This window comes from Coregonus clupeaformis, chromosome 24 (assembly GCF_020615455.1).
Source record: "Coregonus clupeaformis isolate EN_2021a chromosome 24, ASM2061545v1, whole genome shotgun sequence".
NCBI classification, from domain to species: Eukaryota; Metazoa; Chordata; class Actinopteri; order Salmoniformes; family Salmonidae; genus Coregonus; species Coregonus clupeaformis.
The window spans coordinates 51,409,852-51,481,940 of record NC_059215.1 but is presented as its reverse complement, the minus strand read 5'-3'; the positions used below and the strand labels follow the sequence as shown (position 1 = coordinate 51,481,940).

General features: G+C 44.1%; 1 protein-coding gene across 1 annotated transcript; it reads right to left on the bottom strand.

Moving 5' to 3' along the window:
• Window positions 1–23,440: 23,440 nt before the first annotated feature.
• On the bottom strand, window positions 23,441–59,339 carry LOC121560230 (tumor necrosis factor receptor superfamily member 14-like). The gene is made up of 10 exons (XM_041873248.2): window positions 58,815–59,339; window positions 26,403–26,521; window positions 26,023–26,122; window positions 25,768–25,893; window positions 25,525–25,680; window positions 25,271–25,358; window positions 24,955–25,142; window positions 24,433–24,467; window positions 24,257–24,305; window positions 23,441–24,140 (listed from the first exon to the last, which is right to left on the bottom strand). Exons 2-10 carry the CDS (start codon window positions 26,430–26,432, stop codon window positions 24,076–24,078), a joined length of 837 nt encoding a protein of 278 aa, XP_041729182.1. The 5' UTR covers window positions 26,433–26,521; window positions 58,815–59,339; the 3' UTR covers window positions 23,441–24,075.
• Window positions 59,340–72,089: the final 12,750 nt, after the last annotated feature.

Sequence of the window (72,089 nt, the reverse complement as noted above, 5' to 3'; positions counted from 1 at the left end):
AATTAAAGCGCTCTGGCCCAGCTACGCAAGGCGTTTCCACCAACTCCATAGGCCTTTTCCTGTCACGTTGTATAATGATTAGAAGACAGGCGCAGGAATACGTATTAGGGGTTTTATTTACTCCACCCAACACAAGGTACGTCATGGAAAACGACGGGGACGAAGCCCAAAACAAACACGTATTAATATAACACAGGGATGCAACCCAAACAAAAGAGCGAGGTGTAAACCTCTAAACAATACACGGGATGAGACCCGTAATAACAAGAGCACAATACACGGTACTCACGAGACCAACGGACATGGGACCATAATCGACAAGGACAATGGGGAACAGAGGGCACATATATAAACATACTAACCAGGGGAAATGGGAACCAGGTGTGCGTAATGAGACAAGACAGTCCGGGGTTGGTGGTAATGAACCAGGTCAGTGACGCCTAGAAAGCCGGTGACGTAGACCTCCGGAACTGGTGAACGGAATGAGCAGCAGTACCGGGGTGATCCGTGACATTTCCACAGCCACCCCGGAATTTTGTTAAATTCCACACTCCTCAAAAGGCTCATTCCTCCACGTCCTCTGTCATCTCGGGGAGAGGATTTATTCGGGCAACTGGCCGGATATACAGTGCATTCGGAAAGTATTCACCCTTGAGACGTTTCTACAACTTGATTGGAGTCCACCTGTGGTAAATTCAATTGATTGGACATGATTTGGAAAGGCACTCACCTGTCTATATAAGGTCCCAAAGTTGAAAGTGCATTTCAGAGCAAAAATCAAGCCATGACGTTGAAGGAATTGTCCATAGAGCTTCGAGACAGGATTATGTCGAGGCACAGATCTGGGGAAGGGTACCAAAAAATGTCTCCAGCATTGAAGGTTCCCAAGAACACAGTGGCCTCCATCATTCTTAAATGTAAAAAGTTTGCCCGGCCAAACTGAGCAATCGGGGGAGAAGGGCCTTGGTTAGGGAGGTGACCAAGAACCCGATGGTCACTCTGACAGAGCTACAGGGTTCCTCTGTGGAGATGGGAGAACCTTTCAGAAGGACAACCATCTCTGCAGCACTCCACCAATCAGGCATTTATGGTTGAGTGTCCAGACGGAAGCCACTCTTCAGTAAAAGGCGGAAGCCACTCTTCCCCAAATACAGGTGTGGCAAGCTTGTAGCGTCATACTGAAGAAGACTTGAGGCTGTAATCGCTGCCAAAGGTGCTTCAACAAAGTACTGAGTTAAGGGTCTGAATACTTATGTGAATGTGATAGTTTTTTTGTATACATGTGCAAAAATGTCTAACAACCAGATTTTGCTTTGTCATTATGGGATATTGTGTGTAGATTGATGAATACGGCTGTAATGTAATAAAATGTTAAAAAAGTCAAGGGGTCTGAATACTTTCCGAATGCACTTTAGTTTACTTATTTCGCTTACGTCTGAATACTGTAATTAAAAATGTATTTAATAATAATATTAAATTCATACACATAATCCATATTTTCATAACCATTGCAGAATAAATAGCATATCTAATAGGTCCAATTAAACGAGCGATGCGCATGGTAATTTGTTGTAGGCTATGGCTACTTCTGGAATATGAACACATCACGGCCAGAAAAGGTGAAGAATGTATTCTGCAAATGATCATGGAAATGAAATAAATAATAGCAAATGATCGCATCTTGTTATTAACCTGTTTATTGTTATGAATAAGCCTGTCCATCATATCCCCCATTTGCACAAAATACTAGTCTACTTGCCTGTTTTCAAACTATACTTCAACCACTAGAAACTGTGCCTACGGATGGTCTAAAGTTTGCGAGAAGGTGAGTACATTTTCACTTCAAGTTCTGTTTTTTTAAATGGCAACTTTTGCGTGAAAACTGGCGCAAGCATGTTTTGGAGTCTAGTATGTACATATGCACGGTTTATAAATGAGGCCCCAGGTTTGTTTGCTCTGTTTCACAAGCGTTCTCGGAAATCTTGCAATGTTCCGCGTCTGGATTTAGAAACTCTGTGGTTCTACCCCCACAGCACCGCAAAGAACAAAAAGTACAGCTAGGCAAAGTCTGGCCTGCTGACTGGTGATCATGTGATGTTGTGTTCCTTATATTATTTTGCAGTGGAGGAAAAAGTACTCAATTGTCATACTTGAGTCAAAGTAAAGATACCTTAATAGAAAATGACTCAAGTAAAAGTGAAAGTCACCCAGTGAAATACTACTTGAGTAAAAGTCGAAAAGTATGTGGTTTTAAATATACTTAAGTATTAAAAGTAAATGGAATTGCTAAAATATACTTAAGTATCAAAAGTAAAAGTATAAATCATTTAGAATTCCTTATATTAAGGAAACCAGACGGCACCATTTTCTTGTTTTCTTTTATTGCGGATAGCCAGGGGCACACTCCAACACTCAGACATAATTTACAAACGAATGTATGGAGTAAAAAGTACATTATTTTCTTTAGGAATGTAGTGAAGTAAAAGTTGTGAACCATAAAAATAGTAAAGTAAAGATACCCCCAAAAACGACATATGTAGTACTTTAAAGTATTGTAATGACCTGACTAGATCATAAAAGAACAACTGTCCAGACAGAGGCTTGAGTTTACGAATGGACGATTTATTAAACCAACTTTACACAGGCTGTTTGGCCGTAGCCCACGCCAAATAAATGAAAGATAACCCACAAGCCAATCGTGACCTTCTCTTGTGAAGCCCAGACGTAAAGAGAGAGAACAAAGGCTAAACCTGGTCTTAACTTCCAATGCTCCATCCCCCTGCCCAACCCCCCTCCACGCCACTCCGCCAACCGCCAGGATGCCCGGCATCAGAACATTCCAGGCATTCCCGTGATTGGCAGATAGCAGGTTGATTGACATGTCGGACCCCGCGAACACTGGGTACTGGTAGGTACAACACAACCATCTACTAGCCTAACACATAACACACAGCTGTCTGTGCGGGTCGCTACACAGCCCCCCCACCACAAAGTCCCTCGTCCCCGAGGGAACAAACAAAGTCTCTGAAGCGACCCGGAGGTCTCCTTTGCCTGCGTGGCTGTGATGGCCGCAGAGTGCCCCTCTGGGAACCAGGGGATGAAGGCAAGGACATGGGGGACAAGGAAGCGGGAATGGGTAATACAGTCCGTGGCTCTGGGGAACCACGCGGTGACACAGGGGGAGTGGGCTGTCTGGAGCCTTGTCTGCGGCACCTGGGGGTGGGTGCCTGGAGAATGTCATTGCCAGAGAGGGGAATTGTGGGGGTTCCTGGGGTTTGGGGAGAAGAGGCCCCTCTATATGGGGCTAACCTGTCCCGGTGCAGTGTCACCTTTCTCCCCCTGGGAGGAAGCTGCACCCGGTAAACAACCTCCCCTACCCTCTCCAGGACACTGCAGGGTCCCACCCAGTGACTGTCCAACTTGGGGCATCTGCCTTTTTTCCTTAGCGGGCTGTAGACCCAGACCAGCTCCCCAGCCACAAAGTGCCTTCCCCGGGTGTGCACGTCATAGTTCCTCTTCTGCCTCACACCTGCATTCAGCAGCTGCTCTCTGGCGAAGGTGTGGGCTGTCTCCAGGCGGTCCTGGAGTCTCCGGGCATACTCCGGCCCCGGGGAAACATGAGGGCTATCCAGGGGGCCGACCAAACGCCATCTCCGCAGGGGTACGGATCTCTCTCCCCAGCATGAGGAGGGCAGGCGTGCAGGAGGTGGAGTCTTGGACAGCGGAGCGGCATGCCATGAAGACCATAGGCAGGTGCTTGTCCCAGTCACGCTGGTGTTTGGAAGAGACGATGGCCAGCTGCTGTCCAAGCGTTTTGTTGAAGCGCTCCACAAGGCCATCACTTTGAGGATGGAGAGGAGTAGTGCGGGTCTTGTGCATACCCAGCCTCTCACACATGGTGGCGAACACACGGGACTCAAAGTTTCTGCCTTGGTCGCTGTGGATGGACTCTGCAGCTCCAAACCTGCTGAACATCCCCGCTGTCAGGGCGTCGACGATGGTCTCTGCCTCCTGGTCAGGCAGAGCATAGGCCTCGGGCCATTTTGTGAAATAGTCCATGGCTGTCAGCTTCCTGCCTCCTGTTTGTCTCCGGGCCTCTAGAGGTCATCTGTGTTCCCCTCTGCCTTAGTTCTTCCTCGTGTGTCCTTATTAGCTTGATCCAGGTCACCTGTGCCTTGTTTCCCCTAGAGTATTTTAGCTGTGTTTTTTCCCCTGTTCCTCACTTGGTTTTTGAGTCCTGGCTATGTGTCTCCTGCTTTGTCCCACCGTGTCTTTCCAAGTAAGCTTTTCTAAGTTATCTTTAGGTTGTTTTTCTCCCCTCGTGGAGTTATTTTGTTTTGCCTCCTGTTTTGTTACTCTACCTATGTTAATATACCTCTTTCTGAGAAGAACTTTTGTTGGACTATTTTTGAAGTGCAAAGAACCTTTTTGTTACATTAAATCTACTTACCTGGAGTATTGCCTTGGGTGTTTCATTTGGGTCCAACTATACCTCCTCTGTGGCTAAGGGGTAGAACCCCCAGCTCCCCACATCTGAGACCGGAGTTCTAGCCCAGCTTGTGACAGAAAAACCAAGTCCAAACAGGAGAAACAGAGCTGCTCAGAGGAACCTGGGACTGAGACACCTGGCGGCGAGCCGTTCTCCGCTCTCTTAGACGATTGTCCAGGCGGATGGCCAAGGCTATGAGGGACTCGAGATCTCCAGCTGGTTCTCGGGTGGCTAACTCATCTTGAAGGGGCTCAGATAACCCTCCCTGAAAACACACCCTCAGCGCTTCATCATTCCATCCGCTCCTTGCTGCTATGGTCCGGAATTCAATGGCAAAATCTGCCGTGCTTCGGGGACCCTGACGGAGAGACAGTAGGCGCTTGGAAGCCCCCCGCCCACTGACAGGATGATCGAACACCCGCTTGAACTCTTCTACAAATGCAGCGTAGGAGTCACAACAGGCCTCCTGGGACTGCCACACCGCAGAGGCCCAGGCGAGCGCCTTGTCTGAAAGAAGGGTAATGATGTAGGCAATCTTGGAACGGTCTGTGGGAAAACTTGAGGGTTGGAGCTCGAAGGTGAGGGAGCATTGGGTGAGGAAACCCTGGCAAGAGCTTGGATCCCCAGAAAAGGGCTTGGGAGGTGGTAGTCGGGGCTCCGCCACTGGAGAAGGCCTGTCCCCGCCCAGCTACAGGAGGGTTGTGATGGGGAAAATTAGAGCTCCTCCTACTAACGCTGTCCTAGCTATTCCAGCCACTCTGTCCTGGGAGGGCCACCAGCATCGGGTCCAGGCTATGATCGATTCCGGTGCCGCAGGTGATTTTATGGATGTAACCTTGGCTAAGGAACTTAAGATCCCTACCCAACTACTTCCTCAACCCCAGGCAGTTACAGCCTTAGATGGCAGACCTCTGGAACCAGGAAAGGTTACTGAGGCGACTCAGTCCCTGCGACTTACCATCTCTCAACACCAGCAGGAGGAGACCTATCTCATTGACTCTCCCGAGTATCCTATTATCCTGGGTCACCCTTGGCTATGCAGACATAATCCCCAGATCGACTGGCCTACTGGCACCATTCTAAGCTGGGGTTCCACTTGCCAACTCACCTGCATGCTTCAGAGTCCCTCAGCCCCTAGTACCCAGTTTCAAGAGTCTGTTGACGTCTCCCGAGTCCCCAGTGTTTACCATCGGTTCAAGGCAGTGTTCAGCAAGGCCCTGGCTACTTCCTTACCGCCTCATCGCACGTATGACTGTGCCATTGATCTACTCCCTGGTTGCTGCCCTCCTAGAGGTCGGATCTTTTCCTTATCCTCCCCCGAGCAAGCAGCTATGGACACCTACATTAAGGAGTCCTTGGCAGCCGGCCTCATCTGTGCCTCTACTTCCCCGGCTGGGGCGGGCTTCTTTTTGTTGAAAAGAAAGACGGGGTCTTAGGCCTTGTGTTGATTACCGGGGACTCAACAAGATCACGGTTCGGAATCGATACCCCCTTCCTCTCATGGCCACTGCTTTTGAGCTGCTTCAAGGGGCTTCCATTTTTACTAAACTGGATCTCCGCAATGCTTACCATCTTGTGCGGATCCGGCAAGGGGACGAGTGGAAGACGGCGTTCAACACGCCCACGGGGCACTATGAATATCGGGTGATGCCGTTCGGGCTCACCAATGCCCCCCATGTATTCCAAGCCCTGATTAATGATGTTCTCCGGGATATGCTTAATCTGTTCGTCTTCGTGTACCTGGACGATATCCTCATCTTCTCGAGGTCACTGAAGGAGCATGAGGGGCATGTTAGCAGGGTTCTCCAGAGGCTCCTTGACAATCACCTCTACGTTAAACCTGAGAAGTGTGAGTTTCATGTTTCTCAGACTCAGTTTCTCGGGTTTATTGTCACTCCCGGCCACCTAGAGATGGATCCCAAGAAGGTCAAAGCGGTCCACAGCTGGCCCACACCTGCCACGGTCAAGGAGGTTCAACGGTTCATTGGCTTTTCTAACTTCTATCGGAAGTTCATTAAGAATTTCAGCTCTGTGGTAGCCCCTTTGGCGACGCTTACCAAGGGAGGAGGGACCAAGATTCACTGGGGTCCGGAAGCAGCAGGGGCCTTCGAGGATCTCAAGCGCCGCTTCACTTCTGCTCCGATTCTGGTGATCCCTGACCCAGAAAGACCTTTCGTGGTGGAGGTGGACGCCTCAGAGGTGGGGGGTGGGAGCCGTCCTGTCACAGAGGGGTGAGGATGGGAGATTACACCCTTGTGCCTTCATGTCTCGCCGCCTGTCTGAGGCCGAGCGCAACTACCACGTGGGGGATCGAGAGTTGCTTGCGGTTAAGCTGGCCTTGGAAGAGTGGCGCCATTGGCTTGAGGGGGCTCAGCATCCTTTCCAGGTTCTCACAGACCACAAGAACCTGGAATATCTCCAACAGGCTAAGCGGATGAACCCTCGGCAAGCACGATGGTCCCTTTTCTTTAATCGATTCCAGTTCCTCCTGTCTTACCGACCTGGCACCAAGAACGTCAAGCCGGATGCCCTGTCTCGAGCCTATTCTCCCGAGGTACAAGAGAAGCCCTTGGCATCGATTATTCCGAGGTCTAGGATCGTCGCACCTCTTCAGTGGGAACTAGAAAGAGGGGTACGAGAGGCCCTTGTCCATGAGCCCGATCCAGGCGGTGGTCCTGCCGGTCGCCTGTACGTTCCTCTCTCTGTTCGGGCCGCGTCTTGCAGTGGGGTCATGAGTCGCCCTTGACATGCCATCCAGGCAGTGCTCGCACACTGGAATTCCTCCGACGGCGGTTTTGGTGGCCGTCCATCAAGAAGGACGTGCAGGTCTATGTTGAGGCCTGCCCTGTGTGCAACCAGGGAAAGTCGACACGCCAGCGACCCCAGGGACTGCTCCATCCCTTACCTGTTCCTCGAAGGCCATGGTCACACCTTTCTCTGGACTTTGTTACGGGACTTCCTCCATCCCAGGGCAACACCGTCATCCTAGTGGTGGTAGACCGGTTCTCTAAGGCTGCCCGGTTTATTCCCCTGCCCAAGCTGCCCTCGGCTAAGGAGACTGCTGAGCTCCTCATGAACCATGTCTTCCGGATATTTGGAATTCCCCTGGACGTGGTCTCCGACCGAGGTCCCCAATTCCGTCCCGGTTTTGGGGGGCCTTCTGCAGGCTTATTGGGGCCACAGCCAGCCTATCGTCGGGGTTCCATCCAGAGTCTAATGGCCAAACGGAACGGATTAATCAGGATCTGGAGACCATCCTGCGGTGTATGGCGGCCAGTAATCCCAAGTCTTGGGCCACCTATATCATTTGGGCTGAATATGCCCACAACACCCTCCAGTCCTCAGCCACCGGATTGTCCCCCTTCGAATGCCAGTTCGGTTACACCCCTCCATTATTTCCAGAGGAAGAGGCGCAAGTTGGTGTTCCCTCGGCCCAGCGCTTTGTCCAACGCTGTAGGCGGACCTGGAAGAAGGCCAGGCGTACCCTCCTTCGGACCTCCCAGAGATACCAAAGTCAGGCTAATCGCCGCCGCCGGACGGCCCCTAGTTTCCGAGCTGGTCAGAGAGTTTGGTTGGCCACTAAGAACCTGCCCCTCCGGGTCGAATCCAAGAAGCTTTCCCAGAAATACATCGGCCCTTTCCGCATAGCAAGAAAGGTTAACCCTGTTTCGTATCGTTTGGTTCTCCCTCGCTCCCTTAGAATTAACCCCACTTTCCATGTTTCACTACTTAAACCTGTCTTGTCTTCTCCCTTTGCCCCCCCCACGCAGACCCCCGCCACCTCCCAGGATCATTGACGGCCAGCCAGCCTACACAGTCCGCCGGATACTGGACTCCCCGGAGGGTCCAGAACTCTCTGCAGTATCTGGTGGACTGGGAGGGCTACGGGCCAGAGGAGCGCTCCTGGGTTCCAGCCAAGGACATCCTGGACCCAGGTTTGATCCGAGAGTTTCGCACCCTGAGGCCAGGGTGTTCTGGAAGGAACGTCAGGAGTCGTTCCTAGAGGAGGGGGTCCTGTCAGCTTCCTGCCTCCTGTTTGTCTCCGGGCCTCTAGAGGTCATCTGTGTTCCCCTCTGCCTTAGTTCTTCCTCGTGTGTCCTTATTAGCTTGATCCAGGTCACCTGTGCCTTGTTTCCCCTAGAGTATTTTAGCTGTGTTTTTTCCCCTGTTCCTCACTTGGTTTTGAGTCCTGGCTATGTGTCTCCTGCTTTGTCCCACCGTGTCTTTCCAAGTAAGCTTTTCTAAGTTATCTTTAGGTTGTTTTTCTCCCCTCGTGGAGTTATTTTGTTTTGCCTCCTGTTTTGTTACTCTACCTATGTTAATATACCTCTTTCTGAGAAGAACTTTTGTTGGACTATTTTTGAAGTGCAAAGAACCTTTTTGTTACATTAAATCTACTTACCTGGAGTATTGCCTTGGGTGTTTCATTTGGGTCCAACTATACCTCCTCTGTGGCTAAGGGGTAGAACCCCCAGCTCCCCACATCTGAGACCGGAGTTCTAGTCCAGCTTGTGACAATGGCCGTGAGCACCCAGCGGTTTCCACTGTCTGTGGTGGGGAACGGCCCAACTACATCCACTCCCACCCTCTCCATGGGAGCCCCCACTGGGAACTGTTGGAGCTGAGCATGAGAGCGGCCTGGGGGGCCCTTTCTCGCTGTGCAGTTGTCACAGCGGCGGCAAAAGTCTTCCACATCCCTCTTGTGCTGCCCCCAGTAAAAGCCCTGACGGAGGCGGCGCAGTGTTTTTGTGACCCCAAAGTGTCCAGTCCCCACCCCCCCACGCAATGCTTTTGGGACCACCACCTGCCACCTCTCCTCCCCCGTAGCTGACTCCTTCCATGCCCGCTGTAACACGCCATCAGCCAGCCGCAGTCGCTCAAACTGTGACCACAACCCTTTGGTCGCGAGTGAGAGCGCTGTCACCTCTTCCCATGGTGGCCTCACCTGCGCCTCTACCCACTGTAGCACTGGCTGTAGGTCTGTGTCCCGTCCCTGCTGCTGCCCCCATTCAGCCACGTCGACAGTCTGCAGCTCACAGCAGACAGGCCCGCTCGCCCGACACACTGTGGCACAGACCCCCTCCTCTGCACACAGCTCTCTCTCCCGTCCCTCTCTCCGTTCACAGTGGCGGCAGCCGTCTGCAGTACAGGGCCGACGGGACATGGCGTCGGCGTTGGAGTGGCGTGCCCCTGCCCTGTGCACCACCGTGAAGTCATACGGCTGAAGCTCCTCCAACCAGCGTGCCACCTGCCCCTCTGGCTCTCTGAAAGACATGAGCCACTGGAGAGCAGAGTGGTCCTTACAGTAAAGGGCAGACCACCCAGGTAGTACTTGAAGTGTTTGACGGAAGCCACAACAGCCAAGAGCTCCCGCCGGGTGACACAGTAGCGGCGCTCATGTTTGTCAAATGTTTTGCTGAAGTACGCCACCGCTCTCTCCCCCTCTGGCCCCACCTGGGCCAGCACCCCACCCATGCCCACATTGCTCGCGTCTGTGTCCAGGATAAAGGGCAATGTGAGGTCGGGGGGGCGAGCACGGGGGCCTCGATCAGTGCACGTTTGAGGGTGTTGAACGCCTCCTCACACTCCACTGTCCAAGTGAAAGCCTTGTCCTTCGGCAGCAGGCGGTTCAGTGGAGCAACAACGCTTGAGAAGCCCTGTACAAACCTCCTGTAGTACGAGGCCAGGCCCAGGAAGCTCTTCAGCTGACGCTGGTCGGTGGGGGTGGGCCAGTCTCTGACAGCCGCTACCTTGTCCTCCATGGTGCTGATCCCCTCCTTCCCCACTCGGTGGCCCAAGAAGGACACCTCTCTCCTCATGAAGTGGCACTTCTCGGGGTGGAGCTTCAGACCTGCGGCAGCCACCCTCTCCAGCACACACCGTAGCGCCCCCAGGGCTGACTGGAAGGAGCTGCCATGGGCCAGGATGTCATCGAGGTATACCAGACACTGCTGTCGGGGGATGCCATCCAGCACCCTGTCCATCAAACGCTCAAAAGTAGCTGGAGCGTTGCACAGGCCAAAGCACAGGACCTTGAACTGCCAGTGTCCTCTGTTAGTGGAGAACGCAGTTTTGGCTCTGGCCTCTGGGGAGAGGGGCACCTGCCAGTAGCCACTGCGGAGGTCTAGTGAGGAGAACCAGGAGGACCCCCTAACCAGGTCCAGCGACTCATCGATATGTGGTATGGGGTATGAGTCCTTCCTGGTTACCTCATTCAGCCGCCTGTAGTCCGCACAGAACCTCAGCTTGCCCCCCTTCTTCGGAACCATGACGACTGGCGCCGCCCAGGGGCTGTCTGAGGGCTCAATGAAGTCTGCCCGCTGCATCTCCAACACAGCCTTGTCTGCCGCCTCCTGGCGTGCCAGCGGGATACGGCGGGGACGCATCTTGATAGGTCGAGCATCACCTGTGTCGATCTCATGCTGCACCAGATGAGTCTGACCCACCTCTTCCTCACTCAGCGCAAAGCTGTCTCTGAATTCAAACAGCAACTGCCTCAACCGTTCCTGCTGCTCGGGGTCAAGACCAACACAGTTCCTCCCCATATCTCCCTCACTGCAGACAGTGTCCTCTCCCCCTCCCATCTGGGGTAGCTGGGCTGGGGGCGCGGCCCGGGCTCACAGAGGGCTGTGTCGTGGAGGTAGCTGGGGGAATGTAACACAACGCCGTAGGTGACAAGGGGGGCTGGGGAAAAGTCACACCCAGATGTGGGGGAGGGGGGCAGCCATGAGTCTCTGCTGCTTTAACTGTTGGAGTAAAGGGTTTGTTGGGTTGAGTGAATGTGACATTAGGGGCCATGGTGACCTCCGGCCCTCCCTGGAAGCTCAGTGTGCCCCTATTTAGGTCTAACTGGCAGCCTGTGCTCCTAAGAAAGTCCAACCCCAGGATACAAGGGTCCTGCACAGCCGCCACCCACACAGGATGACGCACAGTCCTGCCCCCCTACTGTCAGAGTCATTATTCCCTTCCCTTTCATGGGTGCCAGCTCACCTGTGACTGTGCGGAGCTGCACAGTTGTAGGCTCACACTGAGTCCAACCTGGCACAATATCTGGCCTCACCAGGGTTACTGTGGACCCAGTGTCCACCAGGGCGGAGCAGGGCACCCCCTCCACAGTGACAGGGACATGACAAAAGTCCCCAACACAGGTCCGGCCCACCACAACAACAGGCTCCATCCGCTTGCCCTCGTCTGCTTCTGGGGGAAGTGGAGCCTTGCTTCCCCGTCTGTGCCGGTGGGCTCCTCCTGAAGAAGATGGTGGTTGGGATAGAAAGCCAGGGGTCCGCACTACCCGGTCTATGCGGACCCCGAGCCGTTTCCCCTGAGCTCTGGGGGACATGGGGCAATCTCGGCGCAGATGGCCTGGCTGGCCACAACCCCAGCAGACCCTGGGACCAGGGCGTGTGTTTCGTGCCGCCTGTAGCGACACAGCACGAATGAGTTCTGTCATTTCAGCCACCCATGCAGGCTTTTCCGGCTCCGGGCTGCTCTGCCCCCCAGCTCGCACAGAGGGTCTGTCTCCCTGCACCCCCACCAAAGCCCCAGCTGAAGCCCCAGCCCACACCAGCTCCCTCTCCAAAGCCATCTCCAAGGCTACCTGCAATGACTCAGGATGAGCCAGCTGGGTCTGTATGCGCAGCTCCGTAGGAGAGAGCGCCTGTATGAACTGGTCCCGTGCTAGCTCGCTCTGCACGGAGGGGGCATGTGAGCATATGCCCGCCGAGAGAGCTCTCAATGTCATTAGCTAGCACCCGTAGAGGCTCTCCAGGCTGCCTGCGTCTATTACTCAGTTCGGAGCGCAGTAGCCCGGGCTGTACACACTGTCCATAGCGCCTCCTCAGTGCTCCCACTAAAGCACCATAATCACGTCTGTCCTCGGGCTAATCAATATCAAACAGGCCAGAGCTTCATCCGTGAGGCATAAAGCCAACTGCAGTGCCCTATCTTCATCCGACCACCCCCTAAAATGAGCTAACAGTTCAAACTGAGCATGAAAAGCTTCCCAATCCGCCTTACCGGAATACTTCGGGGTCTTAACGGATACGGACGCAGCCGGGAACTGGGCGCCACCATGTTTGTTTACATCCTGAGCCCCAGATTCCTCGTCCCGCCGCGTCGACGTCACCCCCTTCGGTCCGCCCACCAGAATCCGCTTGCGAAACACAGTCGACGAAGCACTCATGCCCGCTTCAGCCGCCATCACTCTAACGTCCTCCCTCAAGCGGCCTCTGGGCTCCGATGCCCTGGCGATCTCCTCAGCCAGAACCCCCGACGTCCATGCACACGCACCTCCTTGGCCATAATCGTCCCCTACCTCCACCTTCACTTTCGGATTCCTCGAAGCATCTTCAACCCCCGTTCTCACCTACGGTAGCTAGCCACAGAAGTCAGCTAGCTAGCTGGCTAACTTTTATCAACGTTTTTACTTCTGACACCAATGTAATGACCTGACTAGATCATAAAAGAACAACTGTCCAGACAGAGGATTGAGTTTACGAATGGACGGTTTATTAAACCAACTTTACACAGGCTACTGTTTGGCCGTAGCCCACGCCAAATAAATGAAAGATAACCCACAAGCCAATCGTGACCTTCTCTTGTGAAGCCCAGACGTAAAGAGAGAGAACAAAGGCTAAACCTGGTCTTAACTTCCAATGCTCCATCCCACTGCCCAACCCCCCTCCACGCCACTCCGCCAACCGCCAGGATGCCCGGCATCAGAACATTCCAGGCATTCCCGTGATTGGCAGATAGCAGGTTGATTGACATGTCGGACCCCGCGAACACTGGGTACTGGTAGGTACAACACAACCATCTACTAGCCTAACACATAACACACAGCTGTCTGTGCGGGTCGCTACAGTATTTTAACATAAGTACTTTACACTGCTGTTAGTCATTTTTTTAAGTTACAAAAAAGCAAGCTTTAAATAATAATGACAAGGCGATAGCTTTTGATATTTCAAGAAAAGTGTAAATTCGAGTGACTTCAGTAGCGCAATTTCAAATAAAAACCGAGTTACGGGAGAGTCACCTGAGGCAGAACAGACATTGAAAACAAAAGGGAGAGAACAACCGTGCGTGGGTCTGCCTATTCGTTGTAGTAAAATTACACAATCATTCATCAAGATGAAAAGATGTCAGTCTTAAAGTTAGGCTACATCACGGAACATGTAAAGTAGGCTATTTCTACGTAAACACATATTTATCTTACCCCAGTGTAGGGCCCTGGACTAGTGTAGGGCGTCTTCCGGAATTTTCAAAATAAAAGTCCCCCACGTAATAATACAAACGTGTCAATAACCTGTATTTATTCATTACAAATAATTGTCTAAACATAAACAAGGATTAATATTTTTTCATATTTAAGTGACATTTGCAATAAATGTGGGTTTTAAAACATGTTCCAAGGTCAAATAAATCCCCCAATGCAAATCTCTGTGTATGAAATACATAGTGGTTTACAGAGCAAAAACTATTTTAGGTGCCGCAGTAAACAATTGTTGGGAATACTCAGTAGGGTTTGTAGAATGTACATTGAACAAAAATATAAACTCAACATGCAACAATTTCTAAGATTTTACTGAGTTACAGTTCATATATGGAAATCAGTCAATTGAAATCAATTCATTAGGCTCTAATGTATGGATTTCACATGACTGAGAATACAGATATGCATCTGTTGGTCACAGATACCTTTAAAAAAGTAGGGGCGTGGATCAGAAAACCAGTCAGTATCTGTTGTGACCACCATTTGCCTCATGCAGTGCAACACATACCCTTCGCACAGAGTTGATCAGGCTGTTGATTGTGGCCTGTGTAATGTTGTCCCACTCCTCTTCAATGGCTGTGCGACGTTGCTGGATATTGGCTGGAACTGGAACACGTTGTCGTACACGTCGATCCAGAGCTTCCCAAACATGGGTGACATGTCAATGGGTGACATGTCTGGTGAGTGTGCAGGCCATGGAAGAACATGGACATTTTCATCTTCCAGGAATTGTGTACAGATCCTTGCGACATGGGGCCGTGCATTATCATGCTGAAACATGAGGTGATGGCGGCGAATGTCACGTGACAATGGGCCTCAGGATTTCGTCATGGTATCTGTGCATTAAAATTGCAATCGATAAAATGCAATTGTGTTCGTTGTCCTTAGTTTATGCCTGCCCATAGCATAACCCCACCGCCACCATGGGGCACTCTGTTCACAACGTTGACATCAGCAAACCGCTTGCCCACACGACCCCATACACGCTGTCTGCCATCTGCCCGGTACAGTTGAAACTGGGATTCATCCGTGAAGAGCACACTTCTCCAGCGTGCCAGTGGCTATCGAAGGTGAGCATTTGCCATCTGAAGTCGGTTACGAAGCCGAACTGCAGTCAGGTCAAGACACTGGTGAGGATGACGAGCACGGAGATGAGCTTCCCTGAGACGGTTTCTGACAGTTTGTGCAGAAATTCTTCGGTTGTGCAAACCCACAGTCTCATCAGCTGTCCAGGTGGCTGGTCTCAGACGATCCCGCAGGTGAAGAAGCTGGATGAGGAGGTCCTAGGCTGGCGTGGTTACATGTGGTCTGCGGTTGTGAGGACGGTTGGATGTACTGTCAAATTCTCTAAAACGACGTTGGTAGAGAAATGAACATTCAATTCTTTAGCAACAGCTCTGGTGGATATTACTGCAGTCAGCATGCCAATTGCATGCTCCCTCAAAACTTGAGACATATAAAAAATAAATAATAATTAGTCATTTAGCAGACGCTCTTATCCAGAGCGACTTACAGGAGCAATTAGGGTTAAGTGCCTTGCTCAAGGGCACATCGACAGATTTTTCACCTAGTCGTCTCGGGGATTAGAACCAGAGACCTTTCGGTTACTGGCACAACGCTCTTAACCACTAAGCTACCTGCCGCCAGACATCTGTGGCATTGTGTTGTGTGACAAAACTTTACATTTTAGAGTGGCCTTTTATTGTCCCCAGCACAACGTGCACCTGTGTAATGATCATGCAGTTTAAACAGCTTCTTGATATGCCACACTTTGGCAAAGGAAAAAAAATGCTCACTAACAGGGAAGTAAACAAATGTCTGCACAAAATTTGAGAGAAATAAGCTTTTTGTGCGTAAGGAACATTCTGGGGGGGGGGGTTATTCATTAACATACCTCTGTAGGGCTTTGTGTCTCTTGAAAAATCCTCTCTGGAAAGGTACAATAATTAACATTGAGACAAAAACTAATTTAGAAATTGATAATATACACTGTATGGCATTGTCATGATATTTAAAACATTCTTGTATCTTTCATTGTAGTCATCTTGTGTGCTCTAGTACTGGTACTCCCTGTATATAGCTCCATTCTTGTGTATTTTATTTTAATCCTTGTGTTACTATTTGTATTTATTTTTTCTTTCTGCATCGTTTGTAAGGGCTCGTAAGGAAGTATTTCACGCTAAAGTCTACACCTGTTGTATTCGGCGCATGTGACAAATAAAATGTAATTTGATTTAGTGCTGGAGATTTCTCACTTGTTCATAAAGGCAATTAAAACAATAAATGAAAATGTACAATTCACCAAAATATTCTCACCAGATATAGGTGTCACGAGAATTTTGTTATCTCAATGGTTGAAGTCAACTACTTCTTAAATCTTTGAACTGTGTTTGCGTGTTATAAGGGATGTATTATTTCCGACGATTCTGTTAAAAATATATTCTTAAACGGAAGCAAACGAAACGGGGATTAAAAAACCCTGAATTTGTCCAATAGAAGTTCACATTTGCAACTGTTGCACTAATGATTACTCCCTAGATCAGCTAGATGCAGGCAAGAGTGTGCAAGGTGGTATTGAATGTCACTTTTTGATTACTCAAAATTCTCAAAATTGTAAACTTTCATTCATAGGCTAGGTTGAAGCAACTTCATGATGGGTATAGGGAAAATTTGTAGTAGCCTAAACCTATCGATGTTACATTGAACTGCTTGAATGGAATATGAATGATAGTCATCCAATATGCTGTAATAGAAATAAGGCCATGCTCATAAAGAAAAGAATCATCCTCCCTCATCTTAAACGGCCACGACCGCCACTGAGCCTAAACCTATTGATGTTACATTGAACTGGAGTTGAACATTTCACATTTTAGTCATTTAGCAGACGCTCTTATCCAGAGCGACTTATAGTGAGTGCATACATTTTCATACTGGCCCCCCATGGGAAACAAACCCACAACCCTGGCGTTGCAAGCGCCATGCTCTACCAACTGAGCTACAGAGGACTGCCATGGAAACCCATTTAACTGGGAATTTACATGGGAATTTAACCACAAAAGTTATTTTATATGCACTACGTGTTTACGCACAGACTTTGATCTGCAACAAGTCAATTTGATAGAAACACAACTCTGATGTGAAAATGCGCCAGGGTTTCCCTTAGCCGGTAATTGCGTCTTTTGGACGATAAAAAGTGAAAAGCCAATAAATACAATTGTAGTGAAGATGGAGGCCTTTTTCATTGATGTAAAACAAAAGTTAGAGTAAAAACAGTTTGCCTATAGTGAAAAGCCTCCAAGGGGAATTGAATGTAGGTTTTAATATTGTAGTGAAAGATGAGAAGAACGTTGGCAAGACCAAATGCAGGCTACTGTACAGTGGGGAAAAAAAGTATTTAGTTAGCCACCAATTGTGCAAGTTCTCCCACTTAAAAAGATGAGAGAGGCCTGTAATTTTCATCATAGGTACACGCAGTGGCGGCTCCTGAAAAAATTCTCAGGAGGGGCAATTTTTCTGATGATTTAGGTGACCTACACACATTTTTAAAAAGATATGTCCAGCAACAACATGAAGACAGGGGCAGCATATAAGTCAATACCAGAAGCATTTATTGACTGATCTCAAAAGTGTTGGCTTACAAAAGCAAAATAAGTTATCACAGTAAAAATAATCAAGGGTGTTCTTTCACATTCCTCAACACTGCATAAACAATATGTATGGCTTTGTAAAAATGAACAACCATATTCTGGCCAATTGTATAGATTTGTAAATATGAACAACCATATTCTGGCCAATTGTATAGATTTGTAAAAATGAACATGAACAGATTTTTTATTTTTTTGAATGGCAGTACCTTTCAAACATGTCTGCTTGCAGTAAGGTAGCACTCACAAGGTGGCCAGAGAAAGAGAACCTTTCTTTGGTGTGATCCAGGATGGTGTTGCAGACCTCTTCAGACAGCCTCTGCTTCTCCTCTTCTCTCAAAGCTGTTCTGGGTCTTTTGGCTCCTGTTGCTTCTTGCAGCTGCTGTTGAGAGGAGTCCCTGAAGGCAAACAGACCAATGTGTTTGTTGGCTTTGTACAGTATTGTTGTCTATGTGATGCACAGGTATATGCAATGTATCCATGTATAGTACAAATACTTCAGTTCCACTTAAAATGGGCAGGGATGCATAAAGTCTTTAGTGTTTAAGTTAGCCTTTGTGTCTCACATAGCCTGGATGTTCAGCACAGTATACAGTGGTGCTCATAAGCTTATGATCCCATGCTAAAGTTGACTAAAAAGAGGAATAAAAAAGAAAATAAAATTGGTGTCCTTAAAGGTTGGATTTTCCAACTTTTTTAATTAAGTCATTAAGATCAATTTCCAAAAGATGATTTTTTTATTCCTCTTTTTAGTCAGCTTTAGAATGTGTTCATACACTTATGAGCACCACTGTACAGTACACATAGTATATAAAATAAGATAGATTACACCACTGGCCATATATAATGACAATAATGTAATTTCAAACACAAATGCAGTCTCCTTTCATGCATACATTTTCAAATAAAGCTCTGCTTTGAGAAAGATCGAATGATATTGTTTAATCTTTATCTTACCTTATGGCCTGCACACTGCTTGCGAAGCTGTCGAGGGCACGTTTGATAAAGACAGCATCGATGTCCTTATTCTGTAGCTTCTGGTACGGTGGGCTGGTCAAATGAACCCAATGAACCCGTCCGGATGGCTTCAAAACATTCTATGAGGTCGTCTCGATTCTCGTAGACAGTGTTCACGACTCTGCTGTTGCTAACCTCATCGTTGTGGCGGCGGACAGCTAGCCTGTATCCCTCATCCAGTTGAGTGGCAATATTCACTCTCACCAAAGCAGACAATCTCAAACAGCTATCAATGTGGGTCTTTGACAGCTCATTTTTCTTAATCTTTTCTGAAAGATGGTGCATGTCGGTTACACCAGTCGCTGTCCAAGCGTTGCTGTCTGCCGTTCATGGTTACGTTACGTTACGTATGACGAAAGCGCGTAAGTGCAAGCCCTCAGACACCCATAGAGAATGTATTGAAAGCTCAGAAATTTGAAAAAAATATTTTACATTAGAGGCTATGAGAGACTTCTGGGCGATTTTCAACCTGACTGAAATCGCCCCAAAACGGGCGGGGACATTTGAAGCACGACTTTAGCCTGATTGGACATTTAGTGGCTGGCAGATCAGACGTGAACACTGAACTACTGTTGCCATGATATAATTGATTAGAAAAAAAATCCCTTCCTTTTCCCGTTTGGCAGTGCGTCGCCCATATCGCCCTATTGAACACACCGCCCATGGGTACACGTCAACTATGACAGACAAAATTAGAAAAAAAAATCCAGAAAATCACATTGTAGGATTTTTTATGAATTTATTTGCAAATGTTTCTCAATACTTTGTTATATACCCTTTGTTGGCAATGACACAGGTCAAACGATTTCTGTAAGTCTTCACAAGGTTTTCACACACTGTTGCTGTTTTTTTGGCCCATTCCTCCATGCAGATCTCCTCTAGAGCAGTGATGTTTTGGGGCTGTCGCTGGGCAACACGGACTTTCAACTCCCTCCAAAGATTTTCTATGGGGTTGAGATCTGGAGACTGGCTAGGCCACTCCAGGACCTTGAAATGCTTCTTACGAAGCCACTCCTTCGTTGCCCGGGCGGTGTGTTTGGGATCATTGTCATGCTGAAAGACCCAGCCACGTTTCATCTTCAATGCCCTTGCTGATGGAAGGAGGTTTTCACTCAAAATCTCACGATACATGGCCCCATTCATTCTTTCCTTTACATGGATCAGTCGTCCTGGTCCCTTTGCAGAAAAACAGCCCCAAAGCATGATGTTTCCACCCCCCATGCTTCACAGTAGGTATGGTGTTCTTTGGATGCAACTCAGCATTCTTTGAGTTTTGACCAAAAAGTTATATTTTGGTTTCATCTGACCATATGACATTCTCCCAATCCTCTTCTGGATCATCCAAATGCACTCTAGCAAACTTCAGACGGGCCTGGACATGTACTGGCTTAAGAAGGGGGACACGTCTGGCACTGCAGGATTTGAGTCCCTGGCGGCGTAGTGTGTTACTGATGGTAGGCTTTGTTACTTTGGTCCCAGCTCTCTGTAGGTCATTCACTAGGTCCCCACGTGTGGTTCTGGGATTTTTACTCACCGTTCTTGTGATCATTTTGACCCCACGGGGTAAGATGTTGCGTGGAGCCCCAGATCGAGGGAGTATATCAGTGGTCTTGTAAGTCTTCCATTTCCTAATAATTGCTCCCACTGTTGATTTCTTCAAACCAAGCTGCTTACCTATTGCAGATTCAGTCTTCCCAGCCTGGTGCAGGTCTACAATTTTGTTTCTGGTGTCCTTTGACAGCTCTTTGGTCTTGGCCATAGTGGAGTTTGGAGTGTGACTGTTTGAGGTTGTGGACAGGTGTCTTTTATACTGATAACAAGTTCAAACAGGTGCCATTAATACAGGTAATGAGTGGAGGACAGATGAGCCTCTTAAAGAAGAAGTTATAGGTCTGTGAGAGCCAGAAATCTTGCTTGTTTGTAGGTGACCAAATACTTATTTTCCACCATCATTTGCAAATAAATTCATTAAAAATCCTACAATGTGATTTTCTAGATATTTTTTTCTCAATTTGTCTGTCATAGTTGACGTGTACCTATGATGAAAATTACAGGCCTCTCTCATATTTTTAAGTGGGAGAACTTTCACAATTGGTGGCTGACTAAATACTTTTTTTCCCCACTGTATAACTCCCTATTCAGGTAGGATGCAATTTTGGAACTTATATTTATTCATAATTATTTGTTTTATCATAATTATTATTGTATATCATTTATTATTGTAAGCCTATTTATTAATCAAAACCAGTTTCAATATGCAAAATCTGTTTTGTTTAATTCGGTTAAGACATTATCATTGGCTAAATTAAATTGATGATCTATATATATCAATTTTGAACAGGATTATCTATTTTGGATGCCATTTGAATGGAATTGATGGAGAGAGAAAATTACTATGACGGACTGCTGGCGTCCACTACTCTACAGCAAATAAATAAATACAAATCTTTACAATTAAAAAATAAGGTGACCCCTGAAAGCCAGATGGAGATGTGTAAATTAGACGCACATTTAGTCCTTGTATTACTGTAGCATATGCTGCAGCAAATATAGGAACCACAATGGAAATAAGACCCCGACTTTATTGTGCAATCCCAGTCACTTGTAAAATGATTTGTGTATACAGTGGGGGAAAAAAGTATTTAGTCAGCCACCAATTGTGCAAGTTCTCCCACTTAAAAAGATGAGAGAGGCCTGTAATTTTCATCATAGGTACACGTCAACTATGACAGACAAAATTAGAAAAAAAAATCCAGAAAATCATGAATTTATTTGCAAATTATGGTGGAAAATAAGTATTTCGTCAATAACCAAAGTTTCTCAATACTTTGTTATATACCCTTTGTTGGCAATGACACAGGTCAAACGTTTTCTGTAAGTCTTCACAAGGTTTTCACACACTGTTGCTGGTATTTTGGCCCATTCCTCCATGCAGATCTCCTCTAGAGCAGTGATGTTTTGGGGCTGTCGCTGGGCAACACGGACTTTCAACTCCCTCCAAAGATTTTCTATGGGGTTGAGATCTGGAGACTGGCTAGGCCACTCCAGGACCTTGAAATGCTTCTTACGAAGCCACTCCTTCGTTGCCCGGGCGGTGTGTTTGGGATCATTGTCATGCTGAAAGACCCAGCCACGTTTCATCTTCAATGCCCTTGCTGATGGAAGGAGGTTTTCACTCAAAATCTCACGATACATGGCCCCATTCATTCTTTCCTTTACACGGATCAGTCGTCCTGGTCCCTTTGCAGAAAAACAGCCCCAAAGCATGATGTTTCCACCCCCATGCTTCACAGTAGGTATGGTGTTCTTTGGATGCAACTCAGCATTCTTTGTCCTCCAAACACGACAAGTTGAGTTTTTACCAAAAAGTTCTATTTTGGTTTCATCTGACCATATGACATTCTCCCAATCCTCTTCTGGATCATCCAAATGCACTCTAGCAAACTTCAGACGGGCCTGGACATGTACTGGCTTAAGCAGGGGGACACGTCTGACACTGCAGGATTTGAGTCCCTGGCGGCGTAGTGTGTTACTGATGGTAGGCTTTGTTACTTTGGTCCCAGCTCTCTGCAGGTCATTCACTAGGTCCCCCGTGTGGTTCTGGGATTTTTGCTCACCGTTCTTGTGATCATTTTGACCCCACGGGGTGAGATCTTGCGTGGAGCCCCAGATCGAGGGAGATTATCAGTGGTCTTGTATGTCTTCCATTTCCTAATAATTGCTCCCACAGTTGATTTCTTCAAACCAAGCTGCTTACCTATTGCAGATTCAGTCTTCCCAGCCTGGTGCAGGTCTACAATTTTGTTTCTGGTGTCCTTTGACAGCTCTTTGGTCTTGGCCATAGTGGAGTTTGGAGTGTGACTGTTTGAGGTTGTGGACAGGTGTCTTTTATACTGATAACAAGTTCAAACAGGTGCCATTAATACAGGTAACGAGTGGAGGACAGAGGAGCCTCTTAAAGAAGAAGTTACAGGTCTGTGAGAGCCAGAAATCTTGCTTGTTTGTAGGTCACCAAATACTTATTTTCCACCATAATTTGCAAATAAATTCATTAAAAATCCTACAATGTGATTTTCTGGAGAAAAAAAATCTCAATTTGTCTGTCATAGTTGACGTGTACCTATGATGAAAATTACAGGCCTCTCTCATCTTTTTAAGTGGGAGAACTTGCACAATTGATGGCTGACACAATACTTTTTTCCCCACTGTATCATTCCAGTGTTAATACGAAATTGTAACTATTTTACACTATGGCCTATTTATTGCCTTACCTCCATAACTTACTACATTTGCACACACTGTGTATATATATTTTCTGTTGTATTTTTGACTATGTTTTGTTTTACCCCATATGTAACTCTGTGTTGTTTTTATCACACTGCTTTGCTTTATCTTGGCCAGGTCGCAGTTGTAAATGAGAACTTGTTCTCAACTGGCTTACCTGGTTAAATAAAGGTTAAATAAAATAAAAAATAAAAAAAATGACCGTGAAATGAAAGTCCCGTACTGTTTTTGAAGGATTTCCACTAGTTAACACAGCCACAGAGTCATAATGGGCTATTTCGTAAAAATGATTTAAAACAAATTAGCAATTTGGTCTTAATTTAAGGTTAGGCTTGAATTAACATTTTAAGATAAATTGTAGAAATGGGCGGAGTTTGAATTCGTGGCTGTGGTAACTAGTGACTGCCTTTTTGAATGGGCATCAAGATTGTCAAATTCATGTAAAATGTATGTAAAATTATATTTGTATTGGGTGTTTTAATTTACCTTTACCCAATGCCTTTTATGAAGGTTTTCGAATTACTGAAAAAAATAAGCAAATCGAAAACCTTCATGAAAGGCATCAAGGTAGAAGCAAATGAATCCACAAATATAATTTTACATTTCTTAAATTAGGAAGGAAAGATGCACTTTTAAGGGTTTCGAATATCTTCCTCGTTTGGAATTTCAGAATTGATTTGGTCCCATTGGCATTGAATTTACTCTAAAATACACATCTGAGTGAAATAACACCCTTGCAGTTTTCACATTTTGCTTCAATCAATTTGCTTTCATATTTTTATTTTTTTTACAATGTAGCTAAGGTCATTGGAACACTTGAACATAATTATATTTTATAGCAGACCCGCTACTTATTAATCCCAAGAGGGGACATTATAAACCCATGGAATCAAAAAAGTGCAATACAATACGCCACTATGAATTACATAATATGCTATATAAAACCTTTGCTCCATTGGTATGCATCATGGGTCACACACTGGACATCGCTTACACTTTGCACCATTGTACCTTGTGGTTTACTCTGTGGTGAATGGGATTATACAAATCCATGGTCACACAACATGTAAGGGGAGTCCATGTTTCCATACCAGTGTCCAGGCCATATTATTCGCAGGTCCTTTGACAGTTTGTGTCAACAGAAGCTACAGTACACCATCACCAGAAGCACAAGTTCCACAAGGTCCATGGGGATGTTGTAGGATCATCTGTTTGTTACATTTGAGGGTTTCAGGCCATCTATTAAGGTCATGGTCTTTTTTTATCTGTACACCACAAAACAAATATGCCAGCCTCCAACATTTATTTAAAAATTGAGTCTAGATCACATTTACCGTGTAGTGTACAGAAATTGGGCCCTACTGCCTAGTCTAGTTTTCAAGCCAATGAACCACACAGACTGGATTGCTCTGATGAATGTCCTGGAGGGTTGAATCTGGTAAGCATAATATTAATAAGAAGTCAAGTAATAAATCATAAATATTTTTAGTTCAAATCAGGCTGAAATTCATGAACTCAAGCATATGATTCTGATAAGTTATGATTCATTACCTGTTCTTGTTCCCACAAACAGCATTGATGTTCCCTCTGTGTCTGATACCTAGTAAAAAGAAACCTAAACTCAATAAAACATAAAAAACCGTTGGGGTAATATAAATTCCTGTCAGCCATCTCCTTACCACATTGAGTATGATAGAAAATACTGTGGGGGTTACTCATTAACATACCTCTGTAGGACTTTGTGTCTCTTGAAAAGGCCTATCTGGAAAGGTACAAGAATTAACATTGAGACAAAAACTAATGTAGAAATCGATAACATACACTGTATGGCATTGTCATGATTTTCAAAACATTCTTGCGTATTTCATTAATCTTGTGTGCTCTAGTATTTATATTTATTTATTTTAGTCATTTAGCAGACGCTCTTTTCCAGAGTGCATACATTTTTCATACTGTTCCCCCGTGTGAATCAAACCCACAATCCTGACGTTGCCATGCTCTACCAACTGAGCCACACGGGAACTTTACTGGTACTGCCGTATATAGCTCCATTCTTCTGTATTTTATTCTTGTGTGTTACCAAACTGCATCGTTTGGAAGGGCTCGTAAGCAAGCAAGTCTACACTCGGTGTATTCGGCGCATGTGACAAATAACATTTGATTTGATTTAGTGCTGGATATTTCTCACTTGTTCATCTGGGCAATTAAAACAATAAATGAAACTGTACAATTCACCAAAATAATCTCACCAGATACAGGATATGGTTTTTTTCTTCTTCTAATAGCTACTGTCGTCACTGGTATCACAGCTAGTACCACCACCACCACCACAACAGGAGATATTATTGCAGCTATGGGAAGGGAGGTCTGTGGTCCGCATTCAGAGTTGGATGAATGAGTTCCAGGTTTAATTCGCTGAAGCTTCAAGGTATCACATCTATAATAAGAGAAACAGACCACTGGTAACTGACAATTTGGTCACCAAACTTTCAGTTTTACATTCCTATGTGAGCATATTATTGTAGTATTTAGTTTATATTTTGAGGGAAATAACAATTTACTTACTCTGTGTGTGGCTGGCAGGATGTAAATGATCCATTTGAATAGGTATCACCAGTGCAGTCAGCACACACAGTATCTGTAGATGTTGTTCCTGCACAAATACATGTTGAAACGTTAATGAAAAATTTGCATTCGGTTTTTCCCCCCACTTCTTTAATTCCATTAACTGTTAGTGATTATTCACACTGAAGTTAACAACTTGACTCAATTGAATTATGACAACACAATTAGTATAATGAGTGAGACAGAAGACCAACCTGTGTGGCTGATGTATTGACCAGGTTTACAGCTGCTGTGTCTCTGGGCTGCTCTACAACCATCCTTAGTTGGGTCTAGACAGTAGAACCCCTCCAGTGTCCCACAGACAGTGTCTGATGAAGGTCTACATGGCTGCTTTACCTTCAAACCCAAACCTATGGAGAAAACATGTCACTTGGTATCTGAAGCTAAATGTAAAGCCTGTTGTATTTCATTAAAACAACAGCTGATATAATTCTCACCTGGACCACATGTGGTACAGTTGTTGCATGTTGTTTTACCACTGGGCTCATCAAGGAATGTGGAGTCAATACAGGGCACACAGGAGGTGATTGTAGATTTAGTACAATGACTATTTACATGATATCCTGTTGAAAAGAAAACCAGAAAATAATTAAATGTTGGTATTATTATAGTTATTATTATAAGTAACCCCTCATAATAATACATTTGTAAATGTAAATGTAAATGTAAATAATAATACACAAGGTCCTTACCAGGCCTACACATTCTGCAATCTCTATCGCCTATTTTATAGATGGCTGGATCATATGTGAAACAGGGTTCAATGTTTAGAAGTATAAAAGTGATAGGTATCTGCAAATAGAGAAGAAATAAAACATCACCATCAGCATACATTACATTTAAAGATGACACCAAACCCAAGATAACCTGTTATCTGAAAATGCAGTAAATAATTGTTAGTGAAATGTACCTCTCTCCACCACATTTTTCAACAATTTTCAGTAAAATAGACAGAACTAGTAGGCTAATAATAACTCTGATTTATATTTCATAGAGGAAATATTTACATTGATAATTTGTTTTTTAAACATGCCAAGCCACAAAATGTGCAAATCAGAAACGTTTCACTTACAGTCCATATCAAGGTTTCAAACTGTTCCATGGTTCCTCAATCCTCTCCAACTCACTGGAAGACCCACACACTGGATTTATGAAGTTCTTAGGAGTTTTGAAGTATCGAGATGAACTGACCTGTAGACTTAATGTATTTTAGTACATGTACTGTATAGTAAGAATAGCTAAATTATATTCTGCTTAAATATTGCATACACTGCAAATTAATTACTTAAAAATCATATAATGTGATTTTCTGGATTTTTGTTTTAGATTCCGTCTCTCACAGTTGAAGTGTACCTATGATAAAAATTACAGACCTCTACATGCTTTGTAAGTAGGAAAACCTGCAAAATCGGCAGTGTATCAAATACTTGTTCTCCCCACTGTATATATATATATATATATACTGCCTTAATTTTGCTGGACCCCAGGAAGAGTAGCTGCTGCCTTGGCAGGAACCAATAATAAATACAAATTACACCGGTTTTAAGGTCTCTCACTGGCTACCTGTGAGTTTTAGAATTCATTTTAAGATTATTCTATTGGTTTTTAAATCAATCCACGATTGTGCACCCCAACACATGTCAGACATGCTTTTAAGTTATGTACCCAGTAGGTCCCTCAGGTCCTCTGGCACTGGCCTTTTAACTATCCCAAAGCCTAGGACCAAGAGGCATTGAGAGTCAGCTTATAGTTATTATGCCCCCAGCCTCTGGAATAGCCTGCCAGAGAACCTGAGGGGGGCCGAAACTGTAGACATATTTAAAAGAGATCTTAAAAGATACGTTTTTAGCTTTGCTTTTTCTTAGGGTGCTTTTTAGACGTTCAGTTTTTATTGTTATTATTTTAGGTTTTTTATCCTCTTATGTTTGTTGTTTAGTAAATTATTTTTATTTTCATTGTCTTCATAATTTTTTTCCTGTTAAGAACATTGCGTTGCATTCCATGACTGACATTTGCTTTATAAATAAAGCTTGATTTGATTTGAATGTGTCCATATGGCAAAGGCTTTAGTTGAATTTTAACTTTTTGATTTTTATTATTTTTATTCAGTTTTATGATTAACCACGTGACAATACTTTTGAGAAACGAAAACGTGCATATAAAAATAATCATAACTGGCACGCAGTTAACACTTATTTTTCTTAAAACTGCATTGTTGGTTAAGGGCTTGTAAGTAAGCATTTCACTGTAAGGTCTACACCTGTTGTATTCGGCGCATGTGACAAATACAATTTGATTTGAGATATGTAGAAATACATTGTAAGCTTCCCCAAACTTGAAACTCAAGAGCTGCCTATGGTCTTTATTATAACACACATTATCAAAATTCGCAAGCGCGTGAACACAGGAGGTCGCGTGAAAAACGGGCCCGCATATAGAAATCAAATGCCCATCCTACTGATTAGTTATGCAGCAGCAGCTGGTCTGTCATTTCTCACAGACACAGCACTCGGACCAGCAGAACCAGCAGGCAGCAGGTATTTATCACTCTCTTTGATACCCGTTTGACTTTGAATGTGAATTTGCGCCACTTCAGCTCAGCCTATCAGAAAACCGGGCCGGCCCATCTCGGTAGGGGAACGGCCGTTGCCTACTGGTCAGCCAAATGCTCAATATTGATTATTATGACAACAGAGAAATGTCACTAAAGTCGTAGAAAAACAGGCCGATGAGCCGCCGGCCATGTTTATTTGTAGAAAAAATTCATTATTGCATTTTTTAAATTTTCGACCAGCCCTATATAATAAAAAATGGTCCGTCCTTTCTGCCTTTTCCCAGAATAATTGTCAGACGGCCAATTCGCCCTGGCAGCAAGCCAACATAATTCATGGAGAAGACCTACGTCCGGTTCAAGTCAGGGCTGCTGACGTTCGCTATATTATTTTCTCTGTTTTGTTGTTACAAACAAGTAAGCTTTTAATTATTTTTCTTGAAAACGACAAGGCCAAAGCTTTTCATTTTTCAAAAACAGGGAAAAATCGACTGAGTTGAGCAGCGCACTTTAAAATCAGAAGGCAGTTGAGTCACCAGAGGAAAAACAGACATTGAAGAAAACAGGGAGAGAACAGCCTTGTCTTCAAATTACAAATACAGTCATTTATCAAGATCAAAAGATGTCATTATTATTTCAGTTACTGCACTGAATATGTTAAGTTGGCTATTTCTATATATAATCAAATAATCCATATCTTACCCTGCCTTGGTTCGCATTTTGACTATTGTACTTTCACTTTGCAAATAACGTTTGCGAGACGTGGAGGCAGGGCTACTGATAAGACGCTATATAATTTAAAAGGATATTCCACCCCAGAATTAAAAATCATGAAACTCCTGTCAATTTGGTGAAAGCCTATGTTGTATCAGTCGGTAAAATAAAACATTTCCCCATGATTTCACTTGTAAATTGTTCGCCTGTGAAAATCAGGAAATCGTGTTGGAACGCTTCATAGCTATATCATTATTTTCACTGGAGATATGGGATCACACACAATCACATTATCATAACGCTTTTAATACAATGACCTACACTCCAGATTGCCAAATCAGACAATAGATGGTATGGCCATACTTGTCTGGAACACATCCATCTGTTTATATCGTCATGACAAAGTGTAGATTTCGTTTAGATGTGCTCAATCTAAACAGAGTACCAAATTATTAACCCTTCAAGTACCATGTCACAATGCGCTGTGTCTGTAGGATAACCGGACAGGCTTTAAGCTAATATTTTATTTAAATACCCATAAAGGTTATCAGAAGGGATGTTTATTCTGAGTGGATATTAGCCCCATTGTGAATCCATATTAAATGTGTGATTTCTTAAAAAATAAATGTGTTTGTTTTTAAAGAACATTTAGCCTGCAATTTAATTTGATGAATTTGTTTCCGTAATCCCCATTGTTTTCATGTAATTGTAACTCTACTTTTATTGCATTAAAAAAAAGGCCTTTTAACTATCCCAAAGCCTAGGACCAAGAGGCATTGAGAGTCAGTTTATAGTTATTATGCCCCCAGCCTCTGGAATAGCCTACCAGAGAACCTGAGGGGGGCCGAAACTGTAGACATATTTAAAAGAGATCTTAAAACGTACGTTTTTAGCTTTGCTTTTTCTTAGGGTGCTTTTTAGACGTTCAGTTTTTATTGTTATTATTTTAGTTTTTTTTATCCTCTTATGTTTGTTGTTTAGTAAATTATTTTTTATTTTCATTGTCTTTATAATTTTTTTCCTGTGAAGAACATTGCGTTGCATTCCATGACTAACATTTGCTGTATAAATAAAGCTTGATTTGATTTGAATGTGTCCATATGGCAAAGGCTTTTGTTGAATTTTAACTTTTTGATTTTTATTATTTTTATTCAGTTTTATGATTAACCACGTGACAATACTTTTGAGAAACGAAAACGTGCATATAAAAATAATCATAACTGGCACGCAGTTAACACTTATTTTTCTTAAAACTGCATTGTTGGTTAAGGGCTGTAAGTAAGCATTTCACTGTAAGGTCTACACCTGTTGTATTCGGCGCATGTGACAAATACAATTTGATTTGAGATATGTAGAAATAAATTGTAAGCTTCCCCAAACTTGAAACTCAAGAGCTGCCTATTTACATTTACGTCATTTAGCAGACGCTCTTATCCAGAGCGACTTACAGTTAGTGAGTGCATACATTATTTTTTAATTTTTCATACTGGGAATCGAACCCACAACCCTTGCGTTGCAAACGCCATGCTCTACCAACTGAGCTACATCCGTGCCGGCCATTCCCTCCCCTACCCTGGACGACGCTGGGCCAATTGTGCGCAGCCCTATGGGTCTCCCGGTCACGGCCGGCTACGACAGAGCCTGGATTCGAACCAGGATCTCTAGTGGCACAGCTAGCACTGTGATGCAGCGCCTTAGACCACTGCGCCACTCGGGAGTGGCATTACATTTAAATTACATGGGGAAAATGTTTAAAAATCTAGCTTTATTCACAAGTCATTTCTGCTTTATAAGAATAATTAAATAAGCACATCATTTCAAACAATAACAACTGGATTCAATAACAATAATTACAAGAGCCGAATTACATGATCTGAAGAGCTGTTGTCTCATAACTTTGCCCTGCATATGCCTGCTGTGACATCACATGACCACCAGGGGGCGACATACGGTGAGAATCTGGTGGCGTTCCAGGTCATATTTCAGGCAGCCACACTAAACATATTAGGATTGGACGGCTCAAAATAGTGGAATGGTGAGAATGGAATGGCATCAAACACATTGCAACCACGTGTTTGATGCATTTGACACCATTCCATTTATTCCATTCCAGCCATTACTATGAGCCGTCCTCCTCTCAGCAGCCTCAACTGCTTATCAGGGCCTGTGTGTGTGTGTGTGTGTGTGTGTGTGTGTGTGTGTGTGTGTGTGTGTGTGTGTATATATAAAGCATTTCAGTGTATGAGTGCTGATCTAGGATCAGTTCTCCCATCTTACACAACTTATCTTACATCAGCACTCCTACTCAGACGCTTTAAGAATATGGGCACAGATCTCAGAACGCCTGGAAAATTGATTCACTGTGTCACATAATTGGGATGGGGACCCAGGCAAGGACTTTTAAGTCATAAAAGGCACAATAAGAGAGTGTGTGCGCGCGTGTGTGTGTGTTGTATGAGCATATTTACATATATCATTACAGAAAAAGGCACGTGTGGTAGGTGCTGATTCAATGGGGTTTTCCTGGTTGATTTTCTTTGTTCTCAAGGATAGGGAGTGTGTATGTGTAGGTTTGTGTGTGTGTGTGTGTGTGTGTGTGTACATGCAAGCTTCAAGGTGGAAGATTTGGTAATGTATGGTCTTTATTATAACACACATGATCAAAATTCGCAAGTGCGTGCACACAGGAGGTCCCGTGAAAAAAACGGGCCAGCATATAGAAATCAAATGCCCATCCTACTGATTTAGTTCTGCAGCAGCAGCTGGTCTGTCATTTCTCACAGACACAGCACTCGGACCAGCAGAACCAGCAGGCAGCAGGTATTTATCACTCTCTTTGATACCCGTTTGACTTTGAATGTGAATTTGCGCCACTTCAGCTCAGCCAATCAGAAAACCGGGCCGGCCCATCTCGGTAGGGGAACGGCCGTTGCCTACTGGTCAGCCAAATGCTCAATATTGATTATTGTGACAACAGAGAAATGTCACTAAAGTCGTAGAAAAAGAGGCCGATGAGCCGCCGGCCATGTTTATTTGTAGAAAAAATTCATTATTGCATTTTTTAAATGTTCGACCAGCCCTATCTAATAAAAAATGGTCCGTCCTTTCTGCCTTTTCCCAGAATAATTGTCAGACGGCCAATTCACCCTGGCAGCAAGCCAAAATAATTAATGGAGAAGACCTACGTCCGGTTCAAGTCAGGGCTGCTGACGTTCGCTATATTATTTTCTCTGTTTTGTTGTTACAAACAATTAAGCTTTTAATTATTTTTCTTGAAAACGACAAGGCCAAAGCTTTTCATTTTTCAAAAACAGGGAAAAATTGACTGAGTTGAGCAGCGCACTTTCAAATCAGAAGGCAGTTGAGTCACCAGAGGAAAAACAGACATTGAAGAAAACAGGGAGAGAACAGCCTTGTCTTCAAATTACAAATACAGTCATTTATCAAGATCAAAAGATGTCATTATTATTTTAGTTACTGCACTGAATATGTTAAGTTGGCTATTTCTATATATAATCAAATAATCCATATCTTACCCTGCCTTGGTTCGCATTTTGACTATTGTACTTTCACTTTGCAAATAACGTTTGCGAGACGTGGAGGCAGGGCTACTGATAAGACGCTATATAATTTAAAAGGATATTCCACCCCAGAATTAAAAATCATGAAACTCCTGTCAATTTGGTGAAAGCCTATGTTGTATCAGTCGGTAAAATAAAACATTTCCCCATGATTTCACTTGTAAATTGTTCGCCTGTGAAAATCAGGAAATCGTGTTGGAACGCTTCATAGCTATATCATTATTGTCACTGGAGATATGGGATCACACACTATCACATTATCATAACGCTTTTAATACAATGACCTACACTCCAGATCGCCAAATCAGATAATAGATGGTATGGCCATACTTGTCTGGAACACATCCATCTGTTTATGTCGTCATGACAAAGTGTAGATTTCGTTTAGATGTGCTCAATCTAAACAGAGTACCAAATTATTAACATCCAATTCTCCTTCAAGTACCATGTCACAATGCGCTGTGTCTGTAGGATAACCGGACAGGCTTTAAGCTAATATTTTATTTAAATACCCATAAAGGTTATCAGAAGGGATGTTTATTCTGAGTGGATATTAGCCCCATTGTGAATCCATATTAAATGTGTGATTTCTTTTTAAAAAATGTGTTTGTTTTTAAAGAACATTTAGCCTGCAATTTAATTTGATGAATTTGTTTCCGTAATCCCCATTGTTTTCATGTAATTGTAACTCTACTTTTATTGCATAAAAAAAATGGCCTTTTAACTATCCCAAAGCCTAGGACCAAGAGGCATTGAGAGTCAGCTTATAGTTATTATGCCCCCAGCCTCTGGAATAGCCTGCCAGAGAACCTGAGGGGGGCCGAAACTGTAGACATATTTAAAAGAGATCTTAAAACACACGTTTTTAGCTTTGCTTTTTCTTAGGGTGCTTTTTAGACGTTCAGTTTTTATTGTTATTATTTTAGGTTTTTTATCCTCTTATGTTTGTTGTTTAGTAAATAATTTTTATTTTCATTGTCTTCATAATTTTTTTCATGTGAAGAACATTGCGTTGCTTTCCATGACTGATATTTGCTGTATAAATAAAGCTTGATTTGAATGTGTCCATATGGCAAAGGCTTTAGTTGAATTTTAACTTTTTGATTTTTATTATTTTTATTCAGTTTTATGATTAACCACGTGACAATACTTTTGAGAAACGAAAACATGCATATAAAAATAATCATAACTGGCACGCAGTTAACACTTATTTTTCTTAAAACTGCATTGTTGGTTAAGGGCTTGTAAGTAAGCATTTCACTGTAAGGTCTACACCTGTTGTACTCGGCACATGTGACAAATACAATTTGATTTGAGATATGTAGAAATAAATTGTAAGCTTCCCCAAACTTGAAACTCAAGAGCTGCCTATGGTCTTTATTATAACACACATTATCAAAATTCGCAAGCGCGTGAACACAGGAGGTCGCGTGAAAAACGGGCCCGCATATAGAAATCAAATGCCCATCCTACTGATTAGTTATGCAGCAGCAGCTGGTCTGTCATTTCTCACAGACACAGCACTCGGACCAGCAGAACCAGCAGGCAGCAGGTATTTCTCTCTTTGATACCCGTTTGACTTTGAATGTGAATTTGCGCCACTTCAGCTCAGCCTATCAGAAAACCGGGCCGGCCCATCTCGGTAGGGGGACGGCCGTTGCCTACTGGTCAGCCAAATGCTCAATATTGATTATTGTGACAACAGAGAAATGTCACTAAAGTCGTAGAAAAAGAGGCCGATGAGCCGTCGGCCATGTTTATTTGTAGAAAAAAATCATTATTGCATTTTTTAAATTTTCGACCAGCCCTATATAATAAAAAATGGTCCGTGCTATCTGCCTTTTCCCAGAATAATTGTCAGACGGCCAATTCGCCCTGGCAGCAAGCCAACATAATTCATGGAGAAGACCTACGTCCGGTCCAAGTCAGGACTGCTGACGTTCGCTATATTGTTTTCTCTGTTTTGTTGTTACAAACAAGTAAGCTTTTAATTATTTTTCTCTAAGAATGACAAGGCCAAAGCTTTTCATTTTTCAAAAACAGGGAAAGATCGACTGAGTTGAGCAGCGCACTTTCAAATCAGAAGGCAGTTGAGTCACCAGAGGAAAAACAGACATTGAAGAAAAAAAGGGAGAGAACAGCCTTGTCGTCAAATTACAAATACAGTCATTTATCAAGATCAAAAGATGTCATTATTATTTCAGTTACTGCACTGAATATGTTAAGTTGGCTATTTCTATATATAATCAAATAATCCATATCTTACCCTGCCTTGGTTCGCATTTTGACTATTGTACTTTCACTTTCCAAATAACGTTTGCGAGATGTGGAGGCAGGGCTAAAATCATGAAACTCCTGTCAATTTGGTGAAAGCCTATGTTGTATCAGTCGGTAAAATAAAACATTTCCCCATGATTTCACTTGTAAATTGTTCGCCTGTGAAAATCAGGAAATCGTGTTGGAACGCTTCATAGCTATATCATTATTTTCACTGGAGATATGGGATCACACACTATCACATTATCATAACGCTTTTAATACAATGACCTACACTCCAGATCGCCAAATCAGACAATAGATGGTATGGCCATACTTGACTGGAACACATCCATCTGTTTATGTCGTCATGACAAAGTGTAGATTTCGTTTAGATGTGCTCAATCTAAACAGAGTACCAAATTATTAACCCTTCAAGTACCATGTCACAATGCGCTGTGTCTGTAGGATAACCGGACAGGCTTGAAGCTAATATTTTATTTAAATACCCATAAAGGTTATCAAAAGGGATGTTTATTCTGAGTGGATATTAGCCCCATTGTGAATCCATATTAAATGTGTGATTTCTTAAAAAATAAACGTGTTTGTTTTTAAAGAACATTTAGCCTGCAATTTAATTTGATGAATTTGTTTCCGTAATCCCCATTGTTTTCATGTAATTTAAACTACATACAAACAATAATGCTGCAATGAAGCAGGAAGGCATGCACGCTAAGGGCTTTTTCTTAGCATGATGCAAAGCATGTTCATTCTCATTCATTCTGATTGTGTCCCTCAAACGCCTTTGTTTAAATTTACATCATTTAATAGGATCTCTGTGGTAGGCTAACAACCCATATAAATAGAATGAATATAACGGACTTGGAACCTCTAACCCTGGCAATTCATTATATTTCTATGTAACAACCACTCTATGACATTAGCAGCCATAGAGACAGAACGTGTTTCATCTCTATGGTGGCAGTCTCAAAGAAAAACTATATTCATTGAGATGGAATGTTAAAACCTTCTATGTAATAACCATAGATATTGTAAACTATATGATTTAAAAATGAAACTGTCCCATTTACTTTTTTTCTCTCATATTGTCTTGGTAAAATGTTAACATAAGTACTGTTTTGTCTAACATCTAAATTATTATTAAGATAGAAGTCTCCTATCACTGCTTTCTACAATAATAGGCTACATGAACTTTCTTGACATTCTAAAGATACATTTAGTAAACATTTCCTGATGGTGGTTTCCACCTACAGGATATCCCTCCAAGGTAAACAATGATGAGAGCAGCAGGTGAGTCACCAGGTAGGCCAAACACATCCATGAGTGCAGCCAAGACCCAACATCTGCTCCTGTGAAGGACTTGCTGGACCCCTCCACACTCCCAGGACAACCAGTTACCCAGACTTACCAGCTATGTTGTATAATATTGTAACGGGCTGTAGCAGCATCACAGACTGTCAAACTCAACCTTTGTTGTCCAGTGGGAACCCCACTTTGAATCCAGTTTATAAACTGTGACTTACATTTTTCATTTAACATTTAATCACTCTTAGTTGATAGTTTGGTTTACTGACCGAAATGACAAGGAATCCAGTCAACAGTCAGAGAGAGAAGGTCCATCTGCCTTTAGTTGAGGACAATCAGAAGTGTCCATCATGTGCCAGAGCATCAGCAGAGCATCCCAAAGTCATCCCTAAATCTGCCCCCTCCCTCAGGTGTAAGGTGACAGGACTACTCATGTTGCTAGCTTATTGAATGGATGATACTTAAAATGTAACCCTTGCAATTGCCATTAATAAAAGCATATGCCCATAGGTAATAACACGTCAAAACAAAACATTGAAATAAACGTTTGTTTAGTGTTGGATAGGTAAAACAAACAGCTCGTGTAAAAAGAAAACTATAGGTTTAATGAATAAAGTGAATGTTAATGAATGTTTCTTGCATGCAACTGAAGCCTGCAGGTTAATTGCTCCACCAAAGGAAATGGCAGGTTTAGCCTGCTTGGACCCAGGGGCAGCCAGAGAAGGTCATCAGAACAAGCCTAACTTCACCAGAACCACCATGTCTGAGGACACAGGGGGGAAGGTACCATGGTACATGACCCTACTACATGAGAAGGTTCATCATTTTATACAGATTGGTGGGGATCAGTCTGAAATCAAAACATCCATGTAGACACTTTATTGATAGCCCAGATCTGATGGTTGTTAGCACTATGGTTGGCTCAGTGGGCTGTGCACCATATTAGAGGTTGGTAGTGACTGTAGTTGTAGTATTGTAATCCCACTTTTTACAGGAGCAGAACATACTGATGTTAGGTGAGGAAATCACTCGCCTGTCAGAGTTTGAAGAGGAGTGTTCGAAGAAAGACAAAGAGATCTCTGTGCTTCAGGAGGAGCTGACAGAACTGATCATTTCTGGTAATGAGGATGTGGTCAGAGATCAGGGAGGAAGTAGGAACTTTTCTGCACTGTATATTTCAGACTTCTGTGAGAGTATTTCAGCTCATGTACTGAACAAGTTGTGACTTGTTCATTTGATACGGTCTGATGGGTATACAGCCATATACTGATTACCACAGCAGTGCTCTAACTTTAACAGTACCATCTGTCCCTCTGCCTTTGAACCCTCAAGGTTGACTAAAATGGAAACTAAAACAAAATGAAAAAGAAACAAAAAAGAAAGTAAAAACTAGAAACTTCAGGTTACAAGACTGTTCAAACTAAAACTGATACCAGATCCAACAGAGCACAGCACACGTCTAGAATTAAATATAAAAACCTGTCAAACTAAAATAAAACCAATAAAAAGCCTAAATTGTATAGAAAAAAAAAAGTGAAAATGAGGAACTGAAGTAACCTTGGTCATCTGACAAACTTCTCTGTGGGCTTCTTTGTATTGAAGGCGGAGTTGATAGTGCGTCTGTCAGAGGAGGCCAGGAATCTGAGGGAGGTGGAGAAGGAGGTGCAGGAGAAGAGCCAGCAGATAACCAGGCTAGAAGAGGAGCTCCACAGGCTGAGAGAGGCCAGCCCTGGGTGGGGTCCTGAATGTGGAGGGTTCGGAGCCCTGTTGGACAGAGAAGCAACTCACTCTGAGACAGAACACCAAGACATAGAGCATGAGGTTAACCCTTAGTTAACAGTGTCAGAGTTAGGAATGAATCATTTGATAACATTTGAAATTGATGTAAAGACTGCACGTAATGTTACCATCTGTGTCACGACTGTCTGTGAGATGCGGTAAACGAAGTCAGGCGCAGGACACAGAACTCTCGGATACGTACTTTTAATACGAAAAGGATCCAAAAGGACACAGAAAATAACTCCACGCAGGGAGGAAATAACCCGCTCACAAAATAGACAACCGTGAAGGGGAAAACAATCACACACAAAGTACAGATGAGAGACGGGTAATATAAGGGAAACAATTAACATAATGACGAACAGGTGTAAAAAATACAGACAAAACTAAACAAACACCGATAACATCGAACGGCAGTAGCTAGTACTCCGGGGACGACGAACGCCGAAGCCTGCCCGAGCAAGGAGGAGGAGCAGCCTCGGCAGAATCCGTGACAATCTGGTATAAGACCTAAAACTGATCTAATCTTGCATGGTGGCCTTGTCTGAGTCTGAGCCTCAAACACAGCTCTTCAGATATACAGATAATGCTGTGGACAGTGAGGAGGAAGACAACAGAGTATCACTTACTGAACAGATGAGAGAAGTGGAGAGAACTTAGAGGAGGCCAGGAAGAATTATGTGATCTCTTCTGGTGTGTACAGACTTATCAACCATAGGTTTAGAACCCTAAACTGGGTGGTTGAGACCGTAATCCCAAATTTAACCCTGGCCCCATATGTACTTGCAGAGATCTGAGAGGATTGGATAGGTAGATAGATATTATCCCAATCAATACTGTATTTGTACTCTGCAGGTACAGTGAGTTCCTTGTGTAGAACTCTGTCCATAAAGGAAGGAGAGCTGATCTCTGCTAAAGGCCAGCAGGATGAGTTGAGACAGCAGCTGAAGGACCGGTTGGTCCAGCTACAGGCCATGTCTAGGAAGGTAGTGAAGAACAGGTTTTTCCAGCTACAGGCCATGTCCAGGAAGGTATGCATTGAGTGTGTATATTTGTACATTAGGCTATATAGCTATATATGTGAATCAGACCTGGGTCAAATATGTATTTCAAATAATTTCAATACTACAGCTGCTCATGATTTAGCTCATGATAACAGCAGGCAGTGTTTGCACTTTTGGCACACTTCCGTTGTTTCCATTGTGCCTAGATCGAGCACACCTAAAGTCCTTTCAAATAAACTGTGAATGTGACTTTTCTATGAACTGCCTCTACTTTCAGTTATTTTAGTTCTTTACTTTCAGTTCTCCTGTTTATGTGTATAAGAAACTCGTGACAATGCTGGAGGAGGAGAGTGGAACTCATGATAATGCTGGAGGAGGAGAGTGGAACTCATGATAATGCTGAAGGAGGAGAATGGAACTCATGATAATGCTGAAGGAGGAGAATGGAACTCATGATAATGCCGAAGGAGGAGAATGGAATTCATGATAATGCTGGAGGAGGAGAATGGAACTCATGATAATGCTGAAGGAGGAGAATGGAACTCGTGATAATGCTTGAGGAGGAGAATGGAACTTGTGATAATGCTTGAGGAGGAGAATGGAACTTGTGATAATGCTGGAGGAGGAGAATGGAACTCATGATAATGATCATTTGATAACTTTGTTTATACTCTACACTTCCTCTTAAAGAGACATGCCCATGGTTAGAAAGCCTAAATACTTTTGTGTTTGAATTCATATTCGGCTTATTATTTTCATGAACTGTGCTAGATAAGGCATTGGTTACACTTCTAGCAAAGTACAATTTCCTTCAACTAAGATAAATAGTTTAATGTCCAAGCGAAAAAGTACCAATGTCACTTTTCAGGCTCATTAACACATTGTAAATAGATACTTTTACTGTTGGATATTTGGTTAACATTTAAGATTATTTCTGTTAGAAGTGTATGTATCTACCAAATGTGTAAGTGGTTGGAAACATGCCATGTTGTCTCAAAAAGTCACACTTGTTGAACCAATATAGCCTAGCTACGCTTTGTGTTAACCACCATGGAAGTGTTCATAACCCCAGGTTGAAGAGTGAAAAGCATTTGCATTGTTGTTTGTGAGAGCAAAGCTCTTTACAATAACAAAATATATACTGTATGAGCATCATCTAGTAAAATCGTATGGAGGTAAAGGAAGGAAGATTCACACACACTGCGATTATGTTTTAGGTTTCTCACTGGAGCGTTCTCAGTCAACTAATAGGACTAAAATATTATATTGTGTTACAAGTTGGGATTAAAATGGATTTAATTTGGATTTTTTTGTCACAGTTTTACACAAAATACTCTAATGTACCCTGTGATTCTACTACAGGTTGTAGTCCAGGTGGAAGAGGAGTGTCCCAGAGGAAAAAGGAAGGAGCAGAGGTCAAAGGTCAGACTAGAAGCTCAGCCGAGCGCTGAAGCCCAGAGGATCCTGAGGAGAGAGGTCCAGGTCTGCCAGGAGACCATTGACTCTCTGAACCTGAAGAGCAACAACAGCCTAGTGGCTCTGGAGTAGATAAAGACCAGGGTATGACTGACCTCTCCTCATTCATAGTCATCTGGAGTACAGACCAGGGTATGACTGACCTCTCTCCTCATTCGTAGTCATCTGGAGTACAGACCAGGGTATGACTGACCTCTCTCCTCATTCATAGTCATCTGGAGTACAGACCAGGGTATGACTGACCTCTCTCCTCATTCGTAGTCATCTGGAGTACAGACCAGGGTATGACTGACCTCTCTCCTCATTCATAGTCATCTGGAGTACAGACCAGGGTATGACTGACCTCTCTCCTCAAGTCATCGTCATTATGCTGTTGCCATATGCAACGATGTATTGACAAATGATGCAATAATGTTAACTATACGTTTATAGATAGTGTATCAATCAGATACAGATCATCTCCTTCCAGTTTAGTGTAGGCCTTGGTTTCGGCGGTTTTCTCACTGACGTATTAATGTGTGGTTACACTGACAGCACTGACAAACTGCACTGAATGTTAAACAATTTAGAGCTGTTCATAAATGGTTGAACTACATAGAAGCTATTGGCACCTTTAGAAGGCTGTGTGGATAAACCTGGTTCCATCTACATTATTTATATCTATACTTTGTTGTTATTGTTTATTAAGTCATAAATAAACCTGGTTCCATGTCTTCCAACACGAGAGGCTGAGATTGAAGATCATCCAGGCTGTGCTCTCTTCTCCTGAAGTCAAACAACGCCAGACTGAAGTCAGTGATCAGGCTCTTCTCCCCACCATGCAGGTACCTTTGGGGAGTAGTTTGATTTAACTTTAATTGAGCTTCATCCAGGTAAATGTTTACAGGTCAATCCATTACTAGGTAACAGAGATTTACAATAGTCCCTTATATCCAATGTCTTATGTCTGATAGTAAAACTGTTGACAGATTGATTCAAGATTTGGTGATCTTGAAGTCACACAGCAAACTACAAGCAAAAAATCTGTAAATTTACAATGTACCAGTCATAGAATAAAACGCAATATCTCTGTAGCCTATACATTTTTATCAAAGTGCTGTGTTTACCTAGGCTTTTGGGTTTCATGTGTACAATAACTAAATATCCATCCAAGTAAATGTTTCCAGGTCAATCCATTACTGGGTAACAGAGATTTACAATAGTTCCTTATTTCCATTGTCTTATGTCTGATAGCGCAACTGTTGACAGATTGATACAAAATTTGGTGATCTTGAAGTCACACAGCAAACTAAGTTTTTACAAGCTAAAAAACAAATGTACAATGTACCAGTCATACAATCAAACTCAATATCTCTGTAGCCTATACTCTTTAACTAAAGTGTTAATCTAGGGTTTTGCAGTACAATAGTTTGTCATATATTCTTGGATCATATCATTTGTCTTAGCATTGATGACTTGATGAAGTAATATACCATACACATTTACTTATAAATATGTTTGAAATTCTTTTTACTCATAAAAACTATTCTGTAAACATATTTTTAAAACCTTGCCTTACCTTTTCAAGTTCTCACAGACAGCATTGATATTTCCTGATCTGGGGATGCCTATCAAATGGAATCAGTAATTAGTCAAACACAATGGGCTGCTTTTCCGGACAGAGATTAAGCCGTTTTCAATGGAGATTCTCCATTTTAAGTGCTTTTTAGTCCAAGGATAGGCTTAATCTATGCCTGGGAAACTGGTCCATTAAATTCAAATTTCACAGCCAGAAGAGGTCACTTAGTAACACAATGTGATGAAAGATATTAATAGATTTCCAAACATACCTGTGTCAGTATTTGAGGGCCTATAAAAAAGTCAGATGTCCAATATTGTAATAAACCATGATGTTAACAAACAGTAGTAATCTAGACCATACCTGGGTTCAAATACTATTTAGGGTATTTCAATTACTTTCAAAGACATTTGGAAATAAGTATTTTGATATTTTTTATTTGAAAACACAAGTCATTGAATATTGGTCTGTATTTGGAAATACACTTAGAAAATTGTGGCATGTATTTATTAAATATATAGTATTTATACAAATATTTAAATACTCCCATGCAATTGAATCAGGTCTGTTAGGTATTTGAAATAATGTATTTGGAAATAAGTATTAGAAAATACTTTCGAATAGTAGTCTGTTTAGAGGAAAGTATTTGAAAATACACTGAACAAAAATATAAACGCAACATGTAAAGTGTTGGTCCCATGAGCTAAAATAAAAGATCCCAGACATTTTCTATACGCACAAAAAGCTTATTTCTTTCAAATTTTGTGCACAAATTTGTTTACATCCCTGTTAGTGAGCATTTCTCCTTTGCCAAGATAATCCATCCACCTGACGAGTGGCATATCAAGAAGCTGATTAAACAGCATGATCATTACACAGGTGCACCTTGTGCTGGGGACAATAAAAGGATACTCTAAATATGCAGGTTTGTCACAAAACACAATACCACAGATGTCTCAAGTTTTGAGGGAGCGTGCAATTGGCATGCTGACAGCAGGAATGTCTGCAAGATAATTTTATGTTAATTTCTCTACCATAAGCCACGTTATTTTAGAGAATTTTGTCAATATATCATCAACACTAAGAGAAAAACATGACCTGGTGATTCTCTCTTCCCCAAGAAATCGTGTACATAAGCATTGTACTGATGTCACAACTTCCTCCGAAGCTGCCTCCTCTCCTGGTTCGGGCAGGCTTCGGCGTTCGTCATCACCGGCCTTCTAGCCACTGCCGCTCCTCATCTCATCATTCCAGTTGTTTTGTCTTGTCTATTACACACACCTGGTTCATATCCCCTCATTAGTACTTGTATAAGTGTTCCCCCTGCCCCATTGTCCTTGTGTGTGATTGTTTATTGTGAGGAGAGCGTAGCTCTGTTGAGCGCCGTGTATTTTGTATTGCCGGGATATTTTTCCCCGTGTGCCTGTTTTGCACACTGGACTGTTTGACGCATTTCTGCATAACTCTGTATTCCGGAATAAATTCTGTATTCTGTGATTTACCCTCCTGCGCCTGACTCCTTCAAATCACCCATCACAACTGAATTCACCAGCACCAGCTGCGTGCCCTGTGTTGATTCTACATTCCTTGATGAGCACAATGGTCTCATGAAATGCAAAGTGTGTACCAATTGTGATCCAGGTAAGAGTGGTCCTTTTATTTCAGCTCATGAAATATCGGACCAACACTTTACATGTTGCGTTTATATTTTTGTTCAGTGTAGATTTAATTTATTCCCGGTACTTGACCTCCTATGTGTTCACACGCGTGCATCAAAACAATATAAATGAAATTTAATATAAATTAACTTTCATTTTCAGTCTCATTCTGCGGTTTGATTAAAAACTCACTGGAGCGCGATCAGCACAGAGACTGTTTAAAGTGTTCTAGGCTCTCTTACAAAGATACAATGTTTGCTTTCCAGTCTTGGTGATGTTGTAATCTGTACATTTCCCCATGCTTCTGCGCTATAACCTTTAGCCCCCTCATACTCTGCTCTCTGGGGCACACGCTCCAAGCAGCTACTGTACCTGTATTATAACGCTAACTAACCAGTGTCATTTTTTGTGTCACGCCTGCTCCCGCTCCCCCTCCCTGGCGCTCGAGGGCGCCAGGCTGCCCATCATTACGCACACCTGTCACCATCGTTACGCGCATCAGCGCTCGCTGGACTCCTTCACTCTTTTGATTGGCCGTTCTATATCTGTCTGTTCCCCAGGTTGATTCCCGTGTCTGCATTAATGTCGTTTTGTTCCCCCTGTCCAGACGCTGTTCTTGTTTTGTTATATATCCGTTTTTTCATTAAATGTTCACGACCTGTACTTCTCGTCTCCCAGCGTCTGTCCTCACATTTTGTCCCCTTTGTACTGAAGCTTCAACTGCCAGACATTTGAATTTGCACCTGTGTGGGCCCACTTTACCTTCCCTGTTGACAGAGCAGAGGGTTTCCCCCCATAGAACCTGGTTTCAACTAAGGTTTCTTTCTTTGCCCCCAGGATATACAGTGAGGGGAAAAAAGTATTTGATCCCCAGCTGATTTTGTATGTTTGCCCACTGACAAAGAAATGATCAGTCTATAATTTTAATGGTAGGTTTATTTGAACAGTGAGAGACAGAATAACAACAAAAAAATCCAGAAAAATGCATGTCAAAAATGTTATAAATTGATTTGCATTTTAATGAGGGAAATAAGTATTTGACCCCCCTCTCAATCAGAAAGATTTCTGGCTCCCAGGTGTCTTTTATACAGGTAACGAGCTGAGTTTGGAGCACACTCTTAAAGGGAGTGCTCCTAATCTCAGTTTGTTACCTGTATAAAAGACACCTGTCCACAGAAGCAATCAATCAATCAGATTCCAAACTCTCCACCATGGTCAAGACCAAAGAGCTCTCCAAGGATGTCAGGGACAAGATTGTAGACCTATACAAGGCTGGAATGGGCTACAAGACCATCGCCAAGCAGCTTGAAGGAATATAATCTAAATCGTGTTTTTTTTCAAGCAAGCATGCTAACTAAGCAGATGGCTTCGATCTTTTTTCTATAGCATTGGATGAGAGTACTGACATCAGAGACACCACTCAACTTTTAATTTTTGTTGAAGGAATAAATGAGAACTTTGAAATAACAGAGGAACTTCTTGTGATGGAATCAATGATGGGAACAACCAGGGGCTCTGACTTATATGACAGGGTGTCTGCCTGCTTGGAGAAAATGAATCTACCGTGGAGGAAACTGACAAACGTCACAACAGATGGATCACCAAATCTAACCTGTAAAAACATTGGCCTACTTAAAAGATTACAAGACAAAGTAAAAGAAGAAAGCCCTAACCCGGAGGAATTTATATTTCTTCACTGTATTATTCATCAGGAAGCTCTGTGTCAAAGTGTGTTAAAGCTGGAAAATGTTGTCAAAGTGATTGTAAAACTTGTCAACTTTATACGGGCAAGGGGGCTTAACCATCGTCAGTTCATTCAGCTGCTCAATGACACAGAGGCAGAGCACCAGGACTTGTTGTAGCATTCAAATGTGCCTGGGAAAAGTATTTTGCCGTGTGTGGGAACTAAGAGGGGAGATAGGTATGTTCCTTGATACGGTTGGTAAAGCTGACGACTTCTCAGAGTTGAAAGACAGACTGGCTGGGCGACTTTGCTTTCGGTGTGGACATATTGGGGCATCTGAACGATCTAAATTTGAAACTGCAGGGAAATTCTGTTTTTGTGCATGAACTGTATTCCAAGGCCAAACTTATGTTGTTCTCCAGACAAATGAGCAGCCGGTCTCTCGCTCATTTTCCGACACTGGCCGCACTGAACGCGCCCACATCGCGGTGCCGCACTGAGACATACAGTAGCACTTTGATTGACCTGCATGCTGAGTTTTCCCACCACTTCTCAGACTTTACCAAGATTGAGACTGAGCTGGAGCTTGTATCATGCCCCCTGTCTTTCGACAGTGAGAAAGCACCACCAGACACACAATTGGAGCTCATCGACATTCAATGTGACATTGCTTTTACATTTACGTCATTTAGCAGACGCTCTTATCCAGAGCGACTTACAAATAGGCTTTGAAGGAGAAGTACAAAACAGCAACAATAGACCAGTTCTATGGCTCACTTAATGAAACAAAGTTTCCAAACATTAAAAGCACGCCCAAAGGATGCTTGTTTTATTCAGGTCCACATATGTGTGAGAACAAACGTTCTCAGTCATGAATTACAACAAATCCCATCACAGGTCAAATGTAACAAATTACCACTTGTCAGCTGTTCTGAGAATCTCTACATCAAAGATGACACCAGACTTTGATGCCCTTGCCAAGAGAGGTGACCAGACCCATTGTTCACATTAAGACACGAATAACTGTGACTGGGGTAGGCAAGGATTACACCTTTTAATGGTGATGTTATGCAGTGAGAATTATCCAGCAATGCACTTGGATACAGGTAATAATTAATCAGTCAAATTTGGGCTGAGGTGATTGGATAACTGTAAATATGGCTCACAATGGAGATGAGAATTGTTCCTTAATATGCTTTCAAAAACAGACCACCCAAATGAAACAGATGCTCTAACCACATGTTTCACTCAAATGTTAGATTATTATTTTTATTTTTTTTACACATCTGCTGTTACATTTTGCATGTCTCCAGTCATATAATATATATTTTTAAGTTTGCATATTGTGACTGTACGTTTGATTGTACTTTACAAGGGTAGAGATGCAGGATCTGTGTGTGTTTGACGGTGTCTGTGACATTATAAATTATATCAATTTTGTAAAAAGGAAAATCACAAATAAACAAGGGTAGAATTGTTGTGCAAGCCTAAGTACACCTACAGGTCACTAGTAGTTGCGTGTCAATGTGAAAATGAATAAAGGCTTCACATGTTTTGTCACGCATATAGTATGTGGCCCTTCACTTGGTTTCAAAAACTCAACGTGGCCCTTGAGCCAAAAGGTTTGCCCACCCCTGGTCTAGGGAGTAGTCTGATTTGAAATGTGATGAAGCTTCATCCAGGTCAATGTTTTCTACCCCACGGATAACAGATTCCCCAAACAGGTTAAACACGTAAATCAACTGGATACTACCCAAGTCCTCCCCCAAACAAAAGTCATTTTCTCACCTCAAAGGTAAAAATAAAGGTTAAATGAATAAAATGCTACATTTACCAGAACGGATGCCCCTGTAATCAGCCATTCCCATAGTAATGCTAGCATTTACCTATAAACTATGCCCATGACAATTTGGAAGCTTTAAAACATAAAATACTGATTGATTTTTGTTAGTTTTAGAAAATCATTGATGACAGTTCAAAGTTCTACCAAAAACTGCAGCAGAAAGTCGAGCAAATCCCTCCTCTTACTTTGTGACGTACAGGGAGCTAAAGCTGAGGCTGGGGGAGTGAAAACAGCAGCTCCAACACCACAGAAGAAGATCTAACGAGAGAAAGCAGCAGCTTCAACACCACAGAAGAAGATCTAATATTGAAAGCAGCAGCTCCAACACTATAGAAGAAGATCTAACGAGAGAAAGCAGCAGCTCCAACACCACAGAAGAAGATCTAACGAGAGAAAGCAGCAGCTTCAACACCACAGAAGAAGTTCTAATGAGAGAAAGCAGCAGCTCCAACACCACAGAAGAAGATCTAACGAGAGAAAGCAGCAGCTTCAACACCACAGAAGAAGTTCTAATGAGAGAAAGCAGCAGCTCCAACACCACAGAAGAAGATCTAACGAGAGAAAGCAGCAGCTCCAACACCACAGAAGAAGATCTAATGTCACACACAGTGGAGGAACTTCTGACAGCTGCAACTGGAAGGGATGTTTTTGAAGTGGGCGTCCTCCATGCATTTAAAATAATAAACACAAAAAATATTTGTCAAATTAAAAGCAAAAAAGAAGGTACACTTGCTGAATGGATGTTGATTATTTTCACAATATTAACAAATGTACAAGTGTTTTGTGCCCATACAAATTACTGTTCAGAAAAACAAGTAATGGAAAATGTATCGGGTAATTTAAATATAATTTACAATCAATCAGCAAACCGGTTTGGTTAGAAGGCACAAGTAAAGACTGTTCATATCACATTTTATTTTTTGTAACACAATTAACAGTAAAAAGTGACATGGTCTTGATCTAGGATGTTGCAAAACAACTTGGCTAAATAACAGGTGAATCAAGATCCCAGATCCCAGTAACTTTGGCTGAATACAGTCAACTCCTGATAAATCCACATTGGATTAGTCAAAATTAAAGTGGAAGTGCATTGCAGTTCATTTTATCCACGGCGGTGTGGATATCTTCACGCTCCAGTTCTGGTGTGTGGCATCCATGACACTTCATCTGAGTACAGTGGATGGTGATCATTTATGATATTGCACGTTTTCAATGGTACACTTTCAAACTCAGCTCCCAGATTAGTGCAGGCTGCGAGATGCGACTGACATTTTACGGGTGGGGAGAGAGCGAGAGTGGGGGTTGGACATGGAGGGCGCATGGCTTGAAGCACTGAACATCATGATGTGAATTGGAATGTGTTTAGGCTATTACTAGCATCATAACTTCACTGAATTACATAATTATATACTAGACATTAGGAATACTTTTGGAACTTAAAATAACATTATATAAACCTGTTCTCAAGATTTGTAAATAACGGTTCTGTTCCAGAAGACTAGAGATCACTTCTGTTCCCAGTTCAGTTACGGTTTCTTGAAATAAATGTTGGTTCTGTTTTGGTTCTGTTCCCTGAACTGGTTCGAACCCTTGATTTAAAACACTATGTCTCTTCTGTTTCCACTCTGGAAAAACAAGATGCAAAACAAGTATAATTTGGTTAGTTATTACTATGATAGTCTGAGAAATACTTAATCCAAATGGACAGGACGTTTTGGATTGATAGGGGTGCACACACTCAAAATGTTTACATTTAAATAATTTAGCAGATGCTCTTAGAGTTAAGTGCCTTGCTCAAGGGCAAATCGACAAAATGTTTTTTTCTTCCACCTAGTCTGCTCAGCGATTCAAACCAACGACCTTAGTCACCTAGTCGTCTCGTGGATTTGAACAATCAACCTTTCGGTTACTGGCCTAGCGCTCTTAACCGCTAGACTACCTGCCACCACTCTCTCTAACTCACTCATACTCACACAAACACTAAAAAATAATTCACACACACACTAAACAATAATTTACTGATGCAATTCCTAAAATGAATCTGAGTTTTTTTCTTTTTCTCACTACTATAAATAAGAAAACAGCTCCAGCTAATATCATGAGAACTGTCATGGATGCCACAACACCAATTATGCCTCTAGCTGTTGAATGGGATAGTTGTGGTCCACACGCTGAATCCGACCAAGGAAATCCTGGTTTCATTTCCTGAAGTCCCAAGGATTCACATCTATAAACAGATAAATACTGGCCATTAATGATTCCTTTATAACTTGGTCATACATCTTTCAGTTTTAGATTTGTGTTAGGTAACTTTGTATTTAGGGGGGAAACTATTTGTGTAAGCCACACTTACCCAGTGTGTGACTGGCAGGCTGTAAATGATCCATCTGAATAAGTATCACCAGTACAGTCAGAACACACAGTATCTGTAGATGTTGTTCCTGCATAAATGGAGGTTTAAACATAAATAAAAAACGATTAGTTACCGGAGTGTAACTCCAGTTCTATGAGTGGAGCGGAGCCCCATAGGGGAGCTCTGCTCCTAGTGGTTTACCCTCTGCCCTACGGCAGCAGCAGCCTGAGACAAAATTATGCACACACCTACAGCCAATAGGAGTACAGGTGTCCCTATAAGAGGGGATGCCTCCCCTCAATCAGCCTCCCGAGATATTTATCTTCAGCGAGACTAGAGAGGGTCGGCAGGGCCTTAGTCCTATGGGGCTCCGCTCCACTCATAGAACTGGAGTTACACTCCGGTAACTAATCGTTCTATATCGTGGAGCTCCGCCCATAGGGGAGCTCTGCTCCTAGTGGTTTAAGGCGGAGCGTAGCGCTCCCAAAATGTACTCCCTGCCGAGCCTAACACTTCCCATCGAAACGAGAAAGTCAGGCCTAGCAATGGCTGCAACCGAGTCCCGCAGTACTGCAACTAAAAACCCCTACGGGCGTCACAATATACCGCGTCATCGGTTAAAGACCCGCCCCACCTAGTCCAATGGCAATGCCAATGACTAGTGGGCAGATCACCAGAATAGAAGCCATACTAATCTGTACTAGCAGATAGATGTGCCTCAATATCCTGTGAAAACACTACCGACCATTAATGGAATGACACCAAGTGTCACTCTACATTGTAAACGCGGTAGACCGCCTCACTCACTCAATGGAATCCCAGAGATTAGTGGGCAGGAACAAAAACATGAGTCATACTAACTGAACAAGCAGATAGATGACCTCACATTCTGTTAATCAACGCATGCCTCTACTGTACTGACCCTGTCAGTCAGGATTCATGCCACAAAATATGTTTTCCTATCCAAAGCGGACCTGATGGAAACCCTGTCCATAGTCCTGCTTTTCCCTCTCTTCCTAGCTCAATATCTCCCTTCAGCTATGCTGAGTACAGACCGAGCCAAAGAGTTAGAAAACACATCTGTCAAAAAACACGTCTTCCTAACCAAAGCGGACCTGATGGAAACCTGTGTCCACAGTCCTGCTTCTCCTCTCTTTCTTGCTCAAGATCTCCCTTCAGCCACGCTGAGTACAGATCGAGCCAGAGAATTAGAAGACATATCTAAGAGATAGAAACTGATAAATGGAGACGGCGTCGACCAGGATGCTGCTCTACAGATATCCTCTACTCCTGTTCCTCTGAAAAGGGCAGTAGAAGCCGCTACTCCACGAGTGGAGTGAGCTCTGATACCCTGAGGCAATTGCCGCCCCGCTGCCTCATAAGCTGTCTCAATGCCTTCACAAAGCCAATGAGACAACCTCTGTTTTGAAAGTGGTCTACCCTAGTGCAGCCGCACCGTGACACACAAACAACTGTGGCGATGACCTAATCGCTGCTGTGCGCTCGACGTAACACGCCAAAGCGCGTACCGGGCACAGGCGATGGAGCTTTTCCTCACTCCTCTCTCTATGAGGAGGAGGAGAAAAAAGCCCACAGCTCCACGGTCTGTGACCTATATGAACTCTTAATAACCTTCGGCACAAATGCCGGGTTAGGATGTAACACTGCTCTGCTCAGGTCACCATTGATGGCCAAGCAGTCAGGTCTCGTCGAAAGAGCACACAAATCACTGACCCGCTTAGCTGTAGTCAAAGCGAGCAACAGTGCTGTCTTTATAGACAGCAACATGAGGAGTATTTGATTCAATGGCTCGAACGGCGACTTACATAGCGCTTCGAGTACCACAGCCAAATCCCACTGAGGAAGTGTGACTCTAGGTGTTGGCCTAAGTCGCCGCGTTCCTAATAGGAAGCGTTTCACTAGAGGGTGGCTAAAGACATTGTCTCTGCCAAAACCCTCATGACAAGCTGAAATCGCTGCTGCAAACACTCTAATCGTGGCAGGCGATTTTTGCTTATCAAACATGAGCTGTAGAAAAGAGAGAATACTCTCCACCTGACAGCTCATGGGGTCTACACCTTGTGTGACACACCATCGTGAAAACACGTTCCATCTACTGGCATACATCTTAGAAGTGGAACTGGCACGTGAACCCTGTATGGTCCTGATCACTGCATCAGATAACCCACGGCGCTCTAGCCTGTCCCTCTCAGCAGCCAGGCCTTCAGTGGTTGGCCGATTATGGGCAATTTCCCTATCGTGCCAGCCGCCTGAGACAACGTGTCCCGTCGATGTGGAATTGGCCAAGGTGGCGCAATCAACATCTGACTAATCTCCGCAAACCACGGAGTCCCCGGGCGATCGTGCGCTATCAGTATCACTGACAGCCCCTCTGACCTCACCCTGGCTAGCAGTGGGAGAATGCAGGACAGCGGAGGGAATGCATACAGGAGAACTCTCGGCCACGGTTGGTGCGCAAAGGCGTCCCTTCCCAGTGGCGGTTCGTCCTGTTCCTTCAGAGAGAACCACAGAGGACATTGCGCGTTCACGCGTGACGCGAATAGGTCCACCTCGGCTCTCCCGAATTGTTCCCAAATCTGGAGAACAATGTCTGGATGCAGACACCACTCGTCGTCTCGAGGACCCCCTCTTGACATGAGGTCTGCTCCTACGTTCAAGTAGCCCGGAATGTGTGCTGCTCTCAATGAGCGAAGGTGCTCGTGAACCCACAGCCACAATTCCTCTGCCGCCCGATGGAGAGCAGGAGACCTGACTCCTCCCTGGCGATTTATGTGGGCTACTGTGGTCCGGTTGTCTGACCAGACCAGCACATCGCGACCCCGAAGGGTAGACGCGAAGTGGGTCAGAACCAGTCGAACCGTTTCCAACTCCAGGAGGTTGATGTGACGACCTGATTGAGGCCACACACCTCCTATCGCTTGTGTCTGACATGTCCCTCCCCCATCCCGTCAGGGACGCATCCGTGAATACTGGGATGTGAGAGGACACCTTTCCTATCGGGACTCCGTGCGTGAGAACGCGCGAGTTTCTCCAATAGTTTAGGTCTGCACTGAGCGAGAGGGGAACCACCACCAACCGATGACGTTGACGCAATGGGTCTAGTCTTAGTTGGGCGAACCATCGCTGCATCCTGCGCATACGCAGGAGTCCCAGCGGAACCACAGAGTGGGCTGACGACATGAGACCCAAAAGTGACATGATCGACAGCGCCGTCACCGTGTGATTCGGACGACACTTTCTTAGGGCTAGCAACAAGGCTACCCTTCGGGGGTCCGAGATTCGGGCCCTCATCCTCACAGTGTCTAGCTGTATCCCCAGGTAGACAATCTGATGAGTGGGCCAGGGCACGCTCTTTTTCCAATTCACAGCAAACCCCAGACTTGTGAGATGCATCACTGTCTGTGTTGTGTGGGTAATCGCCAGCTCTGCTGACGGGGCGAGAACCAGTAGGTCGTCCAGGTAGGCTAGTAGCCGTATTCCCTGACGACGCAACGGTTCCAATGCCGCCTCCACCCAAATGGCATCCTCGTGTATTCGTACGCCACCCCTTGAAAGGCGAACCGCAGAAACTTCCTGTGACGCGGCTGAACCGGCACATGAAAGTACGCGTCCTTTAGGTCTATGCTCGTACAAAAGTCCCCTCTCTGGACACATTCCAGCAGACGTTTTGTCGTTAGCATTCGGAAGGGCCGTTTGGTTATGCTCTCGTTGAGAATGCGTAAATCCAAAATCGGCCTCACTCCCCCCGTCTTTTTGGGCACTAGGAAATAAGGCAAATATAGCCCTTTGTTCCTTTGCTCCCGGGGAACTACTGTCACAGCCAATCTCTGTCATCAGAGCGGCCACTTTGTCTGGCGTTTTCATCACCGTCTCCACCACTCCCCTGAACGGGGGTGGGGTTCGGTGGAATTGGAGAGCATAACCCTTCTGCAACGTCTGTTCTAGCCAGCGTGAGAGGGTGCAGCTTCTTCGCCACTGCCAGCAATGCAGAGAAAGCGGCTGGGCGCGAAGCTGTGGTGCATCCAGTAGGAAGGACCTGTATTCCTCTATGGCCCTTACCGCCACTGTTCCCCAACATTGAAGTGGTGGAACAGCCCAAGGTGGGCCTCCCGTGAAAGGGAGAGGAACTATCGATGCGTTCTGAGAAAGAAAGAGGAGTAGGGACGTCGGTTAAACCCGTAACCGTTGTATTCCTGCCCTCCTTGAACGCATCGCGGGTCTGAATTGCGCTGACCGAGGCCACAGCCTGCGGCAGGGCACCATCCCCAGCAAGCGATTGCGTCATCTTAGGTGACTGCAATTCGCTATCAGAGCCCTTCACTACAGTACTCCTAGAAGTCTGTAGTATGAGGTCTCTATGAGGTAAAACAAGGCGGCGCCTTGATACCTTCTTGACTTTCACCTTCTGTGTGTGTTCAACACTGCACCCCTGGTGGGTTGATTCACGCTCAGTGTGGTGAGTACTGGCTCGTTCTGTCAGGGGAGCTGATACTTATTATACCCATAACGCTAGTAATCCTGCCCTCCTTGAACGTAGCATGGGTCTGAATCGCATTAACCGAGACCTTGGTCTGCGATAATGCGCCGTCCCCAGATAGCTGCTGTGTTACAATGCCTGGGGGCGCCGATACTCTGGGCACCTTGGTGACCGCGGTAATCGGGCCCTCCGTGAACGCAGCATGGGTCTGGCTCGTACTAGTGGAGACCTTAGTCTGTGCTAGTGCGCCATCCCCAAATAGCGGCTGCGTCCTCATGTCAGAATCTGACCGGGACTGCTGCCTTCTATGTAAAGCACTTCTTATACGTGAAGTGTGATGTGACGACCTGATTGAGGTCTTCTGGATACCTACTCTTAGTGCCTGTTCAGCAACGCACCCTCGGTGGGCTGAACGGCTCTTAGAGTGGTAAGGAAGAGAGGGTGAGATTTGAACGCTCTCGGACGTATTATGGAAAAGAGGCTCTTTTTTGACAAAGTCAGGTGGAGCCAACTCTTTATTAAACACATCAACAAAGGCATTAACATCAGCACCCGTCCCTTCAACCGAAGGGTGGGGGGGGAACAGTGGGCACGTTCGACACCATCGATGCGTCCTCCATCCTCTCCCCCGCGTCCCGTCACGTACGCCTCCTCTTGCCTCCCTTGGAGGGCCAGGTCGGCGTCCTCGTCACCTCCCTCGCCGGCTGTAGTGGGGCTACCGTAGCTGCTGGGAGGACCGAGCCCGCTCCCTTGCTGCTCGTGGCCGCCGGATGACGCCGATTACGCCGCCTCGTCGTAGACCCCGGTCTACTTAGAGGGGCGGAGGTAGATGGCCTTTGGGGAGGAGGGGGGCCGAGTCGTCCTGCCAACGGCAGGTGCTTGGCCAACTGCTTCTTCTCCATCCTCTAACTTAGAGAAACGCTCCGTCGCCTCTTTGACTGCGACCCCAAAGAGGCCGTCGTCAGAGAGTGGGGCGTTCAAGAGAGACGTCCTGTCTGCCTCTTTCATGGATGTCAATGACAACCAGAGGTGTCGTTCACCGAAGTGGCCATGGATCTCCCCGCGCAGACTGCGGACGCCTGTGTCAGGTGGAGTATGGCGCCAGAAATTCTGGACGCCTCCTCCATCTCCTCCGGTGCCATCTCTGTCTTACCCGTGGTTAAACGGGACAGAGAGGCCGCCAAGAGGGCAATGTTGTTAGCTGCTGCTACAGCTTGGGCTCCCAACCCAAAAGACTTCTCTAACAGCTGTGCTGTGAGTCGGTCCTTCTGGGATGGCAACGTGGCCTTCTTGGAAGAGGGCCAAGGGCTCGAACCCGGTACGAGATACGCCGCCATGGCGCTCTCTAACCTGGGGATTCCCTGACCCTGAAACCTTCCTTCCACTCTCGTGAATGGGAGATACGCTTTTACAGGCGAACGCACCGCTAAAGGTGCCTCCCACGAGCCCTCAACGTACCTAGCCAAAGAAGGCATGGCAGGAGCCACTGGCTCCGCCGCCTTCCTTGGCCTGGAATAAGGACCGCCCTCCATCATATCAACCTCCGGTGCGGAGGGAAGAGGGGGCAGCCTTATTACCAGCCGTTGAGCAGCTCTCTCAATGATACCCGGAAAGTCCGATCTCAGAGAGGCTGCAGCGAAAGAGAGAGCTTCTGATCTCTCAGAGCTCGTATCCCCTTCGCTATAGGGACTACAAGCCCTCTCGCTCTCCAAAGGAAAGGGGGGCTTGAAAGTATGAGGGACGGGGTCCGACTGTTCCATTGGAATGCCAGACCCTTCCTCAAAGTCCCTATCTTCCCCCGAGTCTGCGCCGTCGGACGACGCCTCTGAAGCAGAGGCTAGTATCGACAGCACATCCTCAAGGGGGATGTCCTCCCTGAAAAACGCCCAACGCTGCTTTCTCTCCTTTAAAGAAAGGAGGGCGCAGGAGGCGCAATTCGGGGGACTGCAGACGCCTTCCTTGGCATGCTGGGATCCCAAACACACGAAACATAGGTCGTGGTGGTCACCGGCCGCCATGGAAGTGCATCTGCACTGAGCTCTGAAAAGAGCTTTTGGGGGTGGAAAATCTCCCGGTGTGCTCATTTAGACGACGTTGATGACTGGAATATCAACAACGTTTTCGTCCTGAGTCTTCGTGCTTCGTCTCTTCTTGGCTCTTCAGTCTTGTCATCCAGTCGCTGAAGAAAAAGGGAGGCTGATTGAGGGGAGGCATCCCCTCTTATAGGGACACCTGTACTCCTATTGGCTGTAGGTGTGTGCATAATTTTGTCTCAGGCTGCTGCTGCCGTAGGGCAGAGGGTAAACCACTAGGAGCAGAGCTCCCCTATGGGGCGGAGCTCCACGATATAGAACTAGACTTCCCAAAACAAACTTGTAAACATTGTACTTAAACATTCCCCATGTACTCATCTTGACTTAATTTTAATTGTCCAATGATTTCAATCAATCAATCAAACGATCAGCTACTTTTAATTCAGTAGAGTAACTTGGCACACTAGAAATCATGACAAAATCATGTTCAATACTTGAGAGGAGACCAACCTGTGTGGCTGATGTATTGACCAGGTTTACAGCTGCTGTGTCTCTGGGCTGCTCTACAACCATCCTTAGTTGGGTCTAGACAGTAGAACCCCTCCAGTGTCCCACAGACAGTGTCTGATGAAAGTCTACATGGCTGCTTTACCTTCAAACCCAAACCTATGGAGAAAACATGTCACTTGGTATCTGAAGCTAAATGTAAAACCTGTTGTATTTCATTAAAACAACAGCTGATATAGTAAAGTAGCTCAGTGTTTATGCCCAGAACACAGAATTCTCACCTGGATGACATGTGGTACAGTTGTTGCATGTTGTTTTACCACTGGGCTCATCAAGGAATGTGGAGTCAATACAGGGCACACAGGAGGTGCTTGTAGATTTAGTACAATGACTATATACACGATATCCTGTTGAAAAGAAAACCAGAAAATAATTACGTTTTGTTATTATTATTATCATAATTATTATTATTGTTACATTTTACATGTTTTGTATAGTTATTATTATAATTAACCCCTCATAAAAATACACAAGGTCCTTACCAGGCCAACACATTATGCAATCTCTATCGCCTAATTTATAGATGGGGCGATCATATGTGAAACAGGGTTCAATGTTTAGAAGTATAGAAGTTATATGTTGGTGTTGATGATGTATTAATGTCTGGTGATTCATATGATGTAAAGAGACGGTCCTTACCTTGTGAACACATGGGACAACATTCATCCCCTATTCTGTACTCGGCTCTACCACATGAGATACAGGATCCAATGCTTCCAAGCACCAATATAATAGGTACCTGGAAGTAGAGAACATTTTAGAAATAAAATCGCAAAAATCTAAACTGATGGTGTGTATTCATAAAACCTTCAGAAGTAGTTAACAGAATTCTAACCTAAATATTCCCATTTCAAATAAAAGTATTGTAATTATGTGGGACCATTTTAAACAGGCTTTTGTGAGTGTGGTGGCACCCACTGGTGTGCTTATTTTGTCTTTAAAAGGTGTGACAAATGTACTTCTCTCCCCCATATTTTTTCTACGAAGGTTTCAGTAAAATGGACAGAACGAGTAGGCTAATAATAACTGATTTATATTTCATAGAGGAAATATTTAAATAGATAATTGGTTTTAAAACATGCCAAGCCACAATGTGCTAATCAGAAATGTTTAACTTACAGTCCATATCAAGGTTTCAAACTGTGCCATGGTTCCTCAATCCTCTCCAACTCACTGGAAGACCCACACACTGGATTTGTGAAGTTCTTAGGAGTTTTGAAGTATGGAGTTGAACTGACCTGTAGAATTAATGTATTTTAGTACATGTCAATATAAACCTTTCAATTTGTAAATTATGATATCTTACTGAATTGAATCACTGAAAAAATAACTAATAAGCTAGTTATCAACTTTGAGAAGTATGAAACAGAATTAGGCATGTAGTTATTAGAGAATGCTGCCATCTTTGACACTTGATACAGCTAAGACTGGAAGTTTTTGTAGCAGGTAAGGAGAGCATTTTCACTAACCCTAACCCCTTTCCTAACCTTAACCTAACTCTCCTAACCTGCTGTGTATACCAGTGACTGAAGGAACATGGTCTTCTTCCTTTTTTAACCAGCTCTTTTTAACCGGCTCATATTTAAAACAAATACATGTTAAAACACACTGGAGTCTGGCGATACAACTCACCACTATAACTGGGCCTCTGAGTCTGTTTTCTCCCTGTCGTGCTGTCTGTCTATGCATCTCTGCTGTCACTCTGTCTGTCTGCGATTCTCCTCTGCTGTCTCTGTCTGGTCTGGTCTGGTCTGGTCTGGTCTGGTCTGTCTGTCTGTCTGTCTGTGATTCTCCTCTACTGTCTGTCACTGTCACTCTGTCTGTCTCTGTTTCTTCTTGTTCTCCTCTGCTGTCACTCTGCCCTCCCTACCCTTTTGTCAGCTGGCATCACAGCAGTTCTTCTCTGCCACCCTGTCAATGACATCATCTGTATCCAGGACCATAAGGATTTCCTTTTCAGTTGTCATCAGCATAATGCCTCCAAGTGATTGTAGGATAGGGTGCTCCTGAGTCAATGTTTTATGAATTTGAGAGTAGAGAAGCTCCTCTCACAGGTTACCTGGATGACAGACAGGGTGAGTAGGAACTTGTACCCCAGGCCTATAACATGGTAAGCCTCTGTCAACAAGATGTACCACCATAGAAGTTGATAACAACATACAGAACAGTTCTTACATGTTGAACAACTTTTATTCATCCTCTCCACTTGTTCTTCATCATGTCCATCCGCTGGTATCTCACTCACATTCCTGGTTGTGTCCTTCTCCACTGCTGATGTTTTCACGCTCTCCCACTGACTGGTCAACTCACACTGCAAAGTGCTGACAGTTGCTCGGCTGTCAAACTTAAGCAAGAGTTTGCTTAGTTTAGCAAGTGATGTCTTGGGCAATCCATTATATTTTATCTCTGAGAACCTGCTGGGGTCCAGATAAGCAAAGTCTGTGTACAAGTGCCTTGTGTCAGAAAGCGCTGATAGATGCTATCAGTGTCTGTATCTATGAGGACAAAGTGCACCTTAGTCTTGTAGACCCTCTCTGCATCTCTCTCAGTCTCATCCTGAGCCAACTCCCCAGGCATGGGCTTCCCCAGGCATCTCAGCTTACACTTCCTGTTCGGTGTCTTCATCCTGTTCTTGCAGCTTGTCAGTGTCTGTGGCCCTCTTCACAGCACACCAGTGTTTTTCTCCTATAGGAGAGAGCCGTCTGTGGCGAGTGTCCAGGCTTTTTCCCTCCACACATTAATTATTGTGTAGGACTCTGGAATTAACACTGCCAGGTTATTTAGTAGAGAACAGCAACACACTTGCTATAACTACTCCTATTGCTATAACTACTCCTATTGCTATAACTACTCCTATTGCTATAACTACTCCTATTGCTATAACTACTCCTATTGCTATAACTACTCCTATTGTCTGCCATCACAAGATTCAGGATGTGTGTAACACCACATGTACTTGGTTGGGAGAGTGTGCGGATAGCAAGGCAGAGAAACCAAAGTCCAGTTGTAGTGTTTCAATGACGTCTTTAACTAACTGAACAAAGTACACGATGAATACAAAAGTATGTGGACACCCCTTCAAATTAGTGGATTAGTCTATTTCAGCCACACCTGCTGCTGACAGGTGTATAAAATCGAGCACACAGTCATGCAATCTCCATAGACAAACATTGGCCGTTGGAATGGCCTTACTGAAGAGCTCAGTGACTTTCAACGTGGCACCATCATAGGATGACACCTTTCCACAAGTCAGTTCGTCAAATTTCTGCCCTGCTAGAGCTGCCCCGGTCAACTGTAAGTGCTGTTATTGTGAAGTGGAAACGTCTAGGAGCAACAATGGCTCAGCCACAAAGTGGTAGGCCACACAAGCTCACAGAACTGGACAGGCGAGTGCTGAAGCACATAGCACGTAAAAATCGTCTTTCCTCGGTTGCAACACTCATTACAGAGTTCCAAACTGCCTCTGAAAGCAACGTCAGCACAATAACTGTTCGTCGGGAGTTTCATGAAATGGGTTCGGACTAGGTGCCTTAGTTCCAGTGAAGGGAAACCTTAACGCTACAGCATACAATGACATTCTAGACGATTCTGTGCTTCCAACTTTGTGGCGACAGTTTGGGGAATGCCCTTTCTTGTTTCAGCATGACAATGCCCCCGTCGAGATTGGTGTGAAAGAACTTGACTGGCCTGCACAGAGCCCTGACCTCAACCCCATCGAACACCTTTGGGATGAATTGGAACGCCGACTGCGAGCCAGGCCTAATGGCCCAACATCAGTGCCTGACCTCACTAATGCTCTTGTGGCTGAATGGTAACAAGTCCCCCACAGCAATGTTCCAACATCTAGTGGAAAGCCTTCCCAGAAGAGTGGAGGCTGTTATAGCAGCAAAAGGGGGAACCAACTCCATATTATCCAGTTTATCCAAATAAAATATTGAAATATTGATCATTTATTTGACCAAGACGCACACAGACAGAAAGACGCATCAATCTCAGATAAAGCATCCGAGCAAGTGAAACAGCGCCCCTCTGTCTCTGTAAGTGTAGACCATGTATCTGATGCTGTCTGGACAAAAGGAGTATGGCATGTCAAACTTTTTCTGTCCAGACAGCATCAGATACATGGGCTTCATCTAGTAAAACAGACAGCCGCTGTTTCGCTCACTAGTTTCAGGAAAAGGCGAAGCAAGAGGGCTCACTCTCGCCCAAATCTGTCCTGAATAAGCCCAATGCGTTTCTATGGGCATAATATGCAGACCTAAGCTTGTCACCTGCATTCTCGCCTTTGGGACAACGACATAGGCATCTCATCATTATTTACAGATCTCTGGTTTCAGCCACTTGCGAATTAGAAAAGAAAGTTGGCGGGTGCACTGTTCGGATGCTGGCTTCCCCTAAAGTAAATTGATGTTTTGCCAAAATTGTATAGTTACTCCTTTCTAAATAAAATCATTCAAAATACTTTACCAGAGAGCTTGACTTAACCGCAGCTTTTTTTTTTTTTATGCTGTGGGTTGTTTCAAATCACAAGTGCACAGGACTATGCCTATTTGGGAAGACAGCAAGTTGGGCAGCGAGCGTGGCAATAGGCCTAGCTGATTATTGAGTTTCGGCTGTCAGTGAAAAGCATCTAAAATGTGTGAAGATAATGTGTCTTGAGTATAATTTAAAGTGTTTAGACAAGAAGAAGGGGAGGGTGTGTGGTGAAGATATGGGCGTCTCTCTCCAGAATGCACTCAGCTCTCCAGAATGTGCTCTGCTGTCTCCTGACAATTCTTGAACATTCATTGTTTTATTGTGTGAATTGTTTGCCCTTTGATTATTTATTTTGATCAATTCCCCATTACATATGTAACCAGTAGGCCTAGCAAATGTACTGTTAATCCCTGTCATTTGGTTACATTCATTACTGTTAATGCATGCATTACAATAATTTACCGTTCTCATTCTCGGAGTGGAAACGTTGTTTGCAACCTGCTACACTTGTGAGAAACAAGTTTTGGTTTATTTCGTAACCATCATTTAGGAGTTTTGTCCATTTTTTATAGTCTTTTGTTTGGAGTGCTCCATGTGAGCAGTGAGCATGTGTGGTTTCTCTGTGCTGATAACGTTGAGGGAGCGTGTGCCCCTGAGCACACCAACCTCCTGAGTTGATACAATGTTGCACTTCACTAGTGACAGCTCAAGTCAAGACCAATAGAAAGGGAGGCAGACAAGCGGAGTAGAGATTAATGCGATTGAAAAAACCTGCATTTTCATCAGGATATTGTCTACTGTTTTTATTTGTTGGCCTTAGGCCTATGTATTTTACTTAGTTGACGATGGAAGTTATAGGCCTACTGCTGCATTGGCCTATAGGCTATCTCTGAGTTCCATGTGCTAATGTCTTTAGACGCCAATGGCGGCTAAAGAAAAAATATATACAGTGGGGAGAACAAGTATTTGATACACTGCCGATTTTGCAGGTTTTCCTACTTACAAAGCATGTAGAGGTCTGTAATTTTTATCATAGGTACACTTCAACTGTGAGAGACGGAATCTAAAACAAAAAAACTGAAAATCACAGAAAACAACAAACATAAGAGGATAAAAAACCTAAAATAATAACAATAAAAACTGAACGACTAAAAAGCACCCTAAGAAAAAGCAAAGCTAAAAACGTACGTTTTAAGATCTCTTTTAAATATGTCTACAGTTTTGGCCCCCCTCAGGTTCTCTGGCAGGCTATTCCAGAGGCTGGGGGCATAATAACTATAAGCTGACTCTCAATGCCTCTTGGTCCTAGGCTTTGGGATAGTTAAAAGGCCAGTGCCAGAGGACCTGAGGGACCTACTGGGTACATAACTTAAAAGCATGTCTGACATGTGTTGGGGTGCACAATCGTGGATTGATTTAAAAACCAATAGAATAATCTTAAAATGAATTCTAAAACTCACAGGTAGCCAGTGAGAGACCTTAAAACCGGTGTAATTTGTATTTATTATTGGTTCCTGCCAAGGCAGCAGCTACTCTTCCTGGGGTCCAGCAAAATTAAGGCAGTATATATATATACAGTGGGGAGAACAAGTATTTGATACACTGCCGATTTTGCAGGTTTTCCTACTTACAAAGCATGTAGAGGTCTGTAATTTTTTATCATAGGTACACTTCAACTGTGAGAGAATCTAAAACAAAAATCATAGAAAATCACATTGTATGATTTTTAAGTAATTCATTTGCATTTTATTGCATGACATAAGTATTTGATACATCAGAAAAGCAGAACTTAATATTTGCTACAGAAACCATTGTTTGCAATTACAGAGGTCATATGTTTCCTGTAGGTCTTGACCAGGTTTGCACACACTGCAGCAGGGATTTTGGCCCACTCCTCCATAGAGACCTTCTCCAGATCCTTCAGGTTTCGGGGCTGTCGCTGGGCAATACGGACTTTCAGCTCCCTCCAAAGATTTTCTATTGGGTTCAGGTCTGGAGACTGGCTAGGCCACTCCAGGACCTTGAGATGCTTCTTACGGAGCCACTCCTTAGTTGCCCTGCCTGTGTGTGTCGGGTCGTTGTCATGCTGGAAGACCCAGCCACGACCCATCTTCAATGCTCTTACTGAGGAAAGGAGGTTGTTGGCCAAGATCTCGCGATACATGGCCCCATCCATCCTCCCCTCAATACGGTGCGGTCGTCCTGTCCCCTTTGCAGAAAAGCATCCCCAAAGAATGATGTTTCCACCTCCATGCTTCACGGTTGGGATGGTGTTCTTGGGGTTGTACTCATCCTTCTTCTTCCTCCAAACACAGCGAGTGGAGTTTAGACCAAAAAGCTCTATTTTTGTCTCATCAGACCACATGACCTTCTCCCATTCCTCCTCTGGATCATCCAGATGGTCATTGGCAAACTTCAGACGGGCCTGGACATGCGCTGGCTTGAGCAGGGGGACCTTGCGTGCGCTGCAGGATTTTAATCCATGACGGCGTAGTGTGTTACTAATGGTTTTCTTTGAGACTGTGGTCCCAGCTCTCTTCAGGTCATTGACCAGGTCCTGCCGTGTAGTTCTGGGCTGATCCCTCACCTTCCTCATGATCATTGATGCCCCACGAGGTGAGATCTTGCATGGAGCCCCAGACAGAGGGTGATTGACCGTCATCTTGAACTTCTTCCATTTTCTAATAATTGCGCCAACAGTTGTTGCCTTCTCACCAAGCTGCTTGCCTATTGTCCTGTAGCCCATCCCAGCCTTGTGCAGGTCTACAATTTTATCCCTGATGTCCTTACACAGCTCTCTGGTCTTGGCCATTGTGGAGAGGTTGGAGTCTGTTTGATTGAGTGTGTGGACAGGTGTCTTTTATACAGGTAACGAGTTCAAACAGGTGCAGTTAATACAGGTAATGAGTTAAGAACAGGAGGGCTTCTTAAAGAAAAACTAACAGGTCTGTGAGAGCCGGAATTCTTACTGGTTGGTAGGTGATCAAATACTTATGTCATGCAATAAAATGCAAATTAATTACTTAAAAATCATACAATGTGATTTTCTGGATTTTTGTTTTAGATTCCGTCTCTCACAGTTGAAGTGTTTAGTCAGCCACCAATTGTGCAAGTTCATAGTCAAAACATAGTCAAAGATACAACAGAAAATATATATACAGTGTGTGCAAATGTAGTAAGTTATGGAGGCAAGGCAATAAATAGGCCATAGTGCAAAATAGTTACAATTTCGTATTAACACTGGAATGCTACAGTGGGGAAAAAAAGTATTTAGTCAGCCACCAATTGTGCAAGTTCTCCCACTTAAAAAGATGAGAGAGGCCTGTAATTTTCATCATAGGTACATGTCAACTATGACAGACAAAATCTGCAGACCTAAAATTCAGAAAATCACATTGTAGGATTTTTAATTAATTTATTTGCAAATTATGGTGGAAAATAAGAATTTGGTCAATAACAAAAGGTTCTCAATACTTTGTTATATACCCTTTGTTGGCAATGACACAGGTCAAACGTTTTCTGTAAGTCTTCACAAGGTTTTCACACACTGTTGCTGGTATTTTGGCCCATTCCTCCATGCAGATCTCCTCTAGAGCAGTGATGTTTTGGGGCTGTCGCTGGGCAACACAGACTTTCAACTCCCTCCAAAGATTTTCTATGGGGTTGAGATCTGGAGACTGGCTAGGCCACTCCAGGACCTTGAAATGCTTCTTACGTGGCTTCCACTCCTTTGTTGTTTGGGATCATTGTCATGCTGAAAGACCCAGCCACGTTTCCTCTTCAATGCCCTTGCTGATGGAAGGAGGTTTTCACTCAATCTCACGATACATGGTCCCATTCATTCTTTCCTTTACACGGATCAGTCGTCCTGGTCCCTTTGCAGAAAAACAGCCCCAAAGCATGATGTTTCCACCCCCATGCTTCACAGTAGGTATGGTGTTCTTTGGATGCAACTCAGCATTCTTTGTCCTCCAAACACGACGAGTTGAGTTTTTACCAAAAAGTTCTATTTTGGTTTCATCTGACCATATGACATTCTCCCAATCCTCTTCTGGATCATCCAAATGCACTCTAGCAAACTTCAGACAGGCCTGGACATGTACTGGCTTAAGCAGGGGGACACGTCTGGCACTGCAGGATTTGAGTCCCTGGCGGCGTAGTGTGTTACTGATGGTAGGCTTTGTTACTTTGGTCCCAGCTCTCTGCAGGTCATTCACTAGGTCCCCCCCGTGTGGTTCTGGGATTTTTGCTCATCGTTCTTGTGATCATTTTGACCCCACGGGGTGAGATCTTGCGTGGAGCCCCAGATCGAGGGAGATTATCAGTGGTCTTGTATGTCTTCCATTTCCTAATAATTGCTCCCACAGTTGATTTCTTCAAACCAAGCTGCTTACCTATTGCAGATTCAGTCTTCCCAGCCTGATGCAGGTCTACAATTTTGTTTCTGGTGTCCTTTGACAGCTCTTTGGTCTTGGCCATAGTGGAGTTTGGAGTGTGACTATTTGAGGTTGTGGACAGGTGTCTTTTATACTGATAACAAGTTCAAACAGGTGCCATTAATACAGGTAACGAGTGGAGGACAGAGGAGCCTCTTAAAGAAGAAGTTACAGGTCTGTGAGAGCCAGAAATCTTGCTTGTTTGTAGGTGACCAAATACTTATTTTCCACCATAATTTGCAAATAAATTCATTAAAAATCCTACAATGTGATTTTATGGAGAAAAAAAATCTCAATTTGTCGGTCATAGTTGACGTGTACCTATGATGAAAATTACAGGCCTCTCTCATCTTTTTAAGTGGAAGAACTTGCACAATTGGTGGCTGACTAAATACTTTTTTCCCCCACTGTATATGCCCTGTGGTTATATGGATGTATTCTGTATGAATTATGTGGGTATTTTGTTAGCAATGAGCCTTGTGGATGCATTATACATTCAAGTTCATGCAGTTGTGTGAGGATGATGGTGCTGCTCAGTAGTGCTGTGTAGTTGCACTCCTCTGATCATTCATTAGGTTAGTCACAGCCATGTTAGGTTGTATTGCCCTGTGCAGCAGATAACCTATAAATAATATGGCTACAATAGGTTATGTAATTGGAGGTTGTATTAAGCCTATACCTGCCATTTACTATTGTATTTCATTTCCCCTTTTTCAGAACCACACACAAACTCTTGGTTAACACAATTGTCAAGCCATACACTGTACTGTGCCGTTACTGCTCTGTGAATCAGCGTCATTAAACAACCTCAACTGGAATCATACCGGTCTGTCATCTGTGCCCTTACAAGCACCTGGGAGAGAACACATAGTGCTAAATAAAACCTAACCCTACAGAATATACAGTCCACCAAGTCCTCAATGTGTTGTTATGTGTTAATAACATGAAGACTACGTTACCCAGCAGGCTATGCGAGGGGGGGAAGTTGAAGTATGCCTTGCATGGCTACACAAGGAGATTGCTAGCTGAAGTATCAGTTTATTAAAAGTAGTTCAACCTACGCCCCGGTTTGTCATTAGTTAAAGGAACAAACATAAGATGGTGTCAGATTGGTAGTCGCTATGACGAGACAGAGAAAAGAAAGGAGTAACTCTGCAAATTTCCACAACGAAAATTGAACGTTCTACCACAAGTCAAGTGAAATGAGTAGTCGAAGATGCTAGCTTGCAAGAGCGATGCCAACGAGCCACAGCAGCACTGGAATCTGTTGACGAGCAAGTTGACGAGCAACCTACTGAAGTAAGAGAAATTGAAACTGTTCCTGTTTCCTGTCACGGATAGGCTTAGTCCTCCTACTCCTATGCAGTTAACAGGCAATCTAACTGACAATTGGAAACATTTCAAGCAGAGATTCAATATCTACCAGCAGCCAGTGGGGCAGGGGGAGATGACGACAAATTGAAAGCTTCAATTTTTCTGCATGTTAATGGAGACGATGCATTGGACATTTACAATAGCTTTCAGCTAGATGACGCAAACTTGACATTGACTGTACCAAGCCAGAACGTCACGTTTGAGAGATACAAGTTTTTCCTCTCATGATCAGAAACAGGGAGTCAGTTTTGACCAGAGCTGAACACACTGAGCAAAACGTGTGAATTTGAAAATCTGAAAGACTCACTAGTGAAAGACAGGATAGTCTGTGGCATACTTGATAATGGACTCAAGGAGAGATTGCTGCATGAGCAAGATTTAACTTTGGATAAAGCAGTGAATGTGTGGAGCAGCTGAAACCACCAGAGCACAAGCTAAAGAGCTGAGCAGGGATGAGACGTCAGTACAATAAAAAGAGAGGAGCAACAGACCGCTTTACAAAACAAAAACAAGCAAAAGAGAAATGAAAACACTACGTGTGGATAATGGAGTTACCCACAAGCCCAAAAAATTGCCCTGCATATGGTAAATCGTGTAACAACTGTGGGAAAAATAATAATTTCTCAAAATGCTGCAAAGCTGAGGCTACAAAGAAAAAGAGGAGACTGAAGGTTTCTTTGTTGATTCTGTGGAAATATGCAATGCAGTAAAAGCTGAATGGATTGTGCCATTGACTGAATGAAACTATAATACCACTCAAGCTCGATACTGGAGCTCAGGTAAACCTGTTGTCGCTGGATGACTACAAAACACTGAAAGTGAAGAGCAAAATACACCCTGTTAAAATCAAGGTTACTGGTTATACTGGGGAGAACGTACCAGTTAAAGGAAGGTTAGTGGTTATACTGGGGAGAACGTACCAGTTAAATCAAGGTTAGTGGTTATACTGGGGAGAATGTACCAGTTAAATCAAGGTTAGTGGTTATACTGGGGAGAACGTACCAGTTAAATCAAGGTTAGTGGTTATACTGGGGAGAACGTACCAGTTAAAGGAAGGTTAGTGGTTATACTGGGGAGAACGTACCAGTTAAAGGAATCTGCATAGTAACTTTACAGCACAAAGGAAAACAGTTCAAAGGACAGCTGCTGATCGTGGAAGAGAGTGTACAGTCTATTCTAGGAATCAGAGCATGTGAAAAGCTCAATTTGGTGAAAAGAGTGTAGTGACATCACAGACTGAAAATGACCAAGAGTCGCTACTGGCTGAGTACGAGGACGTGTGTGAGGGTCTCGGATGTTTACCTGGAGAACACAATATGTACTGATGACAAAATTACTCCAGTTGTACAGAAAAGTTCCATTTGCACTGAGGAAAAAGCTCAAGGAGGAACTCAGACGCATTGGAAAAGATGGACGTCATCACAAAAATGGATGAACCTACAGATTGGGTAAGCTCACTGGTTATTGTGGTGAAAAAGAACAGCGATCTCAGGATATGTCTAGACCCGAGAGATCTCAGCAAAGCTTTCAAGCATTTCAAGTTGCCAACCAGAGAAGAGAATGTTGCAGTTTGTTGGAGCAAAGTGGTTCAGTAAGCTTGACGCCTCATCAGGACTTTGGCAAATGAAGCTAGATGATGCAAGCTCAAGGCTCTGGACATCCAACACACCTGAGGGCAGGTACAGATTTCTTCGTCTACCATATGGGATTCTCTCAGCACCAGAGGTCTACCACAAGACTATTCACATGATCTTCAAGCACATTCCAGGAGTAGAGACCATGATGAACGACATTATTGTCTGGGGGTCCACAAAAGAACACAACGCGCGAGTGAGACAAGTGCTGGACCTGACACGGAAAGTCAACCTGAAACTAAACAAGGACAAATGCGAGTTTGGTGTGAAAACACTTACCTTCGTGGGAGACGTACTTTCAGAGGATGGAGTCAAACCAGTCCCGAGGAAAACATCAGCCATCAACATCATGGAGCGCCCGAAGAACAAGGACGATGTGAGACGCTTCATGGGCATGATCACCTACCTTGCAAAGTTCATACCTCAACGATGAGACAGCCTATAGGGAGGAGGTCAGAGATCTGGCCGTGTGGTGCCAGGACAACAACCTCTCCCTCAACGTGACCAAGACAAAGGAGATGATTGTGGACTACAGGAAAAAAAAGAGGACTGAGCACGCCCCCATTCTCATCGACGGGGCTGTAGTGGAACAGGTTGAGAGCTTCAAGTTCCTTGGTGTCCACATCACCAACGAACTATCATGGTCCAAACACACCAAGACAGTCGTGAAGAGGGCACGACAAAGCCTATTCCCCTCAGGAGACTAAAAAGATTTGGCATGGGTCCTCAGATCCTCAAAAAATTCTACAGCTGCACCATCGAGAGCATCCTGACTGGTTGCATCACCGCCTGGTATGGCAACTGCTTGGCCTCTGACCGCAAGGCACTACAGAGGGTAGTGCGTATGGCCCAGTACATCACTGGGGCAAAGCTTCCTGCCATCCAGGACCTCTATACCAGGCGGTGTCAGAGGAAGGCCCTCAAAATTGTCAAAGACTCCAGCCACCCTAGTCATAGACTGTTCTCTCTGCTACCGCACGGCAAGCGGTACCGGAGTGCCAAGTCTAGGTCCAAAAGACTTCTCAACAGCTTCTACCCCCAAGCCATAAGACTCCTGAACAGCTAATCATGGCTACCCGGACTATTTGCACTGCCCCCCCACCCCATCCTTTTTACGCTGCTGCTACTCTGTTAAGTATTTATGCATAGTCACTTTAACTCTACCCACATGTACATATTACCTCAACTACCTCAACTAGCCGGTGCCCCCGCACATTGACTCTGTAACGGTACCCCCCTGTATATATAGCCTCCCTACTGTCACTTTATTTTACTTCTGCTCTTTTTTTCTCAACACTTTTTTTGTTGTTGTTTTATTCTTACTTTTTTTGTTTAAAATAAATGCACTGTTGGTTAAGGGCTGTAAGTAAGCATTTCACTGTAATGTCTGCACCTGTTGTATTCGGCGCATGTGACCAATAAAATTTGATTTGATTTGATTTGAACTGTCAGCACAGTCTGCTCCACTCAGATGTCTTCTGGAACAGAAAAACGAATGGGAATGGTCCCATGAGCAGGAAAACTGCTTCAAAAACCTAAAGAAGGCAATCACGGAAGAGCCAGTGCTCAGGTTCTATGATCCAGAGAAAAGCACAAGGATTTCTTAGGTGCATCACAGTTTGGCCTGGGAGCAGTTATTTTGCAAAAGCATGACGACACATGGCAACCTGTCGCTTATGCATCCAGAGCCTTGACAGGCGCAGAAACAAGATATGCACAAATAGAGAGAACTACTGGCGAGCACATACGTGTGTGAAAGGTTTCACCAATACGTCTACGGACAAGTCTTCCAAGTAGAAACAGACCACAAACCATTGGTGTCAATCATGTCTAAGCCACTTAATGATTGTCCAATGAGAATCCAGAGAATGTTGATCAGACTGCAAAAGTATGTGAAGATCTACACCCCGGGAAAGTTCATGTTCGCCGCCGACACTCTTTCTCGAGCAGTCGACAAGAAAGAGAGCGCCAACACGCAGAAAAACACAGATTCAGGCCTACGTCGACATGATCGTTGCATCACTTCCGGTGTCTTCTGAGAGAATGGCGCAGATCAAAAGAGAGACAGCAGCTGACCAAACAATGACAGTTGAAAGAAACAATACTGATAGGATGGCCTGCACAGAAAAACAGCTGTCCAAGGAGAACACAGGATTACTGGATGTGCAGAGCTCACAGTTGTGGATGACATGGTGTTCAAAGGCAACAAGATTGTCATTCCCATGACACTACGCAAAGAAATGCTACAGAAAATACGAGGGCCACTTGGGTGATGGAAAATGTGAACGACGAGCACGAGAAGTAATGTACTGGCCAAGAATGAACCAGGAAATGAGCCAGACCACTGCTTCATGTGAACTGTGTTTGACCTCCAGGCCAAAGCAGGAAGCAGAACCGCTAATGCCTCATCCAGTACCCAACCGACCCTTACTACTAAGTTGGAGTTGACCTTTTGACTGCAATGGCAAAAGTCACATTGTTGTTACCGACTACTTCTCAAACTACCCTGAAGTAGCAACACTGCCAATTACCTCCAGCAAAGATGTAATCACCTATCTGAAATCAGTCTTCGCAAGACATGGGGTTGCGTCTGAACTCAAATCAAATTTTGTCACATACGTGTATAGCAGATATAGCGGGTGTAGCGAAATGCTTGTGCTTCTAGCTCCAACAGTGCAGTAATATCTAACAAGTAATATCTAACAATTTCACATCATATACCCAGTACGCACAAAACTAGTAAGGAATGGGATTTAAGAATATATACATATGGACAAGCAACGACAGAGTGGCATGGACTAAGATACAGTATAATGTTATAGAATAGAATGCAGTATATACATATGAGATGAGTAGTGCAAGATATGTAAACATTATTAAAGTGAATAGTGTTCCATTTCTTAAAGTGGCCAGTGATTTCAATAGGCTCTAATGTGCTAGTGATGGCTATTTAACAGTCTGATGGCCTTGAGATAGAAGCTGTTTTTCATTCTCTCGGTCCCAGCTTTGATGCACCTATACTGACCTCGCCTTCTGGATGATAGCGGGGTGAACAGGCAGTGGCTCGGGTGGTTGAAGTCCTTGATGCTCTTTTTGATCTTCCTGTGACATCGGGTGCTGACAGCACCACCCTCTGGAGAGCCCTGCGGTTGTGGGCGGTGCAGTTGCCGAACCAGGCGGTGATAGAGCACGACAGGATGCTCTTAATTGTGCATATGTAAAAGTTTGTGACGGTTTTAAGTGCTAGGCCGAATTTCTTCAGCCTCCTGAGGTTGAAGAGGCTCTGTTGCGCCTTCTTCACCACACTGTCTGCGTGGGTGGACCATTTCAGTTTGTCGGTGATGTGTACACCAAGGAACTTGAAACTTTCCACCTTCTCCACTGCGGCCCCGTCGATGTGGATAGGGGGGTGCACCCTCTGCTGTTTCCTGAAGTCCACGATCATCTCCTTTGTTTTGTTGATGTTGAGTGAGAGGTTATTTTCCGGGCACCACACTCCCAGAGCCCTCACCACCTCCCTGTAGGCGGTCTCGTCATTGTTGGTAATCAAGCCTACTACTGTTGTCGTCTGCTAACTTGATGATTGAGTTGGAGGCGTGTTTGGCCACGCAGTCATGGGTGAACAGGGAGTACAGGAGGGGGCTGAGCACGCACCCTTGTGGGGCCCCAGTGTTGAGGATCAGCGAAGTTCACCACCTGGGGGCGGCCCGTCAGGAAGTCCAGGACCCAGTTGCACAGGGCGGGGTTCAGACCCAGGGCCTCAAGCTTAATGATGAGCTTGGAGGGTACTATGGTGTTGAATACTGAGCTAAAGTCAATGAACATCATTCTTACATAGGTATTCCTCTTGTCCAGATGGGATAGGGCAGTGTGATGGCGATTGCATCGTCTGTGGATCTATTGGGGCGGTAAGCAAATTGAAGTGGGTCTAGAGTGACAGGTAAGGTAGAGGTGATAT

Excerpts from the sequence above, each read along its gene's own strand:
- LOC121560230 (XM_041873248.2), bottom strand. The coding sequence starts at position 26,432 with ATGGAACAGTTTGAAACCTTGATATGGACT. Across the intron at positions 25,681-25,767 it reads CTGTACCACATGTGGTCCAG|GTTTGGGTTTGAAGGTAAAG; the intron begins GTGAGAATTATA and ends TTTTCTCCATAG. Across the intron at positions 24,141-24,256 it reads GTTTGTGGGAACAAGAACAG|ATTCAACCCTCCAGGACATT; the intron begins GTAATGAATCAT and ends TATGCTTACCAG.